The sequence below is a fragment of the Panicum virgatum genome, chromosome 7N (genome assembly GCF_016808335.1).
Source record: "Panicum virgatum strain AP13 chromosome 7N, P.virgatum_v5, whole genome shotgun sequence".
Classification (NCBI taxonomy): Eukaryota; Viridiplantae; Streptophyta; class Magnoliopsida; order Poales; family Poaceae; genus Panicum; species Panicum virgatum.
The window spans coordinates 35,758,513-35,815,671 of record NC_053151.1 but is presented as its reverse complement, the minus strand read 5'-3'; the positions used below and the strand labels follow the sequence as shown (position 1 = coordinate 35,815,671).

The window sequence follows — 57,159 nt, the reverse complement described above, 5'->3', positions numbered from 1 at the left end:
GTGGAGAGAGAGGGGGAGGGGAGGGAGGAGAGAGTGACGGGTGAGAGGGTAGAAAAGAAAAAATTATGACATGTGGACCCCATAGCTTGGCAGTTGATATGGAGGATGGATATAGAGTATGAACAAGTGCAGAGAAACTAGATGTAGAATAGAGAATATTGATGATCAGAATAAAATATTCCTTTTAGAGAATGGATTTATAGTATGACGAGTGTAGGTAGCCTCAATGCCATTATCCGATCCGGCGACGGCATTAGCGGCTCCGGTTAGAGAGCGCTGACCCTGACTAGTATTTAGCAGGCGGTCGATCGTGGTGTAGGGCATGTTGTATGTCAAGTTTACACAACAACAACAGCAGCAAACTAATACAAAAAGGAAATGATGACCTCTTGTTTCCAGTCGAAACATAAAACTAAGAGTGTGTTTGACAGAGCTCTTAGAGTTGATTCTCTACTAAATCCAACAGGAGGTCTGCCAAATAACTTATCAGTGTAAAGTGATTATGCGAAATGAACTAAGATGACGGAAGCAGAAACTTCTGATTCTAGGAAATGATTCTCTATCCATATTTTAAGATATATGCTAGAGAATAAAAAAATCACTCTCAGCTGTAGAATCCCCCCCCCCAAAAGAATCAGCTCCCATATATAATTAGAATTAGATAGAGCTCCAAAAACACCCTGACACGGCGACTAGAGCATCGGCTTCCGCGACGGCATCGATTAAACTAGCCTCAAGATTGACTCCGAGCTTCGCAATTTCACATGCAGTTCCTGTAGGAGACTGCAAACGAGTCCAACATGTGCAGTCGCGCATGAACGTCACCGTGACCGACGGGCCACGTCCCTTGCTCTATCCATTCCAGAGCGCATATATATATAGTGGACTCTACGCAGCATGTCGCTGCTTGGTATCTGTATATTGTATATAGATGCAACTCATTAAGTGTCATAATTGTATTTCTCTCAATCCTCGTGCTGTCACGTCATTAATTCACTAAGTGATATGTTGCTATATCATCAACCCACTAAGTGTTATAATTTCTATTTCTCTCAGTCATATTTTTCAATATGTTGCGGTTCATCAAAAGTATAAATAAAAAAGAAGCCCAACAGCCAAATTTTTTATTTATCAATTAAATATTACTCTATGCAACATACATATGTTAAATCCCCTCCCTTTATTTTCTTTTATTATTTTATCATGAACATTATTTTCATTTATCAATTAAATATTAGTCTATCTAATATTAATAAATAAATCCACATTTGTTTCAAAAAGAAAAACAATTAGTCTCCTATGGTATTTCTGTCTTCTAAAATTGATGCATCCCACTAGGAAACGTTAACAAAAAGAAAAATAATTAGTCTCCTATGGTATTTCTGTCTTCTAAGATTGATGCATCCCACTAGAAAATGTTAATTTATATTTCTCTCAATCCCCAGTGAGCCACCAACAATAGAAAAAGCACTCCTTAATCCACCTTACTATGTCTCTTCATTTCTCTCATATTTGTAACTTGATCATCCAAGCTGTCATTTCCTTAAGTCTCTCTATCTAACAATACACTACCACCACCACCCCTTCCACTTCTCATGATCTGTAGAACCCAATGCTCTATATATTTTGCTTAGTCGAAGCCATCGTAGCGTTACACACACTCTCAACTCCATTATTCCATTCGGTTCTGGTAGCTCCTTGCCTTCCCCAGCTGTTTTGCTATTCTTAAATTTTGTCTTGCATCACTGTGGCATGCAGGAAGAGCACTGTGAAGGATTGTTCCAAGTCTCTTCTCTTCAATGTTACACATTCATTCATTATGTTCTGATATTGACACTATATTTGGTTCCTCCTTAATATTTTACTGTTTGATACAACTATATTTCCAATTATCAACATTTCACACACAACTGCATTCCTCACATTTCATTTTAAAAAAAATATTTGCATAACTTTCGCTTAGCCAAAGAGTCGATACAAAGTCGAATCACTTCACAAAATGATGCAGACTTTTTTCATTTTCTCCTAGAATAAAATTAAAGCGATCTTACCATACCAATTACGATTCCTCTTTTTATCAGTTTCATCAACTTGATTTTTTATATGTACTTCAATTTTAGTATTTAAGCATATCTTATATACAACCATGATATATATCTCCAATGCTAAAATTGACTACAACTTCATATCTCCATCTTTTTAATACACTCAACTTTAATATTTTTGTCCACAAATCCCGCAGCAACGCGCGGGGTATTCAACTAGTAGTCCACAATTCGCACGGCGGCGCTGCACGGTCAGCCCGTCTCCGTCAAGGCTGTGCCTGTCGATCCTCCGCGCGCCTCGGGCATGCAGTTTCAAGCTTCAACGAGCCCAGCGTCACCCGCCGGCCCCGGGGCCGCAACGGCGACGACTTTCGAGCCGCGGAGCAGGGATTCGTGCACGCTCGCGCAGGCTGCGACACCAGTCGGGCGCTTCTCTGTACGTGCTTCGTCGACCGACGACCGGTCTAGCTAGCTGATGCGAGTATTGTAGGGAGGCTCTCTGACTCTGAGACTCTGAACGGGAACGGAGGTGGTCCCCCAGCGGGCCGGGGACGGTGGGTGCCAGACGTGGACGGCTGGGAAGAGCTGCTCAGGCAGCTCAGCTGCATGTTTACCAACTGGTGTGGATGGCATGGTCGCCCCATGCGCCGGCGACGAAGCAGACGCTGGCGGAGTGGGGCCAGATGACACAGAAACTTAAAACTGCCGACGTGAGTGAGACGACGACCAGTCGGCCAGCGCGGCGCGGCAGCATTACACGGGACAAAGGCACACACTTGAATTGTCAGTATGAACAACACACGGGTTACGTACACGGACATTGCAGCCGCGCGTCAGAACGTACCTGTATATTATAGCATGTATCGTTCGACAATTCGTCTCCGATACAGAAACCGGATACATGCAAATCAATGCAATGCCGCCACAGGGGAGAGCAGCCGGGCATCAAGGTAATAAATTTGCTGGAGATACAACTGGCCGCCGGCCGGCCTGGAGCGGCAGGCCGTCGCCCCCCTGCCGCCGCCGGCCAGCAGGTATAGGCGGTGGTAGGAGCCCGGAGCTCGACCGATCGAGCTGGCAAGACACGTGGCGCGCACCTGATCAGCACCTGAGCCCGAAGGGGCCCTCGACGCACAGCTGGGAGAAGATCCCCGGCCGCAGCCTGCCGCGGACGTTGATCTCGAAGAACATGGCGCTGGCGCACCCGTTCTCGGAGTTGTCGTTGATCACGTCGCTGTAGGGGCACGCGTAGGTCTTGAACGCCCCGCAGCACCGCTGCGCCGACGGCACCCCGCGGCAGCTGCTGACCACCGCGTCCAGGCCGGGCGAGGTGTCGAACCGCACCGGGCACCCACCTGCACCAGCCAAGCCGCACGCGCGGCGCGCCGGTCAGGATTGATCACGCGCCACGCCCCCGTTTAGGCTAGAGGTTAATTTTGAGCACCGTGGTGTTTACCTTGTATCAGCTTGCGCGATGGGGATGGGGTTTCCGTTATGTTGTTAGCGCAATCAAGGGCGCCCACTGGGGGCAAAAGACACAGAGGTTAGCTTAATTATAATGCCTTTCGAAAAAAAAGGATTTGCAAAACTTTATTTTTAATAAACCAGGACCATTCCTCTATGTATTGAATACATTGTAGGTATTATAATATGATGATAGTTCTGTAGCAATCTAATTGATAACATTCGTAAGAGAAATAATGAATGGCCGGACCATATATATTTAAGACTTTTTTTAAATTTTAACGTGTGATATAAAATGAAAAATGAGAGAGTACTTGATATGAATTTGTTTTTCTCCTGAGGAATAGCGAATCCGACAGCAACCACGGACAATGCCACACAACAGAAGAGCATCGCGGCTGTGCTGGTGGAACCCATCTCGCTCGGACGTCCTCGTCTCTTCCAAACCACAAGGGTTAAAATGGAGTGGTGGTTGATGGCGAGACACCAACCACCGGTGTGCAAATTTGTGAAGGAGTTGGTTCTCGTCGAAGGCATGTTTTTTATAGCAAGCTGACAATGTTCAGCTGGTTATTGTACGTGTGTTTTGAGCTTGTGTGGACCTCCTGGTTTGCAGAGCAAGAGATTGATGAGCAAAATAGTTGTGGTGGTGTTTGAAAGAGACGACCGGGTCAACTACCCATAATTGACGGTCCTCAATGGCTTTCTAATGTTGGAGATGGCCTAAGTTGGCGGTAGCTCTTCAATAATTATTAGCAAAATTAGCGTGGTTTCAAAGGAACTAACTAACTAACTAACTAACTAACTAACTATATATATATATATATGCTCATCAAGGAGCGAGCATTAAATGGAAATGAAATATACTAGAGCTGCCGCCGTCACGTATAGGCGAGTTCAACGAATACCAGGGTTGGTATTTGTACACAGGCAAGTAGGTTCATGGATTATATTGGGGTGCTTCATAAAAAAATGTGTAGAACCTACAAAGATATGAGGCGTTACGTAAGACCAACTATCATGCTAGCATTTCTCGGGATAAGGGTCATTTTCAGGGACCAACTCACCCCCGCATTGCGACAAGTCCATCTATACTTCTTCCTTCCCTCAAGCTACCAAGAATAAGGGTCATTTTTGGGGAAATAAAAAAAACATGTCATTTTTGTATTTCCCATTTTTTATTGGGATATCACTTTTTTATTGCCTTGTTAGCTTCCTTAATCCGTTTTATGCATGTGATTATGTGAAGGTGAGATGAAGACCGTTACCTAAACTTGAGTGTGTGCTTGTTTTGTGTTGTGTGTAATTGTTTAGAACAAACATGTGGCTTACTTGGACGTTGCGAATCGTGGTTATCATTATGATATTTGGTATTATTATGTTGATCAGTTGGGTTGGTTTGTGATTGCTACTGAGTACCGACGTGTTTCCATTAGTATTAATGGGGTTTTATATTACCGTTTCAGTCACATTTTGTTTTCATTTATTTTTTATATAAAAAATGTGAGGTATCAAAACGGAAATAAAATATTCTAATCGGTCATATGTTTTCTAAGGGTGCGTTTGGTAGTCTTGCAGAGCTGAGCGCTAGCTCAGCTGGGCAAGCTAGCCGATTTCAGCTACGCCTACCTTGCCAGTGCAGCATGTTTGGTAGTTTTGCCCAGCTAGCATCCTCGTTTGGTATTGATCACTGTTTGTGTAACACCCCATGTGTTAATCATTCGTAATTAAGAGTAACCTTAGCCATTAGCTTTAAATTTTCATGATTAAATCACTAGAGGAAAAATTTTCTGTCAAATTTTGTTAGCTCGGGCTAGACCGGTCCGACCGGTCAGAGCGAGCAGTCAGACCTGTTGATCCGGGTGTTTTATTTCCACCTAGACCCCACAACCACTAAAACCAGAACCCTCTTTCTCCCTCACCAGTTCACTCTCAATCTCTCACGTTCACTCTCTCTCACTCTCTCCCTCACCATGCACTCCCTCTCCCCAAACCCTACACTCCAAATCCCTCATCTCAAATCAATCTCAAGGCCATGGGAGCTTCAAATTCGCGTGGAGGACCATCATCCCCACGTATTCGTCCCCGGGGAGCCTTGGATTTCAAGTTCTTCGCGCGGGAAAATCTCGTTCAAGGTACTCCAACTTGTGCCGGCCCGATCTATCTATATAGGAGGTTCAAAGTGATTTCCTTTGGTCAATTGTCTCTATATGCATCCCTTCACTAGGATCTAAAGGGGTTTTGATTTTTGTTGGTTAGTTTTCCCGCAATAAGAATTTCTATTTTTTGGCTGAAAACGTGTCTATCGGAACTTCCGACACGTTGTCGGAACTTCCTACACATTTATTTTGGATAGGCCGAGCACCCCTTGACAGAAGAAAACCAAAACCTTCGACAATCATCGGAACTTCCGACACTTTGTCGGAACTTCCTACACATTTATTTTGATTTGGCCGAGCGCCTCTTGTCGGAAGAAACTCAAAACTTCCGATGGGGGTCGGAACTTCCGACCCTGGATCGGAACTTCCAATCAGCACTGAGCAGCAGAGCTTGTAAAATGTGTAGAAAATTATAGAAAAATCAGAAAAATGCAAAACTAGTTTTGTTAGCTTCGTATCTTCATGCTCTAGATGATAGAACCATGAAAGGTGATGTTTGACAACTTTTTCTATGCATTTTTATATATACTAGATAAAATGCTTTTATGGCTTGCTAAATGCATAATTGGAGTTAGAGCCATGTTGTATATGTAAGACCTGTGGGGTTAGTTGTGTTTTGGCATATAGTAACAATTGCATTGTATTAATTGTCATATCATATGCATATGTGTAGCAACCACAGTGGAGGAGGTGGTCTACGAGTTGGTGACGGAGCCACAGGAGCCGCCGGAGCAGGCTAGGCAAGAAGAAAGGAGTGAGAACCCGGCCCAAGGCCCAGTTCACCCTAGTTCAGAGCAGCAGCCCGAAGGCAAGCCCCGGTTCACAATCTCATAATATAATATGGAACCTATATCTACATGTGTTTATGTAATACTTGTGCATTACGTTTTCAGAAATTGTTTGGAATCTTAGTTGCATGATCCATATGTTCTCTTAGGTCTTATACTAGTATGTGTAGTGTGATAGCACTGCCATGCTAAATAGGACTCGGTAGAAGTCGAGTAATTTCCTGTTACTCGCGAGATATAGGTTGTACTTACAATTCAGTATATGAAGGTTGAATTCAAGATGTAATGAATGGAATTGGAGACCGGACGGGGAATGATGATGAGATGTAGGTATGACAACATGACAGGGTTCTTGGGTGTCTAGCCCCGTCTGTGTCGATTGAGAACCATACTGTTGTTGGCCCTGCTGATCATGTTTGAATTGTACTAACCGCATGCCGGGAGTAGGAGGTAGTCGAAACCGGTAAGCCTAGTACCGTTTTGCTTCGAAAGTACAGGAACCCGTACCCAACTCCTAGTGTAGTCGAGTGGCAGCGGAGAAATGGGATGCACGTATTTAGTTTTGGTGGTCTATCGTAGGGCTCGGTTGACTATATGTCGTTGGGCTGGTTCCTGTAGTTCGAGGTGGGAGGTGGGAATGGTTGGTGCGTGTGGTCCGATAGGGCCAATGCGTGCCGTGTTGGTTAGGTCCACCTTGTAAGGTTAAATCGAATCGATTCGCCGTCAGTCGCTCTCGGAGATGAGCACCTTGATCACTGCGTCGCATCGTAGTATTGAGATGGAATATGAATGATATACGATGATGATTACTTTGTATTGTTATTTAATGATCCACCATGTTTGCTCTAGTTGTTATGCAAATATTAGCTGATGTATAGGCTAAAGAAAAATCTTGAGCTAAAATATTGAAAGTAAGGACTCACTTTTAGATGCTTTTTCTGCAAACAAACCACCAGGCAGAAAGCCGTGCATGTCTAGATATGTGGGCTAAGTATACCCATAGTCGGGTAAGTCTTGCTGAGTATTAGTGGCTCAGGGTTTGTTGTTTACCCTGTTTCAGGTGTAGAAGCTAACTAGGACTCCTATCAGTGAGCTCGATGTGACGTCCAGTCCTCACGTCTCCGTAGTTCTCGATTTATTGTCTTTGTTTTACTTATTCTCTATTATAAATATTCCTCAGGTTAGATTCTCTTCCGCTGCTGTCATTTTTTATATTACTCCTAGATTGAAAGCTGTTTTATAAATGTATTAATATTATTTACTATTTTCTTTTTTGTGAAATTGTATCATGCTGGTACTGTCTGCGCTCGCCGTCGTGCGAGACTTCTGGTGTGTTTTGATCGGCCTGTGGGTTGGAAACAAACTATCAAGTTATGTCTAATTAAAGTAATGTGCCTGATGTGTTCAAATGATGGCCATTATGCTTAATTAGTTAATTTAACTTGGCGGTTGTGTCACAGTTTGCCTTGCCCACTGCATCATTTGCCAGCAAATTAAAAACACAGTTAGCATTCCTATCTAGAAACTTTGAATAAGTTCTCTGCCTCATCATGTAATTTGCAGGAACACACGACATGGTTGCAATTGGAAATAATATCAGAATACATTTATTACAAAGCATTTCCTAATCTGAAGCTGCAGGCCCATTGTTCAAAATCTAATGAAGTAAGTGCATTCTACATGCATTATTTTTCCTTCCACCGAAGGGATGAAGGCAAGTACAAAATTTTATCAAAAATAAATCAGATCGGAGATGGATAGGTACGCATAAATTAACCATCTCCTTGATACTCCCTCCTTCCCCGTTTATAAGGCATGGTGGAACATGACACGGTCTTCTAAACAACACTTTGACCATTTATTTATCATATATTATATCACTTTTGATTATAAACTTATAATCATTGTAAACTATGTTTGATTATGAATTCAATCATATGAAATTTGCATTATAAAAATAAAAATTTAATAGTCAAATTATTAGTCAAAGATGAGAAGGTTTGAATCTTGATATACGTGTATGCCTTATAAACGGGGAAGGAGGGAGTAGCCTCTAATGGCCTTCCCTTCAGCATACCAGCTATTTTCTTATTATTGGCTAGGTACTCTTGCATCTCAAGTCGAACAAATAATGGATACTCCGCCATGCCATCAATTATCTTGAATAACGGACCTACTAATTCTTGGAAGGAGTCTGAGTGGTGGAATTTTATTTCTGCTTGATTTATATAGTGGAGTAAAAATCGTAGGAGAGAGTGATAGAACACAGCGGCATGCGGCGTGTGACCAAAACCACCCAACCCCGTAACATTAATTACATGTGTCCTACTAATCCACCCAGAACAAGTTTGCCATCTACAAGAACCAAGCTAAACCAGAACACGTCTCCATTATCCCTTAATCCTCAGACGGTTCCAAAACAGAACCGCATGCGCTACTGCTACGGATGACTGCCACTCGGTGTTCTGCGCTCCTGAATCATTTGCTGCTTACCAATAGAAAGAAGTTGCATGCGCTAAGGATCTGGTGTCAGAGGGCACGGCGGATCCTATAGAATGAGGTCCGGCTCCGATTCCGAACAAATTAGGCCATCTTTACGTGTAAACCGGTAAACACAAAAAAACCCGTCATATCGAATGTTTCGATACATGTATGGAGTACTAAATGAAGTCTATTTACAAAACTTTTTGTATAGATGAGCTGTAAATCGCAAAATGAATCTAATGAGCCTACTTAATCCATGATTTGCAACAGTGATGCTACAATAACTATCCGCTAATTATTAATTAATCATGGATTAATTAATATCATTAGATTCGTCTCGCGATTTACAACCCATCTGTGCAAAAAGTTTTGTAAATAAACTTCATTTATTACTTTAAATTAGTACAATTCCAACACAAAATAATTTTGCGCTCGAACTAAACACAGCATTATTCGGCTGGAGCAGCTTTGGCGGCGCCTCAAAAAAAAAAGGGTGTCACGTCAATTGACCATCGGTGATTGGACAACCGCGAGATGCCGATATCCACGAGGCCCTTGACGCTAGCTATGGTGTCGTCGAACATTTTGAGATAGCTAGCTGTAGGCGCAAGCAGCTTCTTCCATGATGGATTTGGCAGTCGACTGGCCGGTCAGGGCAGCGGTGAGACGCAGACGGATTGAGATTATGATGACAATGATGGTCATAGTTATTGACTCGATCATAACCATTTCAGCTCAATCCAAATATGACTGAATCATTCTCACCGTAAACCAAACTGAATTAAACTATTTTCTAAGGTCAGTCTATTTACACCAACTCAGTGGTCAATCAGAAAAAAACTGGTTTGCCACATTAGCAGCCTGACCGTGTGACTGCACTGCCCCTGCCCCTGCCCCCTGTGGTCTGCCACCCGAAGCCGGATTTTTTTCATTTTTATATTTAAAAAAATTAAAATTTCAAAAATATATGGCGGTTTCGAAAAATTTCAAAACTATACCCCTGTCGCCCCTTGCCTGGGCGACAGGGGCCTGTCGCCTCCTGGCTGGGCGACAGGACCTAAATGTAAAAAAAATTACATTTAGGTCCTGGCGCCCGGGATGTATTAAATAGTGAACTTGTAAAATAGATATAAAATCGTAGAAAAATCGGAAAAATACAAACTCAACTGTTCTGGATTCTATGAAATAAGATCTACAACTTTTGTTATATAAAGTTTTTCATTTGATCAATGTATCTTGCTCTATTTTAAATACTAGTTTAATCCACTTTTATTTAAATCTCAAGATCCATCCTTTGGATGCAGGTCGCCTTTGGCTAGTGTTGCATATGGTGAGCATAGGCTTGCACAAAATTGGTAGATCCAGAAAACATTTTTAGAATAAGTTTTTAAATTAAATCTTGCAATATGTCTAGTTTAAATGGGTTATTTATCCATGCTGCTATACTGAGTTTTAGAAGCCATAACTTTTACAGTACCATTATTTTATTTCTTAAGAGCTAAAAAAAAATTTGGTAAAATTTAGATAAGCACAACTAGACCAAAAGTTTGGGCGGCAGGGGGCCTGCCGCCCGCCAGGGGGCCCGCCAGGGGGGCGGCAGGCTCCCCCCTCCTGTATAAAAGGGTTTCCCTCCCCCTCCCCCCTCATTTGCTTCCCACGACATCCAGAGAGCGGGAGGGAGAGAGGAAGGGTGAGGGAGAGAGTTGTAACGGCGAAGCCCTGCCGGATTTTGGATCCTAACCGCAGGTAATAAATATTTCTCAACTTTCTCGATATATATTTATTGTATGTTTAATTCTATAATTAGTGTATGCAGCAGTAATGTTATTTTCGCGATTTAGGTAATGTTTTTAATATAATTTAGATAGAATTAAGATTAGTTTTTAGAAAACCCAATTAGGTTTACCAACAATTTTTGTGGTATTGATTAGTTGTTTAATACGAGAAAAAATTTCGAGAAATAGTCATAAATTGTAGAAAATATTAGAAAAGTATGTGAAACATTCAAATAAATTGTAGAAAATGCAGAAAAATTTAGAAAATGTTAGAAAAATATATTTATAAAAATGTATTGTAAAAAATTGTAGGAAATGCACGAAAATGTTAGAAAAGTTTATGAAAATTTAAGATAAATTGTAGAAAAATGCAGAAAAATTGTGGAAAATGCAGAAAACTTATATTTTTTTTGTGTTAGGTATGGCCGGAGATACGCCAGCTCTACTTGACAGAGTCATAGACTCGTCGCACCGGTCTTTTCTTGCTGTGGTTCAGCGCGTGAAACTTAACGTGCTGCGTCCACGTCCACCAGCGGAGTTTATTCCTGTTGAGCCACGATGGGTGCCCAGGTGATACGTCGTCGGATTATGTTTTTAAAAATACGTTTGTTTCGTATACGTTTCGTACATAATGTACTTACATTTGATCGTTCTATTTTTCAGATTGAGTGAGGCTGGTCTTCTTACTATAGGTCGTCTTGCTGAGAGTGGTTTAGTACAGCTGGACAGGTCCCTACTGACGGCTCTAGTTGATAGATGGAGGCCTGAGACAAACACCTTCCACCTCCCTTGTGGGGAGATGACACCGACCCTACAGGACATTGCGATGCTGCTGGGTCTTCCTATCAGTGGGGATGCCGTAGGGCCTCGTGTCGTCCCGCCTACGTGGTTGGACGATCTAGAAGAGCGTTTTGCAAATATTGACATCGCGATTGATGTAGAAGAGCACCCAAAAGCAACAGGCCCTGCCAAGGTATGGATCCTCCAGTTCCAGGTACATACCTTGTTATGGAACGATTAATGTTAGAGTTATGCTTTTTACTAGTGCAGTTATGGTTTTATTTTATAATTGATCTCGTACTCATAAATGTTCATCTTTTCTATGCAGCCCGACAATTTGGCACATGATGCTGATGATGATAGCGTCACTCGATCCCTTGAGGCATACCTGTTGTGGTTGTTTGGATACATAATGTTCAACAACTCACACGGGGCCTATGTGGATAGGGTGCTTGTGCCTTACGCACTGGAGATCGCAGAGGCAGCTGTGGAGGAAATGCCTCAATACAGTTGGGGTGCAGCGGTACTTGCAGCCACGTACCGTGGCCTCTGCAAGGCATCGGTGCAAAATAAGCACAATGCAATTCTTACAGGATGTCCAATTCTGCTACAGCTTTGGTCGTACGAGAGGATAGCAATTGGTCGCCCGCTTGTCGACCAATCACCGTATGAGCTGGATATGTACGGTGACACTGAGGACGATAGGCCCACCATGGGGACTCTTTGGTACGCTCGTCAGGTACGGAAATAACTGCTACTCGTACTATTCTATTGCCAATTCTGTTGCTTTGTTTTACCTTCTTTGTATTTCTTATTTGTACATATTATTATTAATGTTGTGCAGAAGAGGTGGGCCCACGTACAGTCTCGTCGGGCCTATCCTGATTTTGTTGCTGATTTTGATCGGTTGACACCTGAAGATGTCATGTGGGAGCCCTATTCCGAGTTGGCTATAAACACTCGTGCACCGATCGGGATATCTTCGGTTTGCTTTCAGGACCAGGCTTTATGGATGACAACTACAGCGTTGGTGTACGACGTTTACATTGAGGCTCACTGCCCGGACAGAGTCAGGAGACAGTTCGGTCAAAGGCAGTTGTATCCTGTGCCGTCAGCATTGGATCGGGTCGAACGCCATGACCACATGTAACAATTCATATACTATTTCAGTGACTATGCATTGTATAGTTAACTAATCATATTTGACTAAATTGTTTTCAATATTTAGTTTATCGAGGACTGGGCAACCCTTCTCCAACATGTGGGTGACAAGGCTGCAGCCTTGGGTCGACGGCTGGGACCAGGCAGAGGAGAACGTGGCGCTTGCGATCCCTGCACACACGGAGGCTTCGTACAGGGCGTACCTGAGCTGGTACCCGCCTCAGACTCGTTGCCGCTTGATATATGCTGACATGCAACCACAGCCGCATGTTGCGACAGCACAGGATGGGTACGCACGACATAGGGATGAAGCATTAGCTGGCGCGGTGAGTCAAAATTATCATCGCTTTTCAAATACTTTGGATTACAGTGTTAATGCTTTTTTTTCTTGCTTGCAGTTTGAAATGTGCAGGTTGATGGACTTAGATGCCAGGGCGAATTTGATGAGGATTCGAGGGGGATCTATGATGGATAGGAATGAGCAAGAGTTGGCCTGGACCCGAGTTTCCCAAAGAGCCCATTCCATGCTTGAAGCCTTTGGTAGCCGGACATCGTACGATGACTCGTACGGTTCGTCTCAAGCCTCGACCTCGTTTCCTTGTGGTCCCACACAGCAGCAGTCTTCCAAAGCACCTTATTGGTCTCAGCAGCATTATCCAGGTACGTGAGGATACTTACTAACTTCCTACTTTGAAGCCAACAATTAATTCTCAGTCCATACAGGTGATGCACACCCACCTTACCAACCTCACGGAGGGACTCAGTTTAGTACCATGGCACCAGCTGCAGGGATGTCATTTCAACCAACACAGGCACCACCACGACCTTTCGGTAAACATATAGTTAATATCTTAATTTCAATTAATTGTGGTATGAAGTCTAATTCTTTTTGTATTTACATATAGGATCACAACAGGGGTATGATGCTGGACCTTCTTCGTATTACCCTACGGCGACAGCAGAAGGAACGCAAGGTAAATACCTAATCTGTAGCCCGAATTTATCATGTGCTTCTTATCTCTATGAATATTTTAAATAATTTGAACGGTTTACAGGATCGCACCACCAGCTTCCTGATATGGGTCATTCCTCGTATCCACCACCACCAGGTACGTATGATGAATATATACCAAAATATATGACTTATAAGACGATATTAAGATATCTTAATTGCTACTGTATAGGGCCCACACAGGATACCTTTGAGGCGAACTTCGAAGATTGGAGTCGGTTATTTTCTACACCTAACCCGCAGGCCGATATTACCTTCCAGACATCTGTGCCCACCGGACGTCCAGGTAGAGACGTAGGGCCTCCAGAGCGACACACCTACTCTACAGACCACGTCCACGCTCAGCGTAAAAGAGGTCGACATGGCCGGGGTGGCCGGGGTGGTTAGGATGTGCTTCTAGCTGTTTCTGTATTTTTGTTATGGACATGTCATCATGTTATACTTATTTCGTTCTCATACATCACCTATTTCGTTCTCATTTGCGTATGAGTGTGAATTGCTAGCTTATACTTTTCATATTCATGTTCTTTACTAATGGTTTTTATTTGTATCCATATCTAAAACACATCTAATGGTGGTGCCCACAACAGGGAGCCTGCCGCCCCCCCGGCGGGCGGCAGGGGGCCTGCCGCCCGCCAGTGGGGGCGGCAGGCTCCCACCAAGGGCTCCCGCGCAAATAAATATTTTTAAAATTTACATATAAGTCCCTGCCGCCTCGCTGCTGGGCGGCAGGCCCCCTGCCGCCCCCCTGCCGGGCGGTAGGGGTACAGAACTGTAAAATGTGATATTGAAAATATATTTCTGTAAAAAATATTTTCGAAAAATATAAAAATAAAAAAGGCGCTCGCGGAAGCCGAGCCAGCCACCAGCTTCCTGGTCCGACTCAACCAGGCCCAACCCACTTAGGGTCCATCACCAAACCAGACACGACAAACGTGGGTACAAACCCTAAACCCCTGCTCCCATCCCAAACTCCCAAATCCCAGCCTCCAGCCGCGCCGCCGCCGCCAACAATGGCAATGGCATCCACTCCCTCCAACCCCACCAGCCGCCTCCGCCGCGAGGATGCGGTCCGCGCGGTGGCCGCCCTCCTCCGATGGCTCCAGAAGAACCCGACCCCGTCGCCGGAGCCCATCTACCTCATTGTCGCCCTCAAGCGCGCCCCCGTCCGGCGCTTCGAGCACCAGCTCCGCCTCCCGCACTCTCCGTTCCCCTCCATCTCCCTCGTCTCGGACCGCCTCCCCTCCGATCTCCCCGACGACGTCGAACCGCTCCCTTCCTCCGCGCTCCGGTCCCTCCCCGCCGCCGCGCGGCGCGGCCTGGTCCTCGTCGACCGCCGCCTCAGGATCCCCGGCGGCGGGGGCAAGGCGGCGGGCGCCAAGCGCGGCGTGACCGTGCCTGTGGACCTATCCGACCCTGCGTGGGCGGAGTCCGCGAGGGAGGCGGCGCGCTGCGTGGAGCTGCGGGTGGAGACCGGGACGTGCCGCGCCGTGCGCGTGGGCCACGGCGCGATGTCGCGAGAAGAGGCCGTGGAGAACTTGGTGGCTGCGGTGGAGGCTGCCGCCGCGTGCGTGCCGAGGAAATGGAAGAACGTGCGAGCGCTGCATGTGAAGTCCCCTGAGTCGGTCGCGCTGCCGCTCTACTCGGGGCCCAGTACAAGCAGCGACCAGGACGGCGACGACCATCCGGAGGCTGCAAAGCGGGAATTCGCGGCAACGGTGGAGGAGCAGGGGAGGGTGAAGAGGAAGAAGAGTGGCATGGGTTGTAATTAGTCAATTGCCCTGTTCCCAATTGTCTCTTGTCTTTGCTCATGCAAGGAGTAACTTTGAACCAGGCACCAGGGGATTCACCGAGTTCTAAAATCAGCTACATTCAATTAGTTGATGTGCACTTTGATGGCATAATTTCTTGTAGTCTTGATTGATGTCCAACAGAATTTTGATATGAACAGTGTCCCCTAACTTGTCTTGTACTACGCATTTTCTGGATATTCATTTTGCTTAGATCGTGTATTACCTGGTACCAGTGAATGATAGTTTGGCATCTTCTATTCCGGGAGAAGAAAAAAGTTGTACAGTTCGTATTGTCGCAATCTGAACTCTTTCAGCAAACTCGGAGCAGTTGCAGGAGCTCAACACGCTGAGCTGAAGTTGTTTTCCAAACTGGAAATGCATTGACCACAAGTTTTTGTATTTTGTTCCAATTGCAATCAAGGTCCACTGCTCATGACTACAACAACAGCCTTAGAGCATCTCCAAGAGAATAAATTGTACTAGTTAAATTCCTATTTAGCTAGCCATTTAGCTAGAATTCCTCTTCTATTTCTCTTCTTCCAACAGACTAGCTAAATCTCTCCTCACTCCAATTCACTGACACCTAGGTCCCGCAACATCATCTACTCCCCTCCTCCTACACCCCATCCATGGCGCCAGATGAAGAAGAGCTTGACCAAGAGCCCGCCGAGCCGCCGCCGGACGCTTCACCCAGCGCTGGAGCTCTGTGCCGCCGAGCAGCTTCACCCTCCGCCGCTGGCTGCTCGCCCGCCGCCGGGAGCTCGCCCTCCGCCCGGTAGCTTACTCTCCGCGGCCCCTCCGCCGCCGAGAGCAGGCCCTCTGACCGGAGCTTGCCCTCCGCCGCCCGGAGCTCGCCCCCCCACCCCCATCCCCCGGAGCTCGCCATCCGACCGGGAGCTCGCCCTCCGCCACCGGGAGCAGGCCCTCCGCCCAGAGCTCGCTCTCCACCGCCAGGAGCTCTCCCTTCACCTCCCGGAGCTCGCCATCCGACCGGGAGCTCGCCCTCCGCCACCGGGAGCAGGCCCTCCGCCCAGAGCTCGCTCTCCACCGCCAGGAGCTCTCCCTTCACCTCCCGGAGCTCGCCCTCCGCCCGGAGCTTGCCCTCCGCCCGGAGCTTGCCCTTTGCCTGGGAACTCACCCTCCGATGCCCCTCCGCTGCCGGGAGCAGACCCTCCGCCCAGAGATCGGCCTTCGCCGCCAGGAGCTCACCCTCCGCAGCCGGGAGGAAGATCAGCGCCGCCCTCCGTCGGGTGCTCGGCCTCCGCCGCAGGCTCAACGTTGGTGGGGGGGGGGGCGAGCGGGGACATATCCTTTGCAATCAAGCTTGCAATCACCGTGCAATCCAATTAAAAAAAGTTTCAAAAAATTTTGAAAAAAATTTTGAATGTGCATTCCAACCTACTTCATCTATATATAAAATTTCAGGGTCAAATTCGTCCTCCTCTAGAAGTTACAAAAAAGATAAATTTTCTGACAAAAGTAATAGTTCAAATGTAACATAGATTTGTCTTTTTTGTAACTTCTAGAGGAGGACGAATTTGACCCTGAAATTTTATATATAGATGAAGTAGGTTGAGATGCACATTCAAGATTTTTTTCAGAATTTTTTGAAATTTTTTTAGTTGGATTGCACGATGATTGCACTGTAAACTTGATTGCACAGGATATGTCGCCGGAGCGCAGGAGGGAGGGAGCAAGAGGGGGATGGGCGGGGGTAGCGAGCCTGGGTCGCTCGTGAAAGGTGCCGAGCGATGTCCTTCTTCTCCCGAGCCGGATATCGAGCGGAGGTGATAGAGAGACTGTTGGATACAAGTTTTTGAGGTTTTTGTAAAAAATTATCTATTCAGAAACTTTTGCAGAGTCTGTTGGAGATGCTCTTAGATCAGTTAAGTAGGAAACATTACTAGTGCCTGGCAGCAACTTAGCAGTACAAATTGGCATCATTATCTGAATTCCATATATCAGATCACAAAAATAGGAGACGTCATTGACCAAGGACATAAGCAAAAAAAAAAAAATGCACAAGCATTAAACTGAAAATACATTTCGACTGAAGCAGATCAAATTGACACCAAATGACTAGAACATGAAAAAAAAACACCCAAAAAAAATCATGTGGTATAATCCATGCTAAGTATCCGTCACTACTTCCAATGTTTCATTACGTTGCTGTCATTTTTCTTTTTGAAAAAGTGAAGAAGCAAATTCATGTCTGTCAATTCACATTGCTGTCAATTATCAATAGAAATGCGTTGCATCCATCAAAGAACCAACTCTCTGCGTTTGGTAAAACGTCACGTCAAAATTACACAGAAAGACGAATTTTCGCATGGAGTACTAAATGAAGTCTATTTGTAAAACATTTTCAGGAATGGATGTAAATTTTCGAGACAAATCTAGTGACGGTAATTAATTGTTGATTTGCTACATTGATGCTACTTGTAACACCCCATGTGTTAATTACCTGTAATTAGGATTAATCATAGGCTTAACATGATCATTAGCACTAATTCATTTATGTATAAAGACATTAAATAAATTTGTCTAGCATTTTAATACATGCAATGTTGAGTTTTTTTTAAATATTTCCTAGTATGAGTTTATACAATTCCACAATTAAATAATATTAAAAATGCATAAATATGAAAGATAGTAAATTTGTGTTAAAAATTTGTTTTGAATGCCAAATGACGCATTTATCATCCTGGAACAAATTTTCAAAGAGAAACCAATTAAAATTTCTAATTTAAACATCTAATTACATGAAATGGTAGTTTTGTTTATTTCAAAGTAGCCTCGTTTGAGAGCATTTTAAAATTTATTTTTCTTAAACACTAAACTTTTGACCCACATGAAAACCATAGTCTATCTAACGAACTTTCTATTTAGCATGATAAGAACGCAGAAAAGCAATGTTTATATGGTTAAAATCACAGTCAAACCTTGGTCAAAATGCTGTTTTCAGCTTTCTCTGGAAATCTTCAAGTCTTGAACTTCAGGTCTGAACCCTAGGGTTCAGATGTGTCTAAGTTTTGTTTTTATTGAAAACTTTCCAAAAACCCAAACTAAATGCTGTAGTACTATGTTTGTTCTCCACCTTGGCCATGACCACCACACAGATTTAACTCTGTATGGTATTTTAAATTGGTTCAAAGTCGGGTAGTTGAAATGAGTATGCACCTTTGAAAATTCAGTTAACTCGTGTTTTCCCCAAAACTTTGGTCCCATTTATCTCCTATTCGGTGAATCATTTCACCAAAACTTCTATACAAGAAGTGTAGCCCTACAATCCATCTTTAACTTTTGTATTGATCAATTGAAACGTTGCAATGTGATTTTGGAAGGAACAAAGGCTCAACTTGCTGTATTTGCCGGCCATGGACACTGAACCTTGGTGTCAGCAGCAGCAGCAGCAGCTCGCCACACGGTTGCCGGCGTGTGACCATCGCCGTGCGCCCATTCGACGAGCAGACCGTGCCCGGCACATCTCTCCCTCCCTCTCCCGAAGTCTCCAGCACCGCCAGCTCTCTTCCTCTCCCTTCTTTCCTTCTCTACCTTGAGCAGAGTCAATAAGCAAGCAGAGCAGAGCCATGGATGGCTGCCTAGCCTCCGGCCTGATTCGGCGCCTCCACGACCTCCCAATCCAAACCCTCGCGCCCAAGCCTCCCCCACCGCCTCCTCAACCTTCCCCGCTACTTACCAGAGCTCCTTCCTAGTCGAATCCACCGAAATCAGTTGCCCTGCCGCCGGCCGCCAATGGAGCACCATCGAGCTCCGCCCCTTCACGTCGATCCGCGCCTCCGGCCCTTCTCCGCCCAAATCAACCCCCAAAATGAGTTCGTGGTGAGCTCCTAGTCCTCCCCGGCCCCTTTCCTCTTCAACTCCGGCGCCATGCTGCCCGGAACGCCGCCGCGCCGCCGCACCGGTCCGCCTGTGCCGCGGCGAGCTGCCCCTGCGCCGTTTTCTGTCGCGCCGCCGGCCGAGCTGGCTCCGCCCGGCCCTGCTGGCAGCTGTGCCGCCCTGCCCCGCCGCCGCCCTGACCCATCGCCGCGAGCCATGCGCGCCACGCCGCCGGCCATGGCGCTGGTGGCCATGGCGTGGCTGTGCTGCCGTGCAGCTACTGTTTTTTTGTCAAATGAATTTGTTTCATTTCGTATGAACTTGTAAAATCCATATAAAATTTTAGAAAAATCAGAAAAATGTAAACTAAAGTTCGTCGGAATCCTGGTGACAAGATCTACAACTTTTCTTACAGTCACATCCTTAGTTTCTAAATAATTTTTTGCTTTAGATTAAATGTTAGTTTAAATAGCTTCTTCTTGTATCTTTTGTTCTAGAGCATTGCTAGGATTGAAACTTGCACATTTTGTTAGTCTCTTGATGAGTAGCTCTGTGTAAAATACTCATTCTTAGTTGAGGTCTATAGCTTTAGTTTTATTAAAACTTGTTTTTATGCCTTTATTAAATAGATGTATTTGTTTAAGATGTTATACTATTAATCTAGGACTGAAACTTTTATAGTAGATTTATTTTGTGCATTTTATCCCTTTTTGCATCAATATTGCATTTAACAAAAGAACTTTATAAAAGTTACTAAAATTTATACAAAAATTTGGACTATATTTATGATAAAAATAATACTTTAGGATAGACTGTTTACTAGTGGGTGTATACAAGTGACTTTACATAATTATTTTTGTTTCGCAGCATGTCTCTATAACTAAAATGGCTATTAAGTGGTAGTAAATATGACTTTATTTTATTCTTACAAACCATTGGTGCTCTAGTTTAGAATGAAGTTTCTAAATACTTGTTCTGGATAGTTATTTCATGAGATGGTTCCTTTATATTAATCCTGCCTTTCGAACCACGCTTCACTTTTCTATTACGAAGATGTTTAGACATATAGTGTTTTTAATTTGTATTGTCTCATGGAGTCGTTCAGGAAAATACTTTAGACAAGACCTTACTCGGCCTCTTCACTTTATGTAGTTGGTTTATGTACTACTCGGTTAATGATCACCCTACGTGTGTTTAGAATTGTGCAATTGCATTAACCAGCATTTCATGTGCATACATGTAGAACTCGTAGCTGAAGACGCCGTCTACAGAGTGGTCGTGAAGCCCAGGAGCTAGCGAAGTAGGTGCAAGAAGAAATTCATGAAGACCCGGCCCAAAGCCGCAAATAATACTAACCCCGCTCAGCAAAAAGGCAAGCCCCGCAGCATAACCCTTAATTTTGGTATTCAATGTTTATTATATAATTATTATGCATTTCCGTTTCTAGGAGTTGATTGGAACTATAGATGCATGATTCCTAGGTTTCCTCAGTTACTCTACTAATGTGCAGGTCGTTAGTACTGCCATGCTTAATTAGGACTCGGTAGAAGTCGAGTGATTCCTGTCACTCGCGAGCTATAGGTCCTTGTTACTTATGGCAAAGTGGTTTGAGAATGAATCTGTGAGAAAAGAAGAATGGAGACCGGGCGGAGAGGAATTGGATTATGGATATGGAATGTATGGAAAGTGGACCTCCGCCTGTGTCGATTGAGGACCGTACCGTTGTTGGCACATTGATCGAGGATTGAACAGTACTAACCACATGCCGGAAGTAGGAGGTAGTCGAAACCGGTAAGCTGTAGACCTGATTTACAACGATAGCTCGAACTGCGACCTGCTACTCTGGGAGTAGAATGATGGCGGGTGTTGGAGTGTATGTCGCCTCCGGGTATTCTGGGAGTTCACCGAGAGGGCCCTTCACCCGGGTTTTGGCAGGCGTAGTTTAGGTGTCGTGGTAATGACGAGAACAGTTGACGCGTGTGGCCCGGCGTGGTTTGCATGTGTCGTGTGAGTTAGGTCCACCTTGCAAGGTTAAATCGGATCGATTCGCCGTGACTCGTGGTTATGAGAGCCTTGATCTCTCTGTCACATCGTAGTAAACCAGTGGAACGAAAATGACAATGTGATGAGATATGTTTGGGTTACTCTTGGGAAAAATATAACGTGATACACCATGTTTGCTCTAAATGTTATGCAAACCTAGTTGATATTTGTACATTAAATTTGAGCTAAAATATTGAAAGTAAGGATCCACTATTAGTCGCTTTCTAGCAAAAATAAACTCCAGAGCCAAAAGGCTTGCATGTCTAGATAGTGGGCTAAGTATACCCAAGTCGGGTAAGCCTTGCTGAGTATTAGTATACCCAGGATTTGTTGTTACCCTATTTTCAGGTAGCTGCTGCTGGTTGGAGCTAACCAGAATTCACATCGGTGGGCTCGATGTGACGTCCTCACGTCAGCGTAGTTATCGTTGTTTTTCTAAACTAAACTTTTCTTTAATTTCCGCTGCATTTTGAACTCTGATATTTTACGTAAACTTGTTTCTAAGTTCTGCTTGTAAATTAACTTTGAGAACTTTTGTCTGCTTGTAATCATCTGTGCTCGTCCTCGTGCGAGACTTCCAGTGTTTTTTCGATCCTTAAAACTGACAGACGTCCGGATTACACCGTTTTAAATGCACAGTAACTTGATTAACCATTAAAATGATAGTTAGCGCACTTAAGTCGGTTTAATTTGGGCGGTTCTGCTACAGCTACAGTAACCATTATCTAATTACGCGGTCAAAAGCCTCAATAGATTGGTCTCGCGAATTTACCAGGAGTCCTGCAGGTGGTTTTATAATTAAACTTTATTTAGTACTCTAAATTAGTGGTCAAAGGAGTAAAAAAATTTGGTGAATTTTTTTTGAGCCCAAACCAAACACGGCCTTTGGACAAAAATCACTCTTTTCTTGTCACTTTCTGCATTTGCAACTACAAGCGAACTCCATCTAGCACTCCAACGCACCTGCAAAAAAACATAACCTACGCCTGTATAGAGAAGCAGAATCAGAGAACATCTGCAGACAAAACTAGATTGACGAACTGTAGACAAAACCAGATGAACAGGAACAGCCAAGAACTACTGCACCCACATTCCAGGGAATACTCCATTACCACACGAAAACATGCGTCGATCCATTACCACAAGAAAACATCAATCTACCCACCACCACCACACGAAAACATGTATCAAACCATCAATTCAGCAGGAACAACAGAAATCATCGTGCAATATAAGAATTCAGAAACAAGGAAAGCGACGAGGAGAACGCTAGCCACCTACATGACAACAGGACATCTACAAACTACAGAAAATTGGCTGATCAATGTCTTGATTCATGGCCATCGGATTTTCTATTTCGCGATCACGGGAGAAAGTCACACACGCCGACTACACTTGCTCCCCGTTTGCCGCATCTCCCGCTTCCCCCACGCCTGCTTCCACGGCGCCGGCCACCTCGGCCATCGCCCCCTGCTGCCGCCACCTCGTCATCGCCGGCTCCCAGGAAGACCCCGTAGGCATCCCCCGGCTTGTCGCCCACCTTCAGGAGAACCTCGAACCGGTTGCCGTGAGATTCCCCGCTCACGGGCGCAACGGTGTGGACTAATAATTTAAAATATTTGTGCGAAGGCTAATAATTTGAGACGGAGAGAGTATAAGACTAGTTTTCGTACAAATTTTATGGACATTAAATATTATACTACATCAACAAATTTGTTGCTATGGCAGGATCATTACGAGAAGGGAGAAAAAAAGATTTTATACAATGTGAGAGAAGTTTCATCCTCATAATACTCATCCCATTCAGTTACCAAGTTCACAGTCTTTGTAATATTGCAATAAAATTATACACTGATATTGACCTAAAAGATGCATTTAATTATAAATAAATGGGAAAAGAAGCATATATGGATATTTAACTTTATTCCCTTTATTTTCTTTTAATAATCCTACTTCCAAAATTGAGTTATTCTCTTTTGATAGTCCCCATTTGAGTTGACATCTTGAGATAGTACGGATAGCCGTTCGATTCTCGTGCAGAGAAATTTCTCACCAAGAAAGATTAGTGTACATATATAATAACATCGAAAATGAGAAGTCATAATTAATGAGATGATAAGCAAGGTTCTTCTTCTTGATCATGTACCAAGATGAAACAGAACTACCAAAAGGGAATAGAGTGGATATTATTTTGCACATATTTTAGCTTGTGCAACATAGTAGCTTGCTAGCTAATGCAAGGCTCTAATCTTCAGCTATATTATTTTAACTTTTGATGGTTAGAAATTTAATTAATAGAGGTAGTACGATGCATACACATGCCATGCAAAACTGAAATACTTAAGCTTCATTAAATACCTCAATCTCGGATTGGAGCTCGCGAGCTCCATGTTAGGTTCAAGCTTGGCTTGATTCCAAGTATAGTTTACTTGAATTGAGTTTTCGTCAAATCATATATAAATAGCTCATGAGTCTTGAGCTTTTCTAGTAACTCTACTTAGGTATAAGGGTGAATCGTGAATGCTCAGCGGGTCAGCAGGTGTAAATCAACATGATATTAGACCACAGTGTCGAGACAAGCACACATGCTATAATATGGTGGGCACGTCATTGTTGCTAAAGTCAAGGTCTCGGCAGACAGCATCGTGATGGTAGGTAGATTTTTTTGAGAAAGGAGGATAGGTGGCATGTACAAAATATTAAGAAATGCTAGAGCTCAAAATTTTAGTTGAAAAGATCTTGAAGGAGATATTGCCATATGATATTTAATTATGTTATGATGATATTTAAACCGACAAGATTAATAAATACTTCAGTGTCACATTTAGCAACACACGGGCATATTTGCTAGAATTATAACAAATTGTCATAGCTAAAAAAATCTTATTCTACCTAAGTATTAGAAAACATGCCCTACAACGCTTCAAATTGTACAATAGAGCAAAATATCACACTAATAGATATTTTATGTGCTAGCAATATAACAACTAACATATACTATAAATAAAGTAATAGACGAGCATACACAAGACATGTGAAATTTTTATTATTTGATTTTGAGACGCTATTGATGAGGAATGGAATGTAGATTTAAGTTAGTTTGTAAAATAAAATATATTTTAAACTAGCTATAATGATTTTTATTTAGAATAGAGTTAAGTTAAAAAATATTTTAGAGATTATGTACACCCAAATTTTAAAGTATAGGGCCTTCCTGCCAGCACGTCCCATGGTTTGTGAGAGACGCTGGTTGTTCTTGGAGGGCTTTAGGCAGGTGTTCGTGTGGGTGGTTGTTCAGGGAGAGGCGGAGAGCTTTTTGCTTGGGTGTTCTGTCGACGGTGGTAGTATAGGCAGGCCGCGCCGTGCTGGCACCTGGCAGGCTAGCACATGCAAGAGACGACACACATCCTATGATCCTAATCTCTATCTGAGCGATGGTGGTATGTGCACACACGAAGCTCCCAGGAAATTACAACGCGACAGGCCATACATATGCATCTACACCAGGCCAGCGGGGATTCTGCTCGCTAGGTTGTGTGTGTGTTCCATTTTGAAACGAGATTCATCACCACCATTGGTTTCTATTTGTTTTGAAAAAGTGTTAGGCTGAATTGCATGTTGTTGTTTGCTACTAAATTAAAGCAATATATTCTCCAAAAAAGAGCATGTATACGTTACATGGGGCTCTCATGTAACAAGTTTGTTGATAAAATGCTCTCCCAAGTCCCGTCTCAGCCATTATTTGTACGTCTCATTTGTCCTTGCTATTGTTAACGATGCATTGAGGTATGATCTACGAGATTCAAGGCTTGCTAGCTACTAGTTTTAGTGCCTTTGATGTTGAGTATGTTCCTAGATCATATAATAAGGTTGCACATGCCCCAACCGCAATTGGTTGTAAGTGTCCTCACGATGCCAATCACCGTTGGGAGAGCGAGGACCTGGTCGCCAACGATCCCCACTTCATTCAGCGATGTGTGCACCCGATGCTAGATGATGACCAGAAGCAGAGAAGCTTGTAGCAAGTTTGAAAGGATCTTGATCACACGATGTCGTAGCCTAGAGGGGGGGTGAATAGGTGTTTCTTCAAAATCCAGCACTTAACCATGCTGACTGTGCCTGGACCAGTCAGACCGGTCCACCAGACCGGTCAGACCGGTCTAAATAGGCAGACATGTCACAACAGGGATTAATCCCCTTTCTCGAGCTTGAACCTATATGAAATTTGGGATATATATTTTGCAGAGTAATTCAATCAATATAAATAGGTCCCTGCACACAACTTGATCACACCCAAGTAGATTGAGCGGAAGCACAATTCAAACTCAAAGACTATAAAGCAAGGTATGTAAAACAAATCGAAATGAAGATGATGCAAAGGAGACACAGTGATTTGTTTTACCAAAGTTCGGATTCACCCCGTGCACCCATGTGTGAATTCTACTCTCCGTTGAGGAAGCTTATGGTGACCTCAAGGTCAAGCTATCTCCTCTCTCCACTATATGACCATGCGCCCTCGTGGCACACGATCGCCGTTGCAACAAACTTGCCGCTGCTCACCACAACCTTGGGAGCTAGCCGGCGACGCCTAGCCTTCTAGAAGTCGATGCTCCAAGAGTAACAAATGCTTCAATCAAGTTGGCCACCTCAAGTGCTCAAAGTTAGGACTCAATCTCTCTTGCTCAAATGACTCTCTAGAAATGGATCCACTCAACCCAACTCAAGGATTCAACTTGAATCAAGCAACTCTCACAAAGAGAGGTTGGGGAGGACTCTCCAAGTGCTCACAAGGCTCTCAAATGTGTTCTGAAATGAATAGCATCAGCACCCCCGAATGGGTGAAGTCATGGGGTATAAATACCCCACTCTCAAAAACTAGCCGTTGCCCCTGTTAGTGTTAGACCAGTCAGACTGGTCCCTCAGACCGGTCAGTTTGAAATTATAGCCGTTGGAGGCTTTCCCTGCCCAGGCCGGTCAGACCGGTCCCCTGGATTGGTCAGACCGGTCCCTCACTGGTTTTGCAGTTAGCTCTCTCTCTCTCTGGCTATTCTCTCTATGGACTATTTTGAGCACTTTTGGTGTTGTCTAAAACCACTGATGTTGCATCCCTCTTAATAGTATGGCATACCTATACTCAAGTGCATAAATGAAATATACAATTTCCACAATCACCACTTGAGCTTCGCATTATGATCATGACATCCTTTCTTTGAGCAATACCGTGAGGGCATCAACATCTTCATTTTCTGAGTATACCCGCTTTGAGCTAGTGATTTTGAATTTTCAATTTACATAGAAATGAAATCCACCTTGATTCACAAGTCTCCTTCTTCACTTGAATAATGACACTCTTCAACATAGAGCTCTCCATTACTCTAGAATCTCCGGCCTTTGACCCGTATCAGTTTCTTTGCTTCCCCCAAGCCGTCGCTTGCGTAGCCTCTTGAAACACGCCTCTCGGTCCTCTACCTTTATCCTAGCCGTCCATCTTGAACTCATGTTGATTTGTGTCATGCATGAAATCTTCTTTATCAATTCGAATTCTCAATACAATCACTTATGCAAGTTTTCCATTTTGAGACGTTATCTTTGCATAAACTCATATCTCATTCACTTTTGCCTTGTTTGCTTTTGTTAGCAACCATTTATCACAAGTGACAAGTTCTTCCATATTTGAGACTATGCATAAGCATATCACATCTTATTCACAAAACCTTTACTTGTCATTTTGAATCCCATTATAAATCGAACAAGCCTTCGCAAATATTAGAGCCTTTATATCAACCATGAATACCTTGCTCCTTTCTTTTCTTGTTTTACTTGTCACATAATATATTATGCCAATAGGATAATCACACTTGCTTGCAACACATGAGCCATTCTTATTTCATACAAATTTCTCAACTAAATTCCTGCTCATAATCTCATGCAAACAAGTTATTCCTTTAATCGTGTTGTCAATCAATACTCCAAAACCCACTTGGGGCCTAAATGCTTTCAATCTCCCTCTTTTTGGTGATTGATGACAATCCAATTGAAGTTTACAAAAAAATATTCAATAAACTTTTGAATTCTCAGATTTAGTTAGAGCTCCCCCTCAATATGTGCATATGAATGGAATTCATCATAATTTGGCCTCACATGCCAAATTACACATATTGAGCACAAATAAGACTCCCCCTAAATCTCAGCAATATTGGGGTGCAACAAGTGTGTGTGAGCACCATAAAATAACCCGTGATGCAATATGACATGTAAAGCACACAAGTAAACATAAAAGCAGTGCTGCTGCCACATAATGGTCAGACCGGTCCACACCAGCTAGCACTCAACACGGCTTAGACCGGTCAGACCGGTCAGAGACAGCCAACACAGCCCAAGGCTAAAACAAAAAGCATCACATCATATAAAAATTTCACACTATCACAAACTTTTCTTATGCATTTAAAACATGATGAATACACTCAGTAGCACACAATACAAGTGTCTCAAGTCCACAAGTCCTTTATACGATAGAGATGAATATGTTTTTACAAGATGAAGCACGAATTCTCAAACATATCCAAACAAGATTTCTTCTCTCCCAAACCATCCATACCATGATATCCATACATCCATCATCCATACAAGATAGGATCTAGATAATACACGATGATGACATCACATCTACTCATACTCACATTCATGCTCAACACAGGCACGCACACACACACACACACACACACACACACACACACACACACACACACACACACACACACACACACACACACACACACACACACACACTAGGATAAGCTTTAATCCTCCTTTCTTCTCCCCCTTTGTCATCCATCAACAAAAAGCGTACAAGAGGAGAAGAGTGTGCTGCCGTCTGAAACTCACTGTCCACCCGAAGAGAAACCACCAGAACTGCCGGATAAGCAAAGAGCGAGTCACTCCAGCTGGCCACTGTCGCCTCAACAGAGTCGGGAGCTAGAGAAAGTGAAGGTGTTGTCCCTGCATATCCCATATCTGGTGAAGACAGAGTCCCTCCAAGCCTAAAGTGAAGTGGAGGTGGTGCAGAAGCTATAGGAAATATCGCTGATGATCCTAGAACTGTCGACGAACTGACGTGAGTCCCAAACTGAGTTCCTGCACAGAACGGTGGAATCTGCCCCCACAAAGCTGGAAGTAAACGGCGGGGGCCCTGAGTACGATCCTGCAAACTGAGATCCTGCAAACTGAGATCTCACAAACTGTCCTGCGAACATCTGTGGGCTGTAGCAAAAAGCTGTGGACCTGGATGGAACTGAGGTGCAAAGTGTGGTGGAGGTCCGTGGGGAAACTGGTGAGCTAAAGAAGAACCACCTGGCTGACTCTCCTGCTCAAAGAACATCCTCTCGCCCAGGTAGTCATACTGCCCAAAGTCCATCGCCTGGAAGCTCTCAATCATCTCCTCTATAGAGGGAATCACTGCTGCCTCAGGCTCTGGAGAAATAGGCGAGAGCGGTGGCTGGAGCTGCATAGCAGTGTGCATCCTCTTCTGGTTATCTCTCAACTTCTTGTTGTTCTTCCTCTCTCGCTCCTGATTAACCAGAATGTCTCTCTGGTTCTTTATCATGCCAGCAAAGGTCCAGAACATCCGTATAAAAGAGAAAGAAGATCTGCGTGGAGGAGATGCATCTCTCCCCTCGTGAGGCACATAGCCTCCAGCTGGGTCCTACTGCTGAGGCACATCCCGAGCCTGCTAAAATTGTGCATCTGCATCCTGATCAGGCTGGTGACCCTGATCATCCTCATCATCCTCCTGAGCCTCATCATATCTGCCAGCTGAGGGAACTCTCACATGCTTAGGATGTTTAATCCTAAGCGGCTCATGCTTCACATCCATCCCAAAGTTCCTCCTAGTGACCTTTAATATCACTCTCATAATGTACGGTGCATAGCCACAAGTCTTCAAGAGAGTCTCAGAAATATGCTTGATCTCCTCCCAAATGAAGTCACCGACACTGAAGTCATTGCTTCTGGGATCTGGCTGCATCTTGCTCATCAAATTCTTGGCATGTGCTGATATGTCAATGGGATTCCCATTCCGAGGTGTAAGTGTCTTCCTGAACAACCTATTCATGATGGAGTAGTATGTGTACAACCCCGTGACCTTGCCTGCATTGCCTACCCTATCCCTCGGATACATGAATGTCACCTAATCAGCTATCAAGGGTAGGTCAAAGTATATCTTAGGACGATCCACGTCCTGAGCATCGAGTCCCAAGTACCGACAGAAGGAAGTGTAGGAACACTAGTAGCGCTGTCCCTCTGTCATCCAGTAAATGGTCCTCTCATTATGACTATGTGCATCATGCCCAAAGTATACTGTAGTGTAAAACTAGGCTATCACCTCCTTGTTCCAGTCATGCTGGAACCCCAAGATATCCTTGATGTGTCTGTCCTGACACATCTGAGCCACCTCATCACAAATCTCATTTTCCAAAATTGCCATACGAGTCCAATCAACCCACTGAGCCTCTGAAGCAATGCCTGCCTTGGCTAAGATGATAGACTGGTAGAAGTCCTGCTGAAAGTGTGTGTGGAATCTGTAGTCAACTGTGTCCTTTGGGACATCCAAAGGACTTTGTCGCCTCAGCAAACGTGCAGCCACTGTCATCCTGGTGTTATAGTAACTGACCATCTCCACACCGGCCTGCCTGACAGGTACCTGAATAGCTGGGGTCACTAGAGGACCCTCCAAGTCTGAGCTGCCAGCTGCACTCTCCTCTGACTCATCATCAGTATCACCATCATCATCATCATCTCCCTCATCCTCATCCATATCATCTGCATCTGCACCTGTCTCACTATCCTCTGCAGTGTCATGAGGATCTCTCAAATATGGCTCATCCTCCTCTGTGTCGTTGCCAGACAACTCACTAACATCTATCAGCTGTGCATCTGTCTTGGCCCTTCTAGGCCTCAACTCACGCTGACTAGGACCTGCTGCAAGAGGCTGTGAAGCTGATACAACTGCTGCTGCCTCGGTACCACTGCTGCTCGAGGCCCCTCCAGCTACTCGTGCATCTCGATCCTCATTGAGTTTGCTTCTCTTCTCATGATTTCTCACATATCGATTCATGATCTCCAACCTGAGATAGGAAGTATTTATGATGGGATTAGATCATGAGAAGCAAACCACAAGACCTAGATAGAAACTATTTGAAATGCACTAGAAACATGAATTTTTGTGTTCTGTCAGCCACAGACCGGTCAGACTGGTCGGATGGACCGGTCAGACCGGTCCCTGATAGAAAATGGACAAGTTTTGGTTTGAAAGATTGATACTGGAGTAAATTGCTAGATAAAGATGATAAACAATGTGAAGTATTTTTAGTAGCATTTAGGAACAAATGATGGCTCAAATATGAAGATTTTGGTTCTGGCCAGACCGACCGGTCTGACCGCTCCGGCAGACCGGTCAGACCGGTCGGGCGGCGCCCGAACCCTAGAATTTGATTCCAAGCAATGCGAGTGATGAAACTTCTTGATCTCTTAGAGGATGGTTCCTAGTCCTAGCAGGAACTACTTGACCAAAGGAATTGAAAAGATACGCATGGAGCTAAGAGATCAAGCGTTAGGAACATTTAGTACCTTGGGTGAGGATGAAAACCGTGAGGAACTCCAAAACCGGCTTCACCACAGGTCAATCCGCACGTTCTAACCCCAATGCAAGTGAAGGAGTAGTCGATCCGAGGGTCAGAACTTCAAATCTCCAAGGAAGGAGAAAGATGGTGAAGGGGCGGCGCTCGGGTCAAAGAGGAGTGGAGTCGGTGGCAAAATGGTGAAAAGTGAGAAGGGTGTGACTGTTTTACCCCGTGGAGGGGGTAAATGGGAATTACCGGGTTGGACCGGTCAGACCGGTCGGCCCCTGGCAGCAGAAAAAGTGTGTTTCTGGTGGTTCCCGGATCATCCGGAGGGAGAAACCTCGGATCATCTAGATCAAGGCCAGATCATCCGGACTTGCTCAGTGCCGAAAATCACTGTTTGGTCAGATCATCCGGGGTAACTTAGGATGATCCGATCCTATGCAGAAAGATTGTGCAAGAGTGTTTTGCTAGTGAAAAGCGTGTCTCTCAAGTATGTCATCTCAAAATAATGTTTCTCTTAGAAGAATTGATGAGGAATAATTTTCGAGTGAGAGCTCCTTGTTACTTCCAAGGAAGATAGGATGTTTTCAATATATCCAGTCCTTGGATGAGAGAAGTGATATGGATAGGGATCTATGGACTTGAGAAAATCTCACTACTTGTGACTAGCCATCAAGCAATCAATGAGAACAATAGTCACAAGTGGCTTGATACGGTCACGAAGACCATGATCCAAATATTTTCAGATTGACACACGACCTATCATGCTAGTTGAGTTTTTCAAAACATTTATCCTATAACACTCATAGCATGCAACAAGTCAAGCTATCATCATACTAGAGAGTTTAGCACAAGCCCTACACAATTTTACTCAAGATTGACACTTAGTCACAATTAGTAAGGCTTTAGCTAAATATCTAGGTGACATGATTTCTTGAGCTTGATGCACACAAATGCACACACTAGCATGAACATGTGGTCTAGATGCTCAAAGGTAAAACATAAGTGAGTAGAATACATACCTTTGCCTCTTAGCCACTTAAACTTGTGCATAAGTAATTTGGAAACAACACTAGCTCTCAAAGATGAGAAATAGTGTTCAATATAGCACAAGTACTCATGATCATGCTTAGTCAATCAATATTTGATCCATTAGATGAATAAACTCACATTAACTCACATTGTATCCATAAAGAGCATAATCAACACCAAGAGAGACTACAAATTCACTCGAAGAGAATGTTAGCCCCAAAGACACAAATTGTAAGGTGATCTCCCCCTAAATAAGTGCATAAGAGTTTTGAATTTCTTTTGGATGCACTTTATCCATGTTAAAAAACTAAGAGAGATTATTTTGACAATTTGTCCTTAAAACACATAAAAAGATATTTGAGTGAAATTGTGTTAGATCCTCTTGCTGCCTGTAGTACATGACCCCATGAGATACTTCTTATATATATGCACTGAGAAAGAATTTTGTGGATAGCTTCTTCCTCCTTTCTTCTGACTACTGCAATTTTTCTGGTTCAGACCGGTCAAACCGGTCTAATGGACCGGTCACACCAGTTAAAATGCAGTAAACTTCAATTTGTTCATGTCTTGCTTCAATGGATGTCTTGCTAGATAGATTTGCTTGTCTGCACTAAAACAAGACATTGCTCTACAATGAGCCATTAAACGCATCTCACGGCATATGAGGAGTAACTCAAAAGAGAAATGCCTTAGTCACTATTTAGAGTGTCACAAGCTCAACACTAGTGACACACTTGCACTCACAGAGAGTGAAGTGACTAATGCAATTTGAAATTAGAAATGAGTTACCGAGATGACATTGGATAAAGATATGCAAGATTATTCCTTGAACTTGGTCCAAAGCATTAATGAGCAATAAACTTCAATGAACCAAGCCCTCCAATGCATCTCCATGTACCTGTGACTCATTTAAACTTTCTTTGGTGCCCAACTCTTGTTGGGCCCTACAATGTTAGCCACAATAGACTTGGGGACCCAAATAGCCCTTATGCTAACATTGGGTGATTTGATCACCTTAGTAGCATAAGTACTCATCTTGTCCTTCCCAAGTTTAGTAAAGTCATATTGAACAAGTTTTGAGTTAGGCAAGTTACCGTTAGGGCAATCCTTGCTCATATGACCTTTTGCTCGACAAGTATAGTAAATTCGATGTTTAAGCTTGACAAAGGTGCTCTTGACTTCATTTGTATGCTTCTAAGCATCAGAAGGCTTCTTGAGTGAGGGAGCAGCTTTTATGGGCTTCTTAGTAGGTCCAGCAGCAGCACTTCCCTGGACCGGTCTGACCGGTCGGTTCCGACCGGTTTGACCGGTCTGGTCAAACCTGAACTGCTAAGGACAACAGTGAACCATATGCTTCTTTTTCCTGCATCCAAAGCACACTCTATTTTCTGGAAGCTTTCCTTGACTTCTTGAGAGTCGCTCTTCCTCGTCGGGCTTGATTTGATAATTTCTTGCATAATGCCCTTTCTCTAGGTATCTATAGCACTTGATGTGTCCTAGAGACTTCTTTCTTGGAATCTTGTGCTTGTTGCTCTTTTGATCTTGTTGATGAGTTGAGCTAGTGATGTTTGAACCCTTCTCAAACTTCTTCACCACAGAGTCGCGGTTATCTTGAGAAGGTCTCACTTGCTCCTTACCCTTCAACTTGATCACTTCTTCTTTGAGCCTTTTTACTTCATGCATAAGTTCTTCATTTTCTTGCGCAATGAAGTCATCACAAGATTCTACAAATACTTGCTCAATGCTAGAGTGGCTTGCTTGAGAACAACATGGTTTAGTGCAAGTCAAATCAATTTGAATTTGTGAGCATGTGCAAGTGTGAGTTAGAGGTTCATAGAATTTTACCGTTGTAACATAACCTCATGAGCCATTTCTAGTGAGACATTGAGTCCACAAGCTTCTCATATGATTTTTCAAGTTCCGTATGAGTTCCTTGCAAAGCCACATGCTCACTAGTGAGCTTCTCCAACTTGGCTTCGAGCACTTGATTCTCTTTCTCTAAAGAGTCAATGCGAGATAAGGAGTTAGTAGATAAATTCTCTTATTTTCTTACCAAAGAGGCATAGATGATCTTGAGCTTATCAAGCTCTTCCTTGAATTTCATTGCTTGATTAACTTCTTGGCTATCTTCTTTCTTGATTTCAGCGGTCAAGCACTTGTGATCAACATCACTTGAAGATGTTGACTCATATGAAGCTTGTGCTTGCCTTGATTGCCGTCGGGAGCACTTCTTGCTCTCTTTGCGCCTTTCCCTGGTCAGACCGGTCTGACCGGTTCCAACAGGGGACCAATAGACTTATTTTCTTTTCTTCCTTGATCATCGGAAGATGTCACAAGAGGATGAGTATATCTTTCTGAGGTGGAATACTCCTCTAGTGACTCTTCATCTTCTTCTTGATCCTCGTCATCACTATCTTCTTTGCATATTGTCTCGAGGAGTTGTGAAAGAGCATCTAGGCCCCTAGTGGGTTTTGGTGTATTGATTGACAATATGATTAAAGGACTAACTTGTTTGCATGAGATTATGAGCAGGTATTTAATTTGTGGAATGATATAGCTCATGTATTATAAGCAGTTGTATGTCCCATTGACAATCATTATATGTGACAAGCTAGAATGAGAAAGAAAAATGGAAGAGCAAGGTATTCATGTGTAGTATCAAGGCTCTAATATTGTGTTGAAGCTTGTTAGTTTTTGTGGGACTCAAAGTGGCAAGCAAAAGTTGTAAAAGGAAATAGAGCAAGGTGTTCATGGTTGATATAAAGGCTCTAATATGAGAAGGCTTGTTTCGGATGTATATGACAAGCAAAACAAGAAAAAGGAAAATGTGAGCAAGTATTCATGATTGACATAAATGCTCAAATATCTATTAAAGGCTTATTCGACTTATGATAAAATTCGTATGACAAGTAAAGGTTATGAGAATGAGACACAATATGTTGTTGCATAGTCTCAAATTGGAAAGACTTGTCGCATGAGATGAATATTATTGTACAAGGGAAGCAAGCAAGAGAAAAGTGAATGAGACATGAGTTGATGTGCATATGTTATCTCAAATTAGAAGGCTTGTATATAAGATTGAATTGAGAATTCAAATTGACAACGAAGATTTCATGCATGACACAAATCAATATGAGTTCAAGATGGACGGCTAGGATAAAGGTAGAGGACCGAGAGGCGTGTTTCAAGAGGCTACGCAAGCGTTGGCTTGGGGGGAGCAAGGAAACCGATACGGGTCAAAATACTGGAGATCCTAGAGTCATGGAGAGCTCTATGTTGAAGAGTGTCACTATTTAGAAAATGGGAGTGACTTGTGAATCAAAGACGGATTTCATTCTTATATGAAGGAAGATTCAAAGTCACTAGCTCAAGCAGGCATGCTCACTGAAATTAAGGATGTTGACAACCTCAAGATATTGATTGAAGAAGTTCGGCTTGATCAAGACATGAAAGCTCAAGTGTTTTGTATGTCATTTTATGTGAACTTGAGTATAGGATGCCGTACTATCAAGAGGGATGCAACATCAGTGGTTTGACATTACCAAAAGTGCTCATAGCTATCCCATGTGAGAAAAATCAGAAAGAAACACTTGGGAGCAGAAAACCTACTTGGACCGGTCTGACCGGTCCATCCGACCGGTCTGACCGGTTGGGGTCCAACGGCTAGTTAATTTGAACTGACCGGTCTGACCGGTCTGGGGGACCGGTCTGACCGGTCAAAGTCTGACAGAGCAATGGCTAGTTTTGAGAGAGGGGTATTTATACCCCACACCCTCACCCATTCGTGGGTGCTAAAGCCATTACATTCTAGAGCCATCTCTGAGCCGTGAGAGCACTTGAGAAGTCCTCCCCAACCTCTCTTTGTGAGATTTGAGTGATTAGAGTTGAATCCTTTGAGTTGGGTTGAGTGAAATTTTTGCTAAGAGAGCATTTGAGCAGTGAGAGCATAAGCCCTAGCTTGAGCACTTGTGGTTGCGTCGCCAACTTGATTGAAGCATTTGTTACTCTTGGAGGAGAAGCCTCCTAGACGGCTAGGCGTCGCCGGCTAGCTCCCAAGCTTGTGGTGAGCAGCGGCAAGTTTGTTGCAGCAGCGATCGTGTGGCACGTGGACACATGGTCATATAGTGGAAAGGAGGAGATAGCTTGACCTTGTGGTCGCGATAAGCTTCCTCAACGGAGACTAGGATTCACACGTGGTGAACGTGGTGAATCCGAACTTCGGTGAAACAAATCTCTGTGTCTCCTTGCATTATTTTCATTTTGTTTGCCTCACACTTTGTACTCTAGCTTTATTTGTGCTTCCGCTTCGATCTACCTGGTTTTGTTGTTTCTGTGTGTGCAGGGTTAAGAAATATATTTGTAAGCATCTAAAGAAGCACCATACCAAGCTACATTTGTGCTAGAGCTCGTAAAGGGGAGGATTAACACTTTTGTGCAGGTTCTGCGTAGGACCGGTCTGACCAGTCTGCTCAACCGGTCTGAGTGTTTGAACCCTGTTTCTAAGCCTAGTACCGGTGTGACCGGTCTACCAGACCGGTCTGACCGGTTGGTTACTGACAATTGTGTTAAGTGCTTTAATCTGCAGGATTAATTTTAAATGCCTATTCACCCCCCTCTAGGCGACATCACGCGATTAAGATCCTTTCATGTTGCCAAAGGCGATATGCATCAAGACATATCCTTGAAAATTTCTTCTCTCCTTGTATAGAATCTGCAAAATCTTTGTCCATGCTTTCAAACAAGAGGTCAATAACACGACGATTACACAAGAAGCATTTCTTTTCCTTATTAGATAGTTTTGACAAATTGTTGAAGTATTTTGGTAGAATGCTAGTTTTAATTTCTTGCTCAAAAGAAGGACCCATGGTCCTTAAGACATTACGAATATGAGCGGACTAAGAAATATAGTTTGAGCCATTCATAACAAGGGGCTCAAACGGTACCTCACAAAATGTCGATATTGTGATTCTCCAAGCGGTTAGGCTTCAATTCGGAGACCAAAGCTCTGATACCAATTGAAAGGATCTTGATCACACGATGTCGTAGCCTAGAGGGGGGGTGAATAGGTGTTTCTTCAAAATCCAGCACTTAACCCTGCTGACTGTGCTTGGACCGGTCAGACCGGTCAGACCGGTCTAAACAGGCAGATAGGTCCCAGCAGGGATTAATCCCCTTTCTCGAGTTTGAACCTATATGAAACTTGGGATATATATTTTGTAGAGTAATTCAATCAATATAAATAGGTCCCTGCACACAAGTAGATCACACCCAAGTAGATCGAGCAGAAGCACAATTCAAACTCAAAGACTATAAAGCAAGGTATGTAAAACAAACCGAAATAAAGATGATGCAAAGAAGACACAGTGATTTGTTTTACCGAAGTTCGGATTCACCCCGTGCAGCCACGTGTAAATCCTACTCTCCGTTGAGGAAGCTTATGGTGACCCCAAGGTCAAGCTATGTCCTCTCTCCACTATATGATCATGCGCCCTCGTGGCACACGATCGCCGCTGCAACAAACTTGCCGCTGCTCACCACAACCTTGGGAGCTAGCCGGCGACGCCTAGCCGTCTAGGAGTCGATGCTCCAAGAGTAACAAATGCTTCAATCGAGTTGGCCGACGCAACCTCAAGTGCTCAAAGCTAGGGCTCAATCTCTCTTGCTCAAAGAGAGGATGGGGAGGACCCTCCAAGTACTCACAAGGCTCTCAAATGTGTTTTGAAATGAATAGCATCAGCACCCCCGAATGGGTGAAGTCATGGGGTATAAATACCTCACTCTCAAAAACTAATCGTTGCCCCTGTCAGTGTTAGACCGGTCAGACCGGTCCCTCAGACTGGTCAGTTTGAAATTATAGTCGTTGGAGGCTTTCCCTGCCCAGACCCGTGACAGAGGGACTGATTATAGACATAGAATGTTCTAAAGTAAGGGATAGCTCATGGATGTACCTTACCTCTTTTGTAACTACCCGAATAGGCATAAAACTAGCTGCAGTACAAAGGAAACTACCCGATTGTGTTGTAGTAGGACTCCAACTGTACTCGGCTAGGACTTTCCATGTAACCCTGTCCCCCCAAATATATAAGGGCGGGCAGGGACCCCCTCCAAACAATCATCAACACCTAAGGCAATACAAACCACACAAGACGTAGGGTATTACGCAAACTCGCGACCCGAACCTGTCTAAATCTTGTGTTCCTTGTACCATCGAGTTCTAGAGCAATCGATCCCTATCTACAAACACTAATGCTAAGGGTATCCCTGAGCAGGCTTGGCGGTAAACACCGACAGCTGGCGCGCCAGGTAGGGGATTCGGCGAGTTCACCAACGAATTCGATGGCCGGATCAAGCAACGCCAACAGCGTGCCAGAGGGCATGACTTTCATTTTTGGTTCCTGAGCTTGCACGGCTGATGGAACGGGAGGCTTTTCCAGCCACCTTGTCATGCCTAACTCGCCTAAATCGAAAACCCGCTCCCAACTGCCAGCATCCACGAGTCCGCGGATCTCGACGAGAAAAGAGTTCCACCCGAACTAGACTCGGACAACCCAGGAAACGTGACAACTCAAAACCGAACTCTAGGTTTGGTCGAGTTCGACACAAATTCTGACTCCGAAAAGCCTTACTTTTCCAAAACTCTTGGAAAATGCCTAGCTCGTCTGAAGACAATCAAACGCCCCAAGATCAAAAGCTCAGAACAACTCGCTGGAGTAGAACGAGTTTCACGATCAATCGAGGGCTGCATTAAACTTGCAGAAACTGCTCTCAGCCCATCTGCACTACAGCAGAACCCTAACGCACCAAACCCGCCGCAGAAGAGGTCGGGCGACACGCTCTTAGGGATCGATCGGGTAAATTCAAAACTTGCCAACTGCATTAAGGTGGCTGAAAGCACTTTGCAAGAAAAAGAGCAGAAATCGGGAGGAGGAATCTGCGGGGGAGCTGGTGAGACAAACCCCCGGCTTGTTCGGATGGGACCGTCTATCTCCAGGATACCTCAGAGCCCTTCACCAAAACCTGCTCACACTCGAACTCTGAAACCAGTTGAGTCCAAGTTCGATCAGGACTTTGACCGCTTCATTAACAGTCTTGAGAACTTTGAACCATTTGATGATCTTGAAGAGTGGTTAGACAATGCCGAGCCATTCATGGAAGCCATGGCCAAACCAACCGAGCATGCAGACGCTCTTTGGGAACTGGCCAAGCTTAAAAAAGGAAAAGCCAAGGCCCAGAACAATCCAGCGACTCAATCTATGAGAAACGCTGGATTAAGGAGCCTAAGGGGCTAACTTCCACTCAATCATGGCTACACTGGATGAACGAGAATGCTCTCCATGTAGAGATGGGCATACCGCTCCTCGCTCACCCAAAGCATACATACTCAAAAATCGGTGGGCCAACCGACTCCGAATCTGAGTACTCCTCCGACCTGGAGGAACAACTGGACGACCTAATCCAGTATAGTAAACAAGTCGAGTCCAACTCGGCTAAGCACCTCAAGTCCGATCAGGACTCCCTCCCTAACCTGATTGTATATGCAACGCCGCAAGAACGGACAGTGCACCTCAGGAAGGCACAAGATCCCAACGCTTCTGCCTCACAGCTAGCAGATCTGCCTTACCAATAGAGCACTCCTTTAGACCCGTCCTCAAGCAAAAAAGATCAAGAAATTCAAGACCTCTGTCGTGAAATCCTCATGGTTCGTATTGCAGAAGAACCTGAGGGCGATCCCACAGAGTGTCTCAACCTCGACGACTACAATTCTGATGATTTCAACGAGTACCTTTCCGACAGCATGGAAACTACTCCTCCTACAATCACAGAAGCCCAAGTCACTACCAAGGAGGATGTACCTGCTCCTCCTCCTCCCCCAGTGGTGACCGTCACCGTCCAACTGGACAAATAGCATCCAGCAGAAGATCTCTATGAACGGCGTCGCCTGCTCAACTAGAAGAGGGTGTTCAGGCGTCAGCACCTCGCTAACACCCTACAAGAACAACAAGGCGACAATTACGACTACTCCAACTGCGACCTCCGCAGTGTGATCAATGTTGGACGCGATGCGCGCAACGTCATCATCTCAAGAAGAAAGGAACGAGAGGAAGTCCAGGCATACTGCCCTTCATCCAACTTCCGCATCCCGCCAAAGGCTTCCGCTCCCTTCAAGAAGCACAAGCCGGCAACCATCAGTACCCGCCCTCAGGGTAAACCACGCACCCAGCATCAAGGTGAATCATCTCAGAGCGGAAACAAGATCAACAAAGTACTACTACACAAGTGCTTTATCCACCCAAAGAGCTCTCACACGATCTTCCAGTGTGACTCACTCCGCAAGGCCCTTGGGGCACCTCTCCTGAAGGAGACACCACCGATAAATCTAGTCGACCTCTGCATCGAATAGTTCTACTTCAAATTTAGTCAGTCATCATATCGACTAAGTTCCTTCTTCGAATAAATTTTATCTAGTCATGTAAACCATTGCTCACGTCTAACGAGCAAGGGGTAGGTCTTAAGAGTTAGAGTTTGTCACTTTACAGCTATCGTAATTTCAACAAATCCAAACCAAGTTGATTTTTCATATATCGACTACTTGGCCCTTGCTCACACGACCAGTACCCCATCTCGAAAGCCTCGCTCAGCTCGAGCAGCTATCGAGGGGTTTTTATGGTTCATACTTGAGTGCTTTTTGGGCATTTACATCTTGGGAAACCCGACGGGGTTCGTACCTAATAGTTCTGTCCTAAAAGACACTCTAGTCCTCTGATAGGACACCCTATTCGCCCCGCCCAAGTAGGTTTTAGATACTCTTTTGGCACCTTCATCTTGGGCAACCCGACGGGGTTAGTACCTAACAGACTTGCCCTAAGAGTTAATCCAGTCCTTGGTTAAAAGGACACCCTATTCGCCTCGCTCGAGTAGGTTTTGGATATCTTTCTGACATTTATGTCTTGGGCAACCCGACGGGGTTCGTACCTAACAATTCTGTCTTAAAGATTACCCTAGTTCCTAATTAAAGGGACACCTTACTTGCCTCGCTCGAGTAAGCTTTGGATATCCTTTCGACATTTACATCTTGGGCAACCCGACGGGGTTCGTACCTAACAGTTCTGTCTTAAGAATTACTCCAGTCCTTGGTTAAAGGACACCCTACTCGCTGGCTCGAGTAGGTCTTGGATACTCTTTCGGCACCTTCGTCTTGGACAACTCGACGGGGTTAGTACCTAACAGACTTGCCTAAGAGTTACTCCAGTCCTCAGGTAGGACACCTTACTCGCTCTGCTCGAGTAAGTTTGGGATGTTTCTAGAATATTCACGTCTTGGTTAACTCAACGGAGTTCAATCCTAACAGTCCTATTCCAGAAACCAATCCAATCCATTAAAGGACATACTACTCGATACGATCGAGTAGTTTGGGCCATTTTCGTAAACAGCTGCATACTATCTGGGTAACCAAACAAGGTCTATCCTAAATGGTCAACTACAAAAATCCCTTAAGGAGCACGGGTAAGTTCATGATACTCTAAAATAAGGTGACACAAGTTTCCCGCTTGCTTAGTTTACTATGGGAATCTCCGCTACGGAGTCTTTTTGCCTCGAGTACTTGACGGGTACTACTCGCTTGCTTGAGATACAAAAAGAACTCCTGTTTTCCCTTAGTACTCTAAGTAGTTGTCGAGAGCTGACTGTCTTCTTATATATCAAGAAACCCCTTATACCTCCTAGATACTCTAAACGATATCTCCACCCGATTTGGACAACAAACTCCACAATAGCTACGCGCTAATAAAACATTTCCTTTGAAAAGGAAACCCATACTAAGCTACGGCTTTGAACACCCCCATAGTGCTATCCCCACTTGGTTAATCCCGAGGGATTCAATCCTAACCGGTTAGCACCATGGTTTTAGAACCATACAGATTCGATTCTTTTCGAGAATGCCTCCCGTGGCACTTACAGATACAATGCACCGTATCTACTATTATAACTGAGTGGGCACGATGTCACCTACACTCAGGACCCTCGAGTGCAGCTACTCGACACAACAAAGGACTCCATAATCCTACCTCCAAGTACTTAACATTACACAAATATCCAACATTTGTTTAAAGTACTTCTGACTCTCACGCCAATTCAATTACAAGACCAGCTTAAGGAGACTCTGCCCTACGCAAGGCCTTTACAATCTGATCAGCCACCCCGAAGGTTTCCGCCAAATACTCACAGAACTGATCTTCCGTATAGTCAACCTTGGCACCTTGTCCAAGGGAGTCCAGACAAGTGGTTGGCCAATAAGACTTCACCAGCCCAAGCACGTGACCTACGTACTGACGGGTGATGTCGGAGACAAACCTCTCGAAGGCTCCTGGCACCCTGTGAAGCCTCCCAGCCAACGTGAGCAATTCGTTCCCATCCTCTTGTGGGATATCCATGGCCTCCGTCACCTCCAGGGTAGCATCTCTGACTTCTCTCAGCTCCACTTGTTCTCGCTGCATTGAGTCTCGAGACTCTGGCAAAGTCTTGAGTTGTTGCAGCACTGTCGCGGCCTCACGGTCAGAGTCCTCCTTGATCTTCTTAAGCTTCTCTATTTCATCTGTGTTGCGGTACATAAGAATCTTTAGATCCAATACCAAGATTTCTTGAATCTTTAAAGATTCTGCACAAGCTGTGTACTCGATAAAAAGAAAATCTTATAAACACTAAGCAGATCTACTAGTCGAGTGCATATCAAATGCTAAAGACTAACCTTTCTTTGATTGGGAAAGCTTCTTCAGTTTCCCCTCAAGAGCAGTCTTCTCAGACCAGAGTGTTTTAACCCTCTCTTTAAGAGCATTTAACTCTATCTCATCTGGTGACTGGACACTCATTCGTCCTAGTGCTTCCTGCAAAATAAAAAGATCAGAATACTACTCGATCTACTCCAAAAGTACTCGAAGTATTCGACTACTTACTTCTAGCAGCTTGACAGCTAGCTCCACATTCTCTCTTGGCAAATTGCTTCCCGACGTGACTTGGGAAGTGCTCGCCACCACCTCTGTAACAGCCCTCTTGGGCACTTCTTCAATTTTTCCTACAGTATTCCCTGTGACTTGGGAATCTAAAGGAAGAACATGCCACTTAAATTACAATAAGGGCAAATAAAAGGATACTTTTCCTACAAGGCACTACAAGCTTACCTACAGGGGTCTCCGCAGGCTGTTTATTATTGCCTCCCTCTGGAAGCTTCTCGCCTTCTCCTTCTTCCGGAAGCTTGCCGCTTCCACCACCTTTCGGGATCTCCTCGTTGGCCTTCTCAGAATAGGGTAAAGGAGAATCCAGAAGCATGGAGTCGACCATAGCCTCTGCATCACGAGCACTCATATCGGGAGTACTCGGTGGCTTCCCCAGCTCCAGCTGAGAAGCCGAGTGGCTCTCAGCTCCCACGTCCTCACCAAGGACCGCATCTCTGCAAAGACAAAGTAGTTACAAACTACTAAATTCAAAACAGATCCTACATATACAAGTTCTAAAGAACTTACGCACGAGCTCTTATGAGGGCAAACCCCTTGACGCCAAATTTGCGGGCAGGCTTCGTGATCACGGCCAGCTTACCCGCATCGACGGTCCTATTTATATCAGAACTACTCGCTGAAGGAGTAGCCCCGATCCCACTTGATGGGTCCACTGTGGTGGAGGAAACAGTTTGTACCACCGTAGTATCATCTCCAGATAATGAGGTTCGTGGCATCTTAGCCGCCGAACTTAGAAAAGCAAAAACACAAATCAAAACTCGCAAATCGACAACAAGAAAGTACTCGATTACAAGTATAACTAGCTATTCACCTATCGCTAGTAGTTTTGGAGGAGCTGCTACGCTTCCTCGCCACTGACTGAGTACTCCTCAGGCGCTCGGTTTGGGCATCAGCACTTGGAGTGGGGTTGTGCTCCCCATCACTCCTTTCCCCAGATGCTGCCTCATCTGCACAACTAAGTCTGGATATCAGTACTGTTTATATGAAACCTCATATGAGCATACTAAGATTTGATTAACATATCGAGGAAATTAGAATAACAAAAAGGTGAATATATGCCTGGTAGCGAAGGACTACTCTTAAAGCGATCCACGTCCTCCTATAGAAAGCAAATCCTATCAGATTTACACTATGGTAAAGTACTCGATTTCTATGAATCGACTACTCTTATCAAGTACCTGCTTCGGTGGATTCGCAGCAGAAAATGTACCAGGAACAACTTGGATAGTATTTACATTCTTCAGAAGTCGTTGCATTCGACTAAAAACTACATCATCCGAGATCTCTTCCTTCGAGTATCTTGACGGATCAGTTGTTCCCTGATACTGGAATCCAAGCGATTCCCGAGCCTGCAATGGCTGGATTCTTCACTTCATCCAGTCAAACATGATTGTTTCCCCAGTCAACATACTTTACCTTAAAATGGCAATCTGCGCGAGTAGTTCAGAGATCTGACTCTTGTCGGCTGGTTTTTTATTCCACTCGGGCCATTGGATTGGAGGGCCGAGGGTAATGGATGGAAAACTTCTCGACTGGTTCTCGACATAGAACCACATGGGTTTCTATTGATTACTTTATTACTAAGGTCATAAGGGATATATACTCTATCCTTCCTTTGCCTAAGTTGGAGACCCGCGCCCCCTACTACATCTAAGACGAATCTATTGGGCTGCGGTTTCAAATGAAAAAGAAAGCAAAAGAATTCAAAATGGGGCTCGATGCCCAGAAAAGCTTCGCATAAATGCACGAAGATGGAAATATGGACAAAGGAATTTGGGGTCAGATGATGCAATTGGATCCTGTAGTAGCGCAGGAGTCCAGAAAAGAAAGAAGAGCAAGGAAACCCCAATCCGCGTTCCAAGTATGAGGTGAAAGCAACGATTTTCCCTGTATTTTCATACGGATGATCTGAACCCAAGGCAGGACACCATTGGAAAACAGATTTGGGAACTAAAAGACCCTGCGACACCAGAGAATCTAAGTCAGATTGAGAACACTTACTTGTGTTCCAACCCTCATCATGGGTTGGCTCTGCAGCCACACCCTTCCCCTTGGTCGCTTTCTTGGGGGCCATCTGGAAATCTATGGATCGCTTCACGCGCATATACTGGCGGAAACCCTAGAGCGAAAGTGGGGAGCAAATAAAGAAAAAACTTTGGATCTGGGAGTTCGAGAGCAGAAAGATAGATCTAAAGCAGTAAAAACAAGTGGCGGTCGGTGGGGTAAAACCTAAGTTACCGCTTCATTTTATAATGGCGGTGGCAACATGGTAAAAACACCCAACAGGCCAACAATCCGTTGCAAATCACGGAAATAAGGGGATTTAAAAGAGACATTCCTTTTTCTGAGATTACATTCTAGAAAAGAAAACACTCACATCCCTAGTCGACTACTCGACATCCTTTCCCTTAACTGGGATTACATTCCAAAACAAGGATAAGTATTCGACACAGTACAACTACTCGACATTACAACTCGAGTACTTTTTATTACATAACTTTACAAACAACTCGGGTCTACATGCACACTTCTTGGCTTCCTGAGAAGCATGTTGTAGATAGATCGGCCCAAGGCCATGACAAAGTACAAACATGTTATTCCCATTTCAGGAATAAAGATATTTGTATTAAGGAGATAAGCTACAAGAGTATGGAGGCAGATTACAGTAATCACCTCGCAAGTCCTCTTGTAGCATCTTGCAGAGAAATTTCTCCTTCTCCCTGAACACTTTGTGGCAAGATCAAGCTTCCCCGCTAAAGATGTCAATTCTTGGGCACCTAGAAACAGGCAACCCCAAGGATGTGACACAACAAGACACAACCCAGCAACTCCAAAACTACCTCATTGGAAGATGCAAGGACATGATGTTCAGCATGGATCCGATGACGGCACTAGGGACGCAAGAGGAGGCAGCGGAGACTTTTCTTGTCACTCGCAAGTTCTCTTCTAGCATCTTTTGTTGGAAAGAACTACACAAATCTCAGAAGGGCGAGAGCAAGAACACCAAGGAAAAGTCATAGCTGCTACACTTTGGTGTTTCTGGCAAAGACCTCTCCCCTGCTTTTTATAGCCACAAGGAGACTTGCTGAAGGAGAACTCGTGAATCAACAGTGCACGTTTCACGGACGCATTCATGACAGCATTCACGAGTGCAGTCAAAGCTACAATAATGCAGATTCTCCAAACAGTAACGTCTCATGTGAGCACTGAATAAAGGTCCGTACATCCTGGGTTTTATTCCTGAAATTATTTCGGGTGCAATCAGTGTGGCGGATCCAATTGTATCATTTTTTTGGGATTTTACCCGAAAAAGAGGTCTTTTCGGATTCCGGATCTGATGAATCCTGCAAATAATCTGAAGGATAAAATCCGATGCCACGACTTAAATCCTTAATTCCAAATCTACACTCGAGGGCTACTCGTAGCAACAGGGATTTTGATTTAAGGCTCGGGGGCTGCTGGATATAGGCATCAGAGATTTTTTTTAAATTTTTTTTGGAAAATAGACTGAAGTGACCCTCAGCCTGATTCTCCGATTCAACCTAAGGCTCGGGGGCTACTCCATATGGAGCGCGAGTACTTCGCGCACCATATATGATCAAAGATTTCAGGGCTTGAGCACCTCACAGCCTTGAAGCAAACAGAAGTACTTGAAGGACTACTCGACGTATCAGAAGGAAGGACCAGAAGCAACCAGAAGGATGTTCTGACTACTTAAAGTACTCGATGACGCCCAGCCAAGTACTCGACGTCTGCAGAACTCGGCTACGAAGAGCTCGGGGGCTTGTCAGACCCGGGACAGCGGGACTGCTTATAGACATAGAATGTTCTAGAGTAAGAGATAGCTCATGGATGTACCTTACCTCTTTTGTAACTACCCGAAGAGGTATAGAACTAGCTGCAGTACAAAGGAAACTACCCGAATGTGTTGTAGGACTCCAACTGTACTCGGCTAGGATTTTCCATGTAACCCTGACACCCCGGATATATAAGGGCTGACAGGGACCCCCTCCAAACAATCATCAACACCTAAGGCAGTACAAATCACACAGGACATAGGGTAAATCTTTGTGTTCCTTGTACCATCGAGTTCTAGAGTAGTCGATCCCTACCTAGAAACCCTACTGCTAAGGGTATCCCTGAGCAGGCTTGGCGGTAAACACCGACAGACCAGGCATCGGTGGATTCAAAGTAGAAGGCTTTGCATACACACATCAGCAAGCCCAGCTGCGTCACGCTGAATCGAAGAATCTTGGATTCATACCAAATAGATCAGGGGGATGTTGCTTCGGCTCAAGAAATTAATATAGTCAAGGTCAACAGGCACAAGATGCTCATCGGATCCATGGTTGAAAGATCAAGAGAGAAGCCAATCATGCAAACGATCAGTGGCCAGAGAGAGACCGATGTCTGTATTCATTATCCTTCCTAAAGATCATTCTAAAATATAGATGTCGTTGGGGCATGTTGGCACTTTGGAAAAATTAGAACTGTTGGAATGCTGGCAAGAAGCTCTTCAGTTCGTGGTATATCAACCACTACAGAAAACATGACAGACTAGCCATTTGAGTTTCTGCTGCTAATAATAAAAAATGACCGATGGAGTTGTTGTACTAGTTCATCGGTTGCCCTGTTTTTTTGAAAGATGGACAGGCAGCAAGAGGCATATAATATTATTTTACCTGGCCGATGATACACAGCCAATGGTCCAGTTTGAGCATTATCTGATCTCAAATTCCATTGGATACGTGAAGATGCTTACCTTTTGGCTTGGCCGACTGTTCCGGAACTCATTGGCCATTGATCGAGTTGGATCATTGAAGTTAATTTCCTCAATATATTACAATGAGAAAAAGAAATAGGGCATCAATGGCGACATGATGTTTTTGAGCATCAATATTATGTTATATATGGTATCTGCTTTTATCGGCTCGTCCCATACAGAAAACTCATAGCCGATAGATAGCAAACAAAGGACCGATGTCTATGACTCTGGGTAGCATGTTCTGAACGCAGGGGCAGCATCGGCGATCAATTTAGAAGTGATCAGAGCATTACAAGATCGATAGAGAATTTGGCTATCTGCAGATTAATTATCAAGCAACTCAGCGTGTGCTCGAGGGATCTCATCTCAGTATGCATAATCTGGATACGGCGCGAGGCCGATGAATATAATGATGATCGGCAAAGAAATGATGGCCCAAATAACATGAGCTGATTGTGCAGTAGTCGGCTAGAAGGAATTATCTCACACACGATGAAGCCGTTAGGGGTGTGTACGTGGTCGATATCCAAGCTATGCTGCCTAGAAGGAGGTGTATATATATATATATATATATATATATATATATATATATATATATATATATCACGTATACAGAGGCACCGGCCAGTGGAAGTCTCTTTTATTATCAGTTAATAAGGCGAAGTCAGGAAGCTACAGATACAGTAGGTTTTATTAGATCTGGATTCTGCAAGAATAACATGCATGTCATGAGAAAAGATGGAAATCTTATTTCTGACCGGATCAAGATTCAGAGAATAACCTGATGGCAGCCTATTGAAGATGACTTCGTCCTTATCAAATGAGGGTTTCATGATGAAACAGAAAGAGAAGCTGATGATGCAGTAGGTGAGGCAATCGGCTAATTAGCTTTTGAAGTTTCTATTCATCGGCTCATCCTGAATGATCCATGTAGCCGATGAAACTGTGATTCGAGACAGCTGCAGGATTGGAGTCCAATATGAACAAGTCAATACTTGTGTGGTGGCATGTACATACACTCCACGAAGCAAGAGGCATTGTGGCTGGTTGCTTACTCAACCCAGCTCGGAAGGGGCCGTGGATTCAGGTATTGGCTGATGGAGATACAAGAAGCCGATGATTAGCCGGTGCTCTAGTTATGCTGCAGCCGATGATTGTTGAGCATCAGGGACTGATTATGATGCTGCCGCTCCACTGCCCATACTGGTATGATAAGAGAAACCTTACTTCTTACTGCAAAATTACTTGGGGTTTTTATTTTGTGAAAAAATAAAATACTTAGCTCCTAAATGACACCAAATTCCTACCAGAGCCATATATTGATATCTTTGAAAACCTTACACATGTGTTGCTTGTTTTACATTGAGCTTTGTCAAATTGTTTGCGACTCTTATGAGATTCGTTTCATGCTTTTAAGGTCAAGATCACGTACACTCCATATATATTCATGCTGACTTCTACACTGGAAGTTAGGCAAAAATATGCCTCCCATCCACACAAAAATACTCCATCACTTTGACATGATTCTTTATGTTGCAAAAATAATATGGGCTATGCAAGAGAAAAGTAGAAGAAAAATATCAGTGCCCAGAAGCATGGGAAAAAAGAAAAAGAAAAAGAAAGCTAGCCCATATTTCAAAAAAAAAAGATAGAGTCATGCAGAAAGGGGTGCGAGTTCCATCCAGAAAAATTCCACACACTTGCACATCTTGATCTGATTGTATGATCTGTTTTCTCTTTTGGGTCCGGTTTTTGACTTTGCAATATATGTGAAACATGTGTGCTTCTTTTCATCCCCTACCCTGAACTCCATTAAAAAGTCTTATTAGAAATAGGGAGGAAAGAAGCAATCCAATACTTTGGTGAGGAATCATACACATTGAGGGATCTGAGAGAATCATTTGAGGAGCAAAGTTTTATTTTGATTTTAAAAATCTTTCAAAGACCCAAGTGATTTAGCAGGAAGAGTGTTGTTGATTTGATTCTTCATGTTGGCTTTAAAAAATTATGATAAAGAAGTTTGGAGAGGATCATCGGCTATAAAAAGGGATGTGCTAGAAAAGTTTATCATGATTTCCAGTTCACTGCGGACTTCATCTATCAGGTGTTCTAGGCTTTAACTTTCAGGTGCATCGCTGACATTTCGTCTGGACTCATCTGTCAGTTTTTGAAGTATCATGGTGGTTATTCTGGAGACATCAGCTAAATTCTAGTGGAAACTGAAAGAAGACTTCGGCTATGGAAGAACAATATCAGAAAGGCCGAGGTGTCGAATCGGTACAGTGATCAAGCAAATTGAGGTATTGGATTTACAGAGTTTCGAAGCGTGAGCCTTTCATACTACGAAACTGGGGGCCTGTGTTGACACCGGATTTTGACAAATCCGATGTAATCTGAATTATGAAGATTATTGGCTAGTGGCATACGTGCGCTTTAGTTGTAGCAAGAAGGATCAAGCATGCATGGGCAGCAATCGGCAAGTTTCTAATGGCGTCGGTTCTTCCAGGAAGGCTAGGAACATGGGTGAGCACACATGCACGTATATTAGGGAGGTGCTCCTAATTTGCATACAAGGTGATTAAAGGTAGTGGCTGGATTAATTAACTATGAAGGAAGCTCGTGCATGCGAATCTGATTAGAATAAAGAGAAGGCAAGATTAAAGGAAAGGCTTACACGTGCAAGCAAGAGGTGATTGAATAAAGAAAAGGAAGGCTACGGCTGGAGTGCTGGTCCACGCCACGCTTAAGGGGTCTGGTTGGTCATACATATGGAATTATCTCTTCTCGTCGACGGATCGGCAAAGGCTATTATTAGCTAGGATTCTACATAAAGGGAATTAGAATCTGTGTATCTTAATATTAGTTTGTTTAGATGTTTCTTTTCTAGCAAGTTTTGTGTGCCGTAACCGGCTTGGATGTCTAGGCTATAAATATGTACCCCGTCCGTTGTAAAAGATTTATCACACGATCAACAAACAAACTATACTTTTTACCTGCAATTTATTTTTTGGCGACTTCGCCACTTTTCTTTTCGGCGAGTTCTTTCGAGTTGATCAAGGACGCATCACATTCGAGCGACTTGATCTGCTGGTAAGTTTTCATTTACCGAGTAAATTTGAGCTTTACCTTCCGGGTGCATCGCTGCGGCTTCGTTCAGATCTATTCAAAAGTTATCGAGTTTATCTAGGCTTTGACTTCCGGGCGTATCGCTGTTGTCTCGTCTAGATTAATTCACAATTTATCGATACCTGCTAGTTCTATAGGTTTTACCTATTGTTTTAGCTTTTATCGATATCTATCTATCTTGAAATACGTTTGATCGGCTGCTTATTGTGTTATTTTATTCAAAAATATCATATAGCCGATTAGATCTATTTTAGGTTGTCTGATAGCGTTGTTTAGGTTACACATTCGTAGCCTTTACATTGCTCCCCGCGCGCATCGGCTGATCTAGCCGATCGTCTATTTCAAATCGGCTGACCGAAGCCGATTTTGTCGCTTTCTGTATCGGCAATCGCCTGCCGATACGACCTGTGAGGGATATTCGGAACCCCAGCCGATACACTCTCTAATTTAACATTTACTCTGTCTCCTTGTCATTCAACAGGTCAGATTAACTGGCATGCTTGGTTCACTTTCTGTGCTTGGCGAACACTTGCCCTCGGATTCCAACGTGTTGATTTTTGCTTCAACACCTTGATTCACAAGTCACCTTCTTTACTTGAATAATGACACTCTTCAACATAGAGCTCTCCATGACTCTAGGATCTCTGGCCTTTGACCCGTATCGGTTTCTTTGCTCCCCTAAGCCGTCGCTTGCGTAGCCTCTTGAAACACGCCTCTCGGTCCTCTACCTTTATCCTAGCCGTCCATCTTGAACTCATGTTGATTTGTGTCATGCATGAAATCTTTTTTATCAATTTGAATTCTTAATACAATCACTTATGCAAGCTTTCCATTTTGAGATGTTATCTTTGCATAAACTCATGTCTCATTCACTTTTGCCTTGCTTGCTTTTGTTAGCAACCATTTATCACAAGTGATAAGTTCTTCCATATTTGAGACTATGCATAAGCATATCACATCTCATTCACAAAACTTTTACTTGTTATTTTGAATCTCATTATAAATCGAACAAGTCTTCACAAATATTAGAGCCTTTATATCAACCATGAATACCTTGCTCATTTCTTTTCTTATTTTGCTTGTCACATAATATATTATTCCAATGGGATAATCACACTTTCTTGCAACACATGAGTCATTCTTATTTCTTACAAATTTCTTAACTAAATTCCTGCTCATAATGTCATGCAAACAAGTTAGTCCTTTAATCGTGTTCTAAATCAATACTCCAAAACCCACTTGGGGCCTAGATGCTTTCAAAGTTCCATTTGCTTGGCGCTTTGCTCGTTTGATGCCGTGTTGCCTCTGTATCTTAGGGTGTGTTTGGTTCGAGAGCGAGCTGGAACAGAGCCATTCCGTCCTGCATTTGGTTCAAGAGCGGCTGGAATGGAGCAGCTCCTAGGAAGAATATGCCTTCAGATTCTGGAACGAGCTCGCTCCAAGAAAACGACCGAACGCACTCGTCCCAGTTGGACAACCATTTTCTCCGTTAGCGCGCTGGAGCTCAGGGTGGTGAGGAAGGAGCCAAGTAGCGTGGGAGTGCGGCTGCACATGGGGATTGAGGCTCGGTGGCGCGGAGGAGGTGAGCGGAGGCCTCAGCGGCGCGGCGGAGGTAAGTGGAGACCTCAGCGGCGCGGCGCGGTGGACCAAGGCAGAGGGCCTCGACGTGGCGGCGGACCGGAGCCAGAGGACCTCGGCAGCACGGTGGAGGTGGGCGGGCGCAGAGCCCTGGCGGCGGTGCGACGGATCCGAGTCGGAGGGCCTCGGTGGCGTGGTGGAGCTGGGCGGGGGCCTCGGCGGCACTTGGAGGTCGGCAGGGGCAGAGCGCAGGTGCCCGCACGATGCAGAGGCAGGCAGTCCGCGCGCCGACTAGCAGCGTAGGTGAGCGGTAGCGCAGCACGGCGGCGGTGGGGGAGAAGGGGGGAGCGGCGGCGGCGGCGCAGCAGGAGTGGAGGTGAAGTAGAGGAAGAAGAGGAATGGTGGCTGACGAACTGGTCCCACGTAACGGTGATTAACGGAAATGGAGCGATTCAATTCTGGTCCCCCAACCAAACATGAGCTATAGAATCATCTCATTCCTAGAATCTGCAATGGAGCCAATTCATTCTACTTCGCTCTCCAACCAAACGCACCCTTAGTATCTGTCTGCGATCTGCAGCATGGCCACGTGGTGCTGGATTTGGTAAAGCCCAGCCTAGTTGAACGATACATGGCCCATTGAACACAGAGCTTATTTCGCATGTGTGAAACCTGGCCCATCGAAACCCTGATGCCCTCCACTTTTTTCCAAAAAAAGAAAACAAACTGATACCTTGCTCTCCTGCCCCAGCTGCTTCAGGGCTTGTTTGGTTACAAAAAGTTTCTGAGCTAATTTTAGTTCCTAGGCTAAAACTTTTAGTCCCTACCTATTTGGTTCCAGGGACTGAAGAAACTAGAGGTCATTAAATGAAGTGCACAAAGTACCCTATTACCCCTAGTCTGCATGCATGCATGCATAAAGTACCCTACTACTTGTAGGGAGCAGTAGGCTAAAAGTCCGAAAAAAAACTCCTCAAGAGGTACTTCTTATTCTTTAGCCTTAAACATTGTTTTAGCCCCAAAAAATTCCACCAGTTTGGTTCTTTAGCCCCTAAAGTCCTATGGACTTATGCAAAAGTCCAATGAACCAAACAGGGTGTCAGAAGTTGAGAGCTTTCGCCAGGCAAACGGGTGTAGTCGTGAGTTCATCACCACACTGCTCGGCCACGGCCAGTTACCCCGTCCTTGGTCTTCATGCCAACGTCAGCTGCATCGGTTGCAACCTCGTTGAAGGCATCAGCCACCAAATTTATTCTACAAAACAAATTGATCAGCACTTCAACCAGCTTAAACAGCGCCCACATTGTCCTGCTACCAAAGAGAGATACTGCTGCAAGGGTGGGAGATTTCAGGCCAATCAGCCTATCTCATATTGTAGCAAAACTTATTTCCAAAATGCTGGCTATAAGACCTTCTACTGAGCTAGACAGTTTGGTGTCCAGGGCTCAAAGTGCTTTATTAAGAGGAGAGCATACAAGATAATTTTCTATACACCCACAACCTCATCACGGAATTACAGCAAAAAAACCAACCCTCTTCTTGAAGCTTGGCATTGCCTAAGCTTTTGACTAAGAGGTGCTGCAAAATGTTGGAATATAAGTGAATGGTCTGTCTCTCCCCATCAGTTTAAGCTTTTGGATTTAACTGGTCGGTGCATGCAACTCAATATGATGTCAAAACCAGAGGTCTCGAGTTTGAATCATGGTTAGCACAATTAAATAAAATAATTGCTGCTGGCTCCTATTCTACGTCTGAGGTCTGAGGGGGAGTGTTGGAATATAAGTGAATTGCCCATCTCTCACCATTAGCTTAAACTTTTTGGTTGAACCGGTCGGTGCATACAACTCAATACAAAAAAAAGGGTTTTGGAAGGAGATGGGGAACTTGGGTGTACACCTTGCTGGCAAGCTCTAATTCTGCAGTGTTGCTGAATGGATCTTGGGGTAAATGGTTCAAACATAGGACTAGGTTGAGGCATGGTGATCCACTTTCCCAATGTTATTCATCTTGTCCATGGAGCCATTGCAGCTAATGTTGAACAAGGCAACCGAGGCGGGGCTGCTCACCAATCAGTAATAGGAATGCAAAACTCAGGATCAGTTTGTTTGCATACGACATAGAAATCTTTCTAAATCTAGTCAATGAGGAAGTGCAAGTCGTCAACAACATCCTACGTGGTTTTGGCTGTGCTTAGGATTTCTCACCACAGACAAAAGTGCATTCTATCCTGTGCGCTGTGAAGGATTAGATGAGCACGGAAGCTTTTCAGTGCCCAGTGAAGACTTTTCCTTACTCTTACCTTGGTCTGCCTCTGCATGTTCACCAAGTGAGGAGGGTTCATATTCAGCCTTTGATTGATAAGTGGGGTCAAGACTTGCTGCATGGAAGGGAAGAGCTAGTAGATTAAAGCTGATCAACTCAGTGTTATCATTCCAACTTACTTCCTAACAGTTTCCAGACTTCAGAACTGAGCTATAATAAAGATAAGTTAAGAATGAGTTTCTTGTGGAAAGGGACACCTGATGCAAATGGTGGCCATTGCCTAGTAAAATGGAGCAAAGCATTAAGGCCGAAAACCTTTGGGGGCCTGGGGATACTTGATCTTGACCTTTTCAGTAGGGCACTTGGGCTGAGATGGTAGTGGGTTTCGCCAGACAAACACTGGGTAGGAACCGAACCACCGGTGAATGTAGGTGAATAGGCATTTATTCAGAACAAGCACGGTGGTCACTCTTGGTGATGGAGCTACACCTAGTTTTTGGCAATCTACATAGCTGAATGGGCACACACCTATGGACCTCTACCCTAACCTGTACAGGATGGCTTGGAGGAAAAACCAAACAGTGAGGGAAGAATTCCAGAATCACAACTGGACAAGGGGTTTGTGGAGGATGCAACTTAATGCAATCTGTCAATGAAATGGTTAATTTTGTAGAGCTCTAGGACGCTGTGCAAGAAACCCAGGTGACACAACTACATTACATGATTAAGTGGAGATGGACAATTATACTAGCAAGTCGGTTTACAAGATATAGTTTTAGGGATCCTTCGGCTTCTTCAATGGCAGCTCCATTTGGAAGACAGAAACAGAATGAAAGCATAAATTCTTTGCCTGGTTGCTAGTCCAGTGCAAGATCCTAACAACAGATAAACTCATGGCCAGACAATGTGTAAGGAACATGACCCCATTTAGGCCATTGTTTGTGATTTTGGTGATTGTGTGACAACATAATCAATCAGACTAACAAAGTTGTGAGCTCAAGTTTGTACGATTTCTAAGTCCCATGGATGTAATCCAAACCATACCCAATATGTCCAATTCACTGTCAAGACGTCCAAATCGTAGTGAAATACAACCGCGACAAGTTGCAAAAGTGGAAACATAATTTAAAGTACTGGTTAAACCAATGACATAAAATATGAACTTGAATTCTTAAGCTGATATCAAATGACCATCTACGACCGCGAGACCACAACCATGCTTAAGCCGGTGTACTTGCCGCCGCTTGTAGTGCTTATCTTCACATGAGCTAACGAACCTAGGTTGATCATCGGGGAAGTCTCTGCATTGATTTTTCTCGCGTGGATTGTGATCTTGAATTCTTGATGCATCACACAGTAGTAGTTATTACTCCGGAGTAGTACAGAGCGAGGTAGGTTTCATGAGGTGTTCCAGGAAGTGGGGGCCGCTAGTGGGCGCTCGTTCGCCGGTACTCGTTGCAGCGAACACTCTCCCGGTACTAGTCTTCCTCCTCCTTCCGTTTCTTTTTTTCTTTCTTCCGATTCTCCCGAAGACCATCTCGCCCAGGTCATCCCGCCGTCTCCAACGTCGCCCACCAGCTGCGGGCAGCTCGCCCCCGCCGCCGGCGCCGCCCTGCCTGTCTCCGGCGGCTCACCGCCGGATCCGCCGCCGTCTCGACCCAAGGCCGGCCCTGGAGGCGGGCAAACGGGGCAGCCGCCCCGAGCCCCCAATTTGATAGGGCCCCACCCCAGGTACTCATAGGTATATTAGACTATTTGTTGGCCCAGTACATAAACATTTGGCCCAGTGCTGCGTTGGTGGCCTGCAAGAGGCTGTTCGGCTGGTAGAATGAATAGTATTCGGCTGGTAAAATGAATAGTGTTGTGTGAGAAGAAATAAGCCAAGACAAGCCGAAAAAAACCGAGGACAGACCAGCCGAACAGCCCTCAAGTCTTAGCATCCGGCCGTCCGCAAGAGCAGAGAAGCAAGCATCCGGCCGTCCGCAGGAGCCGAGAAGCAATACGCGATTTGTCGTACAGGAGCCCAAACTAGCGTCCTCCACAAAGCCACCTGCACACGCACACGCACACGCACACGCGACTAGCGACTCAACCCTTGGACTCTCTTGTCCGCGGTGGCGAGCCGGCGACGCGGAGTCGCGAACGGCGGACCGGCGAGCGGACACGACGCGCTCGCGCCTGCGACCTCCGCGACAGCGTGACTCCACCCGGCAAGCGGCGACAAATTGACGATCGCCAGCGAGCCAACTAGGCAAGTGTATGAACTAGGGTTACTCGTTATGCTTATGCACTCCAATTTAATTAGATTAAATTTATGTGTTTCCTGGTAGCTTCTAAAATTTATGCGTTTTTAAACTAATTATTTCATATGGATATTGCTTTTACATACACAATTAAGTATTTATCAGTAACATTATATATAT

General features: G+C 44.4%; 2 protein-coding genes and 1 long non-coding RNA gene across 3 annotated transcripts; 2 read left to right on the top strand and 1 right to left on the bottom strand.

Annotated features, from left to right (window-relative positions):
* Positions 1 to 2,870: 2,870 nt before the first annotated feature.
* On the bottom strand, positions 2,871 to 8,603 carry LOC120681193 (GPI-anchored protein LLG3-like). The gene is made up of 3 exons (XM_039962715.1): positions 8,534 to 8,603; positions 3,502 to 3,567; positions 2,871 to 3,400 (listed from the first exon to the last, which is right to left on the bottom strand). The coding sequence occupies exons 1-3, from the start codon at positions 8,601 to 8,603 to the stop codon at positions 3,147 to 3,149; spliced, it is 390 nt and encodes a 129-aa protein (XP_039818649.1). The 3' UTR covers positions 2,871 to 3,146.
* Positions 8,604 to 14,617: 6,014 nt separating this feature from the next.
* LOC120683997 (ribosomal L1 domain-containing protein 1-like) lies at positions 14,618 to 15,671 on the top strand. Its single transcript, XM_039966083.1, has one exon. The coding sequence runs from the start codon at positions 14,682 to 14,684 to the stop codon at positions 15,438 to 15,440; it is 759 nt and encodes a 252-aa protein (XP_039822017.1). The 5' UTR covers positions 14,618 to 14,681; the 3' UTR covers positions 15,441 to 15,671.
* Positions 15,672 to 19,038: 3,367 nt separating this feature from the next.
* On the top strand, positions 19,039 to 20,745 carry LOC120680455. The gene is made up of 2 exons (XR_005677676.1): positions 19,039 to 19,304; positions 20,545 to 20,745. It is a non-coding gene; the product is annotated as an uncharacterized LOC120680455 (long non-coding RNA).
* The last annotated feature ends 36,414 nt before the right edge of the window (positions 20,746 to 57,159 follow it).

Bases quoted from the DNA above. Each gene is read 5' to 3' on its own strand.
- LOC120681193 (XM_039962715.1), bottom strand. From the start codon at position 8,603: ATGGCGGAGTATCCATTATTTGTTCGACTTGAGATGCAAGAGTACCTA. The intron at 3,568-8,533 runs GTATGCTGAAGG...TTTTGCCCCCAG, and splicing joins CAATAATAAGAAAATAGCTG to TGGGCGCCCTTGATTGCGCT. The intron at 3,401-3,501 runs GTAAACACCACG...TGGCTGGTGCAG, and splicing joins ATCGCGCAAGCTGATACAAG to GTGGGTGCCCGGTGCGGTTC.
- LOC120683997 (XM_039966083.1), top strand. From the start codon at position 14,682: ATGGCAATGGCATCCACTCCCTCCAACCCCACCAGCCGCCTCCGCCGC.